Source organism: Silene latifolia, unplaced genomic scaffold (genome assembly GCF_048544455.1).
Source record: "Silene latifolia isolate original U9 population unplaced genomic scaffold, ASM4854445v1 scaffold_119, whole genome shotgun sequence".
In the NCBI taxonomy this organism is placed as follows: Eukaryota; Viridiplantae; Streptophyta; class Magnoliopsida; order Caryophyllales; family Caryophyllaceae; genus Silene; species Silene latifolia.
The window spans coordinates 1,259,518-1,331,606 of NW_027413127.1; the positions used below are offsets into that span (position 1 = coordinate 1,259,518).

General features: G+C 39.5%; 1 protein-coding gene, 1 long non-coding RNA gene and 1 pseudogene across 2 annotated transcripts; 2 read left to right on the forward strand and 1 right to left on the reverse strand.

Moving 5' to 3' along the window:
• Nucleotides 1-1,788: 1,788 nt before the first annotated feature.
• Nucleotides 1,789-7,043, reverse strand: LOC141637487 (cell division control protein 6 homolog B-like; annotated as a pseudogene).
• A 38,142-nt stretch (nt 7,044-45,185) lies between these two features.
• Nucleotides 45,186-46,410, forward strand: LOC141637548 (uncharacterized). Its single transcript, XM_074447033.1, has 2 exons — nt 45,186-45,737; nt 45,934-46,410. Exons 1-2 carry the CDS (start codon nt 45,186-45,188, stop codon nt 46,408-46,410), a joined length of 1,029 nt encoding a protein of 342 aa, XP_074303134.1.
• Nucleotides 46,411-68,556: 22,146 nt separating this feature from the next.
• Nucleotides 68,557-69,239, forward strand: LOC141637490 (uncharacterized). Its single transcript, XR_012541805.1, has 4 exons — nt 68,557-68,636; nt 68,727-68,836; nt 68,925-69,031; nt 69,157-69,239. It is a non-coding gene; the product is annotated as an uncharacterized LOC141637490 (long non-coding RNA).
• The last annotated feature ends 2,850 nt before the right edge of the window (nt 69,240-72,089 follow it).

A 72,089-nucleotide genomic window follows, 5' to 3' on the forward strand; every position in this document is an offset into this window, starting at 1 on the left:
TTTTATCTCCGATTCACTTGCATTTTACCCCTTTATTCCATGTGATCCCATGCTATGAATTCCCGTCTCATCTTGTAGGGAATAGGCCTAGGAAGAGGCAAAGCGGAATAAGGAGCAAGCACGGACGTTGGCTTATGTTAGCATGAGAAGAAAAAGAGGAGAAAACATTGAAGAAGAGTTCTCTTCCAGCAAGCCGGCTAACCGGCAGGGAACCCCTCCAAGTACTTAACCATTTTGAAGAGAAGAAAGGAAGAAAAACTAAAGATATCTCGCTGCCAGGTGGGGAACCGGTAGCCGGTCAGCCGGCATGCACGACCTGTGCTTGTGAGGAATTGAAGAAAAGACAAAGAAGAAGGGTCCTCTGTCGGTAAACTTGACTGTACTGCCCATAAATTAATAAATTATGCGATGAATTATTACTCAGCCAAGTTGTTCTTTTTCCATACCCCAACTAAAAAAAAAAAATGACAAATGTAAAGTTTGCCAGGGTAGACCTGCAGTGCAACCTCCGCTGCATCAACTTTCATGCTTACTTTTTCGCCATTTTAAGACCTAACAAACTTCAACAACCCTGTGTAACCAAACCCAAATTATAAATTACTGCAAGAACAAGTCAAGAAAATAAGAAAAACTATGTCGCCACTGGTTGCGTATGCTAAGTACCTAACTATACGTGTTGGAACGCATGACTTACACCACCCAATGGCCATCGTAATTAATAGGAATATTTATAATAGTTGGGCCTCAACGTAATAAGAATATTTATAATAGTTGGGCCTCAATAACCTTAAGGTTTTGGTTGAGATGGTTCATCTATCATGGTATCAGAGCCAGTGTGACCGAAGGTCACGGGTTCAAATCCTGGCAACCTCAAAACTCCTAAAAAACTCGAGCTGGAAACCCAGCACATGGTACGGGGGAGCCGGTGCACAACTAACCACTCTTCAAACCCAGCACACGGTACGGGGGAGCCGGTGCACAACTAACCACTCTTCAAGCCCAACGGGCATTTGAGTGAGGGAGCGTAATAGGAATATTTATAATAGTTGGGCCTCAACCATCACCTTAAGGTTTTGGTTGAGTTGGTTCATCTATCAGTAACATTAAACCCTAAACATGCTATATGATTATTTATAGGGTCCTGCCAAATGAGTGACATCTCTAGGAAAAAATTGCAATGACAAAATTGTGAATTAGATCATCTAAGTTACCTGCTGATGTTGCGTAAGAGACTGAATGGTCTCTACTACGGGGGATTTATATGTCTTCGACAATTTGAATGCATAAAACTATCCTAGTGCATGTCAGAATGTTGCATTACACTAATGACTTCACAACAGTGATAATACGATAAGAACAGCGAGCCACAACAGAATAAATTTGATCAAACAGTTCAGCGAGCCACAAAAGAGTCCATTTGATCAAACAATTCAGTCCCTTATCTCAGGTGAATACACTACAGAAAATAGAGTGAGATATCAGTGAGAATCATGACTTAGATGTCTCACGGTTGGGTACTTGAGTGAGTTAATTACTTTTATTTAAAAAGTCGGGTTTAAGTCAGAAAACTGAACAAATGGCAGGCAATGATCTGTGATTGCTTAAGCAACAGATGGGACATGAAAATAGGACAGGGACTCACAGATATACTCACTTTCCCTATATCAATTTTTTTTTTCTTTTCTAAATGCTGCAAGCAATGTATTGAAGAGTCAGAAAATGTGTTACACACCGGCGCGCACACAGAGCTTTTCTCATATATCCAGATGCAGCAGCAACTTTCTGTCATCAAAATGGATTTCAGATAATTTTGTCAGCACTTCCATATGTTTCAGTAAGATGAGGCTTAAGAAGAGAAATCTTTTTTGGAGTCTCAAATATATATGTTCTATCCGGGACTGACTAACGCCTACCTCAACTAGAACTACATGAAATAGCAAGAGGTGAACTCCATATATGCCCAGAAAAAAATACAGGAAGTCAGACTTGTTGGGCCATTGTTACATTAAACCCGAACTGTCACATGCTATATGATAAGTTTTTAGAGATATCCAATGAGTGACATCTTTGGGAAAAAACTGCAACGATAAAATTGTGAATTAGATCATCTAAGTGACCTGCTGATGTTGAGGAAGAGACTGAATGGTCTCTACTACAGGGGATTTATAGGTCTTCGACAAAGCAATTGCCATATGATGGATTTGTACCTGTGATAATAAAGAAAGGTTTACGTCATATCTGTGCATGTGCAAGATGAACTTTGTTTGTAAGACAAGGAAATAACTAAGCATCCACAATTACAACTAAAAATGACTTAGCTACAGCGAGCTACTGAAGACTAGGCGACAATTTGAATGCGTAAAACTATCCTACTGAACTTGAGAATGTTGTGTTACACTAATGACTTCACAACAGTCAGAACACCATAAGAGCAGCTAGCCACAAAAGAGTCAATTTTATCAAATTGTGCAGTTCTTTATCTCAGATGAATTTCAATGATACACTACAGAAAAAAAAAAAAAAAAAAAAAAAAGAATGAGACATCAGAGTCGAAGACTATTTGAGGACTTGCGACATCTATCTCTCGAGAAACTGGAGCTGCTGGAATATTTACTTGGTCAGAGGAAACATCTTCAGCCGATAATATATTGACATCACTGGCAGTTTCTTTCATCTCGGATTCTAATACCCCAATCGCACTGCTGATGTAAGTAAAAAATAAGACTGAGCATCATGCCTCAGATGTCTCATGGTTGGGTACTTGAGCGCGTCAATTACTTTTATTTAAAAGTCGGCTTAAAGTCATAAAACAGAACTTGAGCGCGTCAATTACTTTTATTTAAAAGTCGGCTTAAAGTCATAAAACAGAACAAATGACAGGCAATATTCCCTAATTGCTTAAGCAACACATACTCATTTACCGGAAATCGGATTTTTTTTAAATGCTGCAAGATACGCCGCACATATGACCAACAGGTGCAATGTATTGAAGAGTCAGAAGAAAGGGTCACATATGACATACCGGCACACACATACATCTTTTCTCATATCTCCAGATGCAGTAGCAACTTTCTGTCATCAAAATGAATATTTGAGATAATTTTTGAACCAGTCAGCAACTCAACACTTCTATATGTTTCCAAAACGACAGGGCTTAAGAAGAGAAATTTTTTTTGTAGTCTCGAATATGTTCTATATGGGAATTGACTAATGCCTAGGTTAAGTAGAACTACATTCAACTTGTGGGTTACATTTGACAGTACAGTTTGTGGTTAAGAGTTCCACATCTGACATTAAATAGCTCGAGGTGAACTCCATATATGCCAAGAAAAAAAAATTCAGGAAGTCAGAATACTCACTCTTGAGCAAAGATGCAAGGCTTGAGGTTGAAGACTCGGTTAGGAAGTGCCTGCTCAGAAAACATAGAATGGTGTTAAGAGAAAGTTGTCTGAGCTTCTCCAAGGCTTTTTAACCTTTTCTGATGATCAGCATTTGGCGAACACAAAAGAAAGCACTAACCATTAGCCTGTCCTGAAGAATCCTTCGAATTTGGTCTTTTGTGTAAGCACGATTGTTAACACTGCAGGTTTACCTGGCACCAGAGTTCAAAGAAATCAGAAAGATATGGGGAGAGAACACAGTATTATTTTCTTACACAAAAACACGCCATTTTCTTGACATTAAACCATAACTCTCAAGGTCTCATCTCTGAATTTTTTCTAATATAAGGCTTAAAACAAAAGAAATTAACAAAATAGGGTTGAATTGAAAGTTATTACTCAAAATGGGTCCACGTAGAATCGGTATATCTGAAAAACAGGTTCAGAAACAAGTCGCTCCGTCGGAGAGCGGTTTTCCGTTAAGTCGCTCAGCCACCGAGCGACCATAGTTAAAGGCCCAAAAAATCAAAAAAGAAGCTAGTTCGAATCGAACCGCAGACCTTCCGCGCAAATATGGGTTGTAATGTGTACAACCAATAGAACAAGCGTAGCTATGTTGTTAAGTTTAGTACTTAAACATTTAGTAAGATTATTTAATTGTCATTGTGTTCATTTACATTAAATTTGTCATTAAATGCCTAATTATATCACAATGATTTCCTAAGCCTGATGGTTTGGGCATGGATTTTAAGTGGAAGAAGTCGTGGGTTCGACTCTCTCCAGCAACATTATTTATTTTTTTATTGCAAAAACTAATTTAGTGAAGTCGCTGGGCCCCAGAGCGACTTGGGCTAAAATCACAAGCCCTTAAAAGCGACTGTATTTTCAAGTCACCCAAGATGTAGCCGCTTTGGGGGAAAGCGATTTGGATACGAGTCTAGCTTCGGGTGTGACGTGGACCCATTTTGGGTAATAACTTTCAACAAACCCCCATTTTGTTAATTTCTTTGATTTTAAACCCTATTTTTGAAAAAAAGTCTTTTAGTCCTCATCTCTTGTACTAGAAGTCACTTCCCAACGGTTATTGCTAGATCACACTCCATATTGCTTACTTGCGTTGGCATCATTGATAACAGAGATAGATCAGACGATCAGGTCAGTAAGTAGCAATAGATGAACTTCGAACATACAACAGTCGGCTCAGTGCATGGATCTGAACATTAGATGAGCAATGACACTTATCAAATAATAGCATTGTGATCAAAGATAAGAGCTTACAGTTCAATGACTGCAATCTAGGAAGAAACCGTTCAGCTAGATCTATTGCATTAGCGATTCCTGAAACAAGGCAAACAGCATGAGAGCAATCTGGCAAACTTAAAGCGATCTGGAACATTAAAAAGCTTAGTACAAACATGCAAGCAAATTAAAGACTCTCAACAATGATTTAATTTCAACGATACCTATTAAGATACATCTTGAAAATGGCATCATAGTAAGCATAAATAGCTCGTGCAGCACTTCACGATCACTCGTGATAAGGTAGTCAAGCTCATCAATAATTAACACCCTGATGCAATAAAATAAAGGAACAGATTTGAGCATACATTTTTACATGTTCATGTACAAGATCACAAGTAACTAAGTAAGCCTCTTACAGCATCTTCTTATCTGGCAACTGCCCTTCTTGTGCATATAGATTTTGTATGTGTTTCAGGGCAGACGTCGAACCATTGAGTTTTCTCTTTGGTTGTATATGCTGAAATATCTGCACACGAGAAATACAAACATTTCAGAAGAAATGTCTAACAAGGAAAATCTAAAAAGCAAGTCATGTTTGGAAAAGCATCATACCTTTGTGAAGATCTCAGAGGACTTGGTTAAAGAAGTACAATTCATATACAAGACATCTGGGTGTTGTACATTTATCTGCTAGGAGAAAAAGATGTCGAAAATTAGCACAATGCAAGATTTTGGAGTTAAGACCTTGACGCGAACAAATTGAGCAAATAGTTTAGAATTTCAGCCATAAGGTGAGATTTCATCATAAAATCAATGGATAATTTACGATTATAGGGGTAGTCCACCATATTAGAAACTCGTCTCAGTGCCTCAACAGTCTACGTCTACCAATGTTGGACAATGCTTCATTTATTTAAAACTTCAACATAATCCCAACATTCGTAAAGCATAATTAGATGAACACACATAGTAAGTTGAACCATATTCATCACAATTATTGAAACAGCATTCAAATCTATAACTGTTCTAAGCATTTGAATTGATTCGCCACAAAATGAACCTAGAGAAACAAAATGAACATATGAATTCAGGGAATGCTGTAGAATAAACTCACTTCAGTAGACCAACTAAACAAAGTTTGCTTAACTTTGTCCATAACCATTGTCTTTCCGGTACCAGGACACCCGCATACATACAAACTGCCCGATTTCCCCTTCTCTACACTGCCTTTGCAAAAGTCTAGAACCTTCTTCAGCTCTTCTTCTCTACACACCACACTACAAGGTGGAGTCGAAACATGCAATGCCTCTTTCACCTTTTTCATCTGCTCCGCGTCTGTGTATTTCACATATCATATCCCCAAACATCACTACTTAATATCCAACGACAACAACATTACCTCAATACCTCAAAGGCAATCGTAAACTTAAGGCAAGCGGAATCAAAATATACATATTTTTCCAAATGAGCCGAAAATTAAATTGCATTAAAAATCGTATCAAATGACTTCTAACTTCTTACAAAAACAAGGTAGTTAGTATACTGAGTTATTCTGCCTTACAACATCATAACTCGAACAATCCGTATATTTCACATATCGAATCAACAACAGCAACAACATGACCTCAATACATCAAATGCAACTGCATATCATATCGAATCAAATGATTTATACTTCTTATAAATGCGCAACTAGCTTCGTGAGTTGTTCAGTATTATTAATTCATCATAGGCTGAACTAAAAGATAACGAGTCTTTGGCTCCATTAAAAGCGGAAATACTAAATCAATTCAAAAAAGAAATTTAACTTTAATTAAGACCTCTCTCACAAAAATAATAAAAACGTAAACAATTGACTGAGACGGAGGAAGTACCTCTAGGATTCCATTTCGGCTTAGGAAATAAATTATCGGAAGATTTCTTAAGCGGCGATCTGCTCAGCGTTACCAATTTCTCATTGAATTCCTTGTCAATTGAATCAATTCCCTACAATTTGAACAAAATAAACATCATTATACATCATTATTTCCAATTAAATCAAAAATAATTAAAAATAAATGGATAAAATGAAAGGAACTAACAGTAGAGGGAGATGTTGGAGTACTGTTGATACACCGGCGAGGAGACTTCCATGTCGCTGGAGAAATAGACGGAATTTCATCGTCGACGGTAGAATTTGATCTCAGCCGCCTCTTCGGCGGCGTTGTTAAGCTGATTTTATCGATGGCGGTGTCGCCGGAAAATGCTGACCTGGCGTGTGTAGGTATGGGCCCTATGGCAGGCATTTTTTAGTGACGGTAATTATTGTGTAAGACGATTTTATCCTCTAAATGGTGGTTAGAGAGAGAAAGCGATAGTTGTTTAATGATGAGTGAAGATTGGCGGGACAATTCGAAAGTGGAGAGAGATTGGTGAGGGACATTTTGGCGCCAAAATGCGGTTAGATTGCTTCCTCATCGAGGTTAGTCAAATACTCGTATTTAGGGATGGGCATAATCCAGTCCGCACCGGGAAAATGGACCGGACCGGAATTTAGTGGACCGGAATCGATATTAAGAATTCTGGTCTCGGTCTCTAGTCCACCATTTTCTAGCATTCCGGTTTTCGGTCCGGTATTTTCCGATCCGGACCGGAATGCCCGAAATTAGGAAGACTAAAATCACTTCTAATTTCTATTATACATACAACTCTATGTTTAAACATAAGATTGTAGGTCAATTTTGTTGGAGTGTTGTCTTGAAAAGCAAATTTCCTCTCTTTGCCTTTTATCCCACATTGGTGGGGAACATCAATGTTTTGATATTTATAAGGCTTCCTTCACTTGATGGAGTAAGAGATTGGTCCAAGGAGGTTTTTGTGGTGAGTGTTGGGCATGTGGGTTTGGGTCCAAACACACACGCGCGCGCGCGCCCGGCCTAGCTCGGGCTCGGGCTCGGGTTTGGGTAGAGCACCTGTGGTGCGGGCCAAAGGCCCTCTTTTACCTTTTTGGTCTTGTGTGATGTGGGCTTGTCCACATTCAGTGTATATAGGAGTAATAGCAGTCAGTCAAATCTGTATGTTAATTGCTGCAATTAAGGGCGATTATTACGCCTTAATTGTGTTTATTTGGAGCGTTTTTTGGCTCCTAAGCGCTTCTATTTTCGACTATAAATAGAGCGACTTACCTCCTCATTTTACACACGAGAAATACACACAATTCCTTTCTCTTCTTCTATTCTCTCGAAAATGTTAAGGTGTAGTTTCATTCCGTTCCAAAGTCTTCTTACTTCGGTGGTGCGGTTCGAAGGTCGAGTGTTAACCTTGGGGAACTACGGCGAGAGACGATATCCACCATGATCGTGCGTAATAGTTTTCAAGTCGGTGGCTTTATACCACTCAAGCCTTTGCATATCTCTTACGATAAGTCTTTTTCTGTTTCATCTTTCCCTATTTTTTCTGTCGGATTTCCATTGTTACGAATTATCATTCCAACAATTTGAAAACTATTATTTTTGTCGTAACAATGGCTGCCATCTCAAACAAAATCCTGTCTAAATTGTCGAAATTGGAACCCTTAGACGGTATGAACTACAAAAGATGGTCTCAGAAACTGCTTATGTATTTTGAACAATTAGAAATCGACTATGTTTTATTTTTCGACCCTCTGTCTTGTAACATTTGCTAGTGTAGAAACTACCCCACCTTAAATCATTCTTTGTTAAGTCGAATGAGGAGTCAATTAAGAAACATGATAAGGATAAAAAAACTGCTAAGTTCCATCTCCTTACTCATATGTCGAATACCCTCTTTGACTTATTTTCGGTTCATAAATCTGCTAAAACCATATGGGAGTTGTTAGAGAAAAAATATGGGACTGACGATGCGGGTAAGAAAAAATATGTTGTCGGGCAGTGGCTTGGGTTTCAAATGGTAGATGACAAACCAATTATGGAGCAAGTTCATGTTTATGAGAACTTGTGTGCTGATGTCACTAATGAGAGAATGAAACTAGATGAAATATTTTTGGCCAATGTTTTGCTAGAAAAATTTCCCCCTTCCTGGAATGAATATAGGAATCATTTGAAACATAAGAAAAAGGATTTGTCCCTTCAAGAACTGGTAGGCCACATGAGGACTGAAGAAGCTAATCGTCTGAAAGATAATTCAGTCCAATTGTCTCTTACTACTGTCAAAGCCAATCTCGTTGAAACTGGTGGGTCTTCAAAAGAAGATAGGTTCAAGGGTAAGGGAAAGGCTAAAGCTGGTCAGGGTCAATCCAAGGGTCAGAATGCTAAGAAAGTTGGTCAAGGGAAATTCACCAAACCTGCCTCAAAGATTCAGAAACCAAATCTGGTATGCTATGTTTGTGGGAAAACGGGTCACAAAGCTTATCAGTGTCCTCAAAAGAAAGTTGCTGCTGAAGCTAATGTTGCCGAAAAGGATGATATTATCGCTGTTGTAGTGGTTGAGGCTAATCTGGTTGCAAATGCTAGTGATTGGATTCTGGATACAGGGGCTTCAAGGCATCTTTGTGCTAACAAGGATCTCTTTCTTGAATTCGAAGATGTTCTTTGATGGTGAATGTGTCTACATGGGTAACTCTTCTTCTCTTTGTTATCCGGCAAAGGCAAGATCTTTCTCAAACTAACCTCAGGGAAAACTCTTGCTTTAAATAATGTTTTGTATGTTCCTACTTTGCGTCGAAACCTCGTGTCTGGTGCCTTGCTAAACAAAGCTGGTGTGAAACTTGTTTTTGAGGCTGACAAGTTTGTAATGTCGCGCAATGGGGATTTTGTGGGCAAGGGTTATCTCTGTGGGGGTTTATTTGTTTTGAATGTTGATTCTCCTATCATTAATAATAATGCTTCTACTTCTGCTTATATTGCTGAGTCTATTGATGTTTGGCATGGTAGATTAGGTCATGTGAATGTTGATTCGATTAAAAGGCTCAAATCTACGTCGCTTATTCCTTCGTTGTCTTCAGAAACTCATGAGAAGTGTCCTAGTTGTGTCGAGGCCAAATTTGCTAAGAAACCTAGTAGACCTGTTACAACTAGACAAACGAGTCTTCTTGAGTTAATTCACACCGACCTAGCTGACTTCAAAAACACCATGAGCAGAGGTGGTAAACATTATTATGTCACATTTATTGATGATTTTTCTAGATATACCAAAGTATATTTGCTTAGAAATAAAAGTGAAGCTGAGGACATGTTTATAAAGTTCAAAACTGAGGTAGAAATTCAGCTTGATAGGAAGATTAAAAGAGTCAGGTCCGATCGAGGAGGAGAGTATGGCTCTGGTTATTTAGTAGATTTTTGTGAGAAAAATGGTTTAATACATGAAAAGAGCCCACCATACTTACCTCAATCGAATGGTGTAGCTGAATGTAAAAATAGAACTTTGAAAGAAATGATGAATGCTATGCTTTTAAGTTCTGGCCTTTCTGATGATATGTAGGGGGAAGCGGTACTTTCAGCTTGTCATATTCTTAACAGGGTACCTCATAAGAAATTAGACAAGACACCCTACGAGTTATGGAAAGGTTATGCTCCCAACTTAAGTTACCTTAAAGTGTGGGGGTGTTTGGCTAAAGTAGGCTTGCCTAGCTTTAGGAGGCCAACCATTGGACCTAAGACTTATGACTGTGTTTTCATTGGTTATGCTCAAAACAGTTCTGCATATAGGTTTTTGTCTTTAAGTGACAGGTCTATATCTGAGGCTAGAGATGCTGAGTTTTTTGAGCAGGTATTTCCTTTGAAGAAGGAGATTGTATCTGATGTTCCTGTTGTAACCAAGTGATCTCCTAAAAACTACTCCTATATTCTAATGAAGAAATTAAAATTTATAATTTGTTTTGTTAAAAAGAGAGAGACTCATATACCCTAGACTTAAGGTGGCAATCGGGTTGTTTACAGGCACTACGAGAAAGTAGTAGTTTTCCGACTGCCTACAACGATCAGATTGAACCCTAATTACAACAAATCGTTCGGGTCAAAGCATGGTTGGGTTGTGTCGGATCAATAGCTGGTTCCATCAGTCGATTAAAGGTCATGTCGGGTCATCAACAAACCTGTCTACTTCTTGTTCGACTACTTCAATTGTGACGAAAGATATACTTCTTTCGTTCTAGTTCTAACTAATTATAAAACTAACTTAAACAAACATTGATGATATTCAACCTATAAAATTCGAATGTAGTATGGCATTGACTATACCCATTTTACCCGATTATATTGTCTTGTCCGACAATATTTCTATTTTAAGCAAAAAAATAAATTATTTTACCGGATTTAAGACAAATATTACTATTTTAAGCAAAAAAAAGTGAACTATTTTACCGGATTTAAGACAAATATTACTATTTTAAGCAAAAAAATAAATTATTTTACCGGATTTAAGACAAGTATTACTATTTTAAGCAAAAAAAAAGTGAACTATTTTACCGGATTTAAGACAAATATTACTATTTTAGGCCAAAAAAAAGTGAATAAGATAGGTTAGAGACGTACGGGACCAAAACTATCTTCCAAATTTGCACTGACAATAGCCTTCTTATAATTTGAGTTTCCCCATATATTGACAATATTACCGTCGTCTTTCATACCTACAAAAACATCAAAAATTAAATGCGAAATAAAGGGAAATCAAGATAAATTGATAGAAAAATAAATTTTTTTAAAAAAAAAAAAAAAAATCCTACTAATGACCCTCCCGACGGAATCAGTAGTGAAGATCATTTTGACTTGTGAAGCACTCTTGATGAACTTTAGCAGGAGGAGGAGGAAGTGAGGGTGAAACTGTACTTGAGGAGGAAGTGAGAGTGAAGCTGAACTTTTGATGGAAATAAATGTTAGGTATTTATGATGCGGGTGTGGTGTGGTGTAGGGTTAAGGGGTAATGTTGGGTAAAAAGTACTAGAGGGTTACATAAGATAAATATTTAAAAGTTCAATCAACAAAGGTTACACTTTTATTAATAAAAGTTGTTTCTATACAAAAAGTCTCTCTTTTAACCCCTTGACCGATTTAAGATGAAAACAAGTTTTATTACCCGTGAAATTCACGGGACTAGATATGTTGTCGAAAGTGTCATGCAAACCCGAATTTACGATCGCACTGGACCTTAAAGACAAAATAGACTCGTAAAGAAAAAAAATATTAATCAATACGCATATATTTATTGTTTTGTATATGACCACAATTTATTAAACGTTTGCCCACGATTATTATTATTTTGCTACGGATATTGCTACATTTGTTAGTGTTTTTGCAACGATTATTGTTATTATTGTTTTCTATTTTTTTTATTATACTTCATCTGTGTCAGTCATTTTTCTACCTTTTATTATCTATAAAACACTATTAAAAAGCATCCTAAAAAAAGTCAAGTAGACAAAGCCACGTAAGATCATCTTTGTGTTCATACTCTAATTATCTTTGTATTAATCATACCCTAATTGATTCATGTAGTATTTTTTTGTATAAATAGGAACACTTATGCAATTATTCATTAAGTCAATAATATACAACTTTTAAACGGTTAACATTAAAAATTGAATTATCTTGCTAATTATTTCGTGCTTAATACAGGCTCGTAATGCAAGTTTCCTTGCAAATAGAAGATTCTCATATCAAAATATGGATGCCGTTACCTTTCGAGGCCCTGATCATACCATACTTGTTGCTGGGACCAATCATTCCAAGGTAAGAAATGAGAAGTTACAGTACGGTTTTAAATATAACACATAATCTTATTTATATAATTCTGTAGATCTGGACTTTCGACACACGCACAAATGATAATCCAAACTCAATCCCAATCAACATAGCATCGGGGACGCCGATAACTGCACTCCGAATGGATAATAATGGTAACATCGTTTATTTCGGCACCGGTTCTGGACATATGGGTCATGTTGATATTCGTCATCAAGGAGGAGGTGCATATTTTGTGGAGCAACCTCCAATAAGTGGAAGTATCAGATCGATTGCAAAACATCCGCACTGGCCGTTATTGGCATCCTCTGGTATGCATTTGTTTTCGTGTAGGACAATTCTCTCGAATCTTTTAGCATAACGTTTTTTGTTTATTGATGTTTATCTAAAAATCTTTTTTACTTAACAGGGTTGGATGGTTATTTTCGTGTCTGGAATATAAACGCTAACAACCGGTTTTCAATGATACCTATAGGACACAGGCTAACAAGCGTGTTCTTTAGGAGGGTTTAAAAATGAAGGTGAGTTACTTGAACTCTGTATACGATTTAGCAAAGTATTTTGATTTGGAAAATGAGATAGTGTATAAGGCATTAGGGGAAATAAGTAAATAACATACAAAATATTGGTAATAGGTACTTATATGCTATCATTTAATAAGGTGTATAAGGCATTACAAGACCGTTTTAACGGTTTTATATTACAAGATACTACTGGTTTTTCTCTCTATCTTGGTGCTTCTGCTTGTTTAAATCGTTCTATGGTTTTACACGGGCGTTTTGTATACTGTATGTTATTTACATATTTCCCCTAATACCCATGTAATGAGACTGTTCTGTTAGTACCATAATTTAAGGTAGTGTTTTGAGTTTCTCTAATGAGGGGTTTTCCAGAAGCTTAGTGAAAAACCTCATTCAAATGACGTTTTGCTTGTCTGCCTGTGTATATTCCCTTTCTAATAATCGGCTCCTGTTGTTTTGTATCAGATAATGTTGTTGGTCTGATTGTGATAAAGGAGAAATCAAAGGTACTACAGAGAATCTATCTATATATTAATCCTCTAAGTTTACTGCTGACATGGCAGCAAAATAAACTAGCAGAGATGACATGGTAGCTTATGGTAAAATTAACATATAATATCCTAGCAAATATGATATATATGCAAATATGGTATATATCGTATATATATTTCTGTGTATATTTCAAATATATTTTGAAAATCTCTCCCATCCTTACACAATATATTTTTAAAATTAAAAATATAAAAAAACATAAATTCTTACACAGTATATCTTTAAAAAAACCATATAATCTTTTGCGTATTATAAAAATATATAAAATAAATAATAAATATAAATATAATATCTAAGCAAAAATAGATTTTAAACTAATTTACTATAGGTCTATAGCTATATGATATTCTTTCAAGCAAAATTACGGAATATATGATTCTAAAACTAATTTATAACCGAAATTACGGAATATATTTTAAATTTCTATATTGATGGTACTCTTCCCAAAAACAAACGTACTCCTAACCATGTTAAATCTACACACTCCTCCAGTAATGGTAAAAAAAAATACTCCATCCGCTATTGTGATTGTCATTAATTATTAAATTAAGACGGTCTTATACTGTGAGACGGTTTTATAATGTGAAAAGACAACTTATTTGTTAGCATTAAATGATTTTTTTTTTATAAAAATGGATCGTCTCATGGTGTGAGACTATCTTATTTTATAATTTTTAACTCATTAAATAAAAAGGACAATTTTTTTAATTAAATTAATAGTAAAACTGAACAATTTTTTATTAACAGAAATGGACAGTTTCATAGTTGAGGTTGTCTTATAATGTATGAATACAATTTACAAGCATTATTATTATTTTTTTTCGATGACTTTTTAATGTATATATATGGGTAGAAGGGCGGCGGGGCTTCATTTGATATTATTTTCCCGATAATATTTTACACCATTTAAGTGGGGTTATATATCCTTTATGTTGTCTATAGATCTCAAACGGGTTGGGCGGGTCGGAACATACAGGTCGGGTACGGTGGGTATAAATACGGGTCGAATAATACGGGATATGGGTCGGGTTATTAGGGGCAAAGTGCGGGTCAACAATTAGTATCTAACGCATTTTATAGATCGAAAAAATATTTTTTAAAAACTAAAGTATATTTAATATTAATATTTTAATCATATTCAATGTTTAGTTTTTTAATTATTTTTTCAAATATATTATATAATAAATATTATTATTTTTATACAAATTATTTTAGTTTATCTTTGACTGAACGGGTCGACGTGTTCGAGTCGGGTTTCACTTAAATTAACGGGTCATTTCGGGTTCTATATAGAACGGGTTACTGCTCGAGATTTTCGAGTTTTAACCCTAGAAAAAAATGGATGAGGTCGGGTCGGGTCGAAATTTAACAGGCTTATATCTTAGTCATGTCAAACTCATAACTTATCATTTAGTTAAAATAATACGATGGATACAAATTGTACAAATAACCAACTCTAATTTGTTGTATTCTACATTTATATAATATCGACTTTCGTATGACTTTATGTTTATTAACAATATATGAAGTATTACCTTCAAGCTAATCATCTAACTACGGAGTATAAAACATCCCGTGAATTTCACGGGTTTAAAACTAGTATATATTAGTCTTCCTACGCCCTTTCCGCCCTAAGCCATCTAGCCTAATGAATATCGTTTTTTTGTGGACAGGATCGGCTATAACAGGACCAGTGTGCTGATCTCTGGCTGAGGATAACCAATGTTGTTGTTTAACTACTGTTTTCTGATATCTAGCTTCAAACTCTAAATTTGTCTGAACGACTTGTTAATTGTGGTGAATTTAAGGGGATATCTGGTCTTGTATGTTATTGTGAAATACTCTGTTATCACTTGCTATAATACTCGCATTGTGCTGATATAATTCTTAATGCTTGAAATACATTAATTACTTAATTCTCCGTAGCATAATGCTTATTAGATTTCCTGTGAAAACATTAGCTATAAACTTGGTCTATAAAATAGCCATCACTGATAGAGGTCCGACTGACTCTCGGTATTGGTGGCCAACAATTGAAGGTGTTTTTACGGTCCGACTGACTCTCGGTATTGTTTTGAGGAGGAAGCACTTGACCCGTTATTAATTCTCTCGGGCCTGTCCAGCTTTGTTTCTGATTACCGTGAGTATGCTAAACAAGTTTTCGCTAAGCAACCTGTGTTGATACCTAGGTCCCCGAATAGATGGACTCCTCCTCCAGAAGGTGATTAAATATTAAAATAAATGTTAGAACGTGATGCGCAGGTTGGGAACCCAAAGTAGCAGAGGCTGTTGCTGCTTCATATGGCATCGGAGTTGCTAGCTCTTTAAATATTTTTTTAGCTCTTTAAATATTTGTAGTAAGATTACAAGTCGTCACCTTAATAAGGTGGATATCTCTCACTATTAATAATGGTTTTCTTATATCACAAAGAGGATAACTCTCACAATAATAAACTAATTATTGTGGATTAATAATATATTTTGTGTTTTTGTGATTGACGATATGAACTTTCTAATGCTACGTATTTATAGGTGATCATAATAGAGTAACCTATGCTTCCTTAAAAGCTAAAATGAATGTTATTTCTCATACATTCATTCAACTAAGGAGTTTTACGTATTGAAGAATGAACGCATGTAGCTTTTTCATTCAATAGAGAAGTTTCATAGCATAGAAACATCTTGTATTTACTTCATGCGTTAATTCCCTCAATTAAAGAGAGAATAACCCAACAAATCTCCCCCTTCTCGACTTAATTGAAGGGCATCACCACACCGGAACCATCACAACAATCATCGAACTTCTTTGTTGATATGGTATTGGTCATCATGTCGGACCAATTGTCATCAGTGTGAACTTTATCAAGTTGAAACTTCTTTTCTTCTAACACATCTCGAATCCAATGATATCGAACATCGATGTGTTTGTATGTTGAATGGTAGGATGGATTTTTAGCTAAATGAATAGCACTTTGATTATCACAAAGTAGAACATGTTCTTCTTGCTTTTGACCAAGTTCTAGCAAGAAATTCTTTAGCCATAACATTTCCTTACAAGCTTCGGCGACTGCAATATACTCGGCCTTGGTAGTTGACAATGCAACACATTTTGGAGTTTAGACTGCCCTACAAAAGTAGTCAAATAACCTGATGTCGATTTTCTGGAGTCAACATCGCCTGCCATGTCTGCATCACAATAACCTTTTAGCAAAGGTTCGCCTTTTCCAAAACATAAGCATCTATTGCTCGTTCCCCGGAGATATCTAAATATCAATTTCACAGCGGACCAATGTTCCTTTTCGGGATTAGATAAATGGCGACTAACTACCCCGCATAAGCAATGTCGGGTCTTGTACATATCATGGCATACATTAAACTGCCAACAGCGGAAGAATAAGGGACATTCTGCATCTCGAATCTTTCATCCTCACTAACGGGACTTTGCTTCTTACTGAGTTTGATATGTCCAGGAAGTGGCATACTAACCGGCTTGGCATTGTTCGTCTTGAATTTCTCAAGGACTTTCGCAATATATCTCTCTTGGGATAGCCATAAGAGTTTCTTCTCTCTGTCACGAATAACTTTTATCCCAAGGATCTGTCTCGCCGGTCTCAAATCTTTCATAGCAAAGGATTTGCTTAGAGCTTTCTTGAGCGATGCAATTTTCAGCTTATCTTGCCCAACAATTAACATATCATCAACATATAATAATAGTATGATGAAATCACCACTTGCGTACCTCTTCATGAAAACATAATGATCTGTTTGTGTTTTGGTAAACCCATGCTCGGTCATGAAGGAATCAAATTTCTTATACCATTGACGTGGTGCTTCCTTTAAACCATAAAGACTTTTGTTAAGACGGCATACGAGATTTTCTTGACCTGGCTCTTCGAATCCCTCGGGTTGCTCCATATAAATCTCCTCGTTAAGATCTTCATGTAAGAATGCAATTTTCACATCGAGTTGCTTAATCTCCAAATCTAGACTAGCAGCTAGACCCATTACAACTCCGATGGATGACATCTTCAGAACAGGGGAAAATATCTCATCAAAATCAATCCCCTTTTTCTGATTGCATCCCTTAACAACAATTCGAGCTTTGTATCGAGGCTTAGGATTGTTCTCTTCATTTTTGAGCTTGAACACCCATTTACATCTCAACGCTCGTTCTCCTTTATGTAACTCCACTAGATCATAATTGTAATTCTCATGCAAGGATTGCATTTCTTCTTGCATAGCTTTCTCTCATTCTTCTTTACGATCGCTGGTTAGTACATCATCTGGTACCATAGAGGATGGTGAAGAATTATCACGAAAAATAATATGAGGCTAAGACTTCTCAGACTCCTTGAGGTCTTCTATTATTTGATCCTCGAAAAATACAACATCTCGGCTTCTCACGACCTTTATTTTGACTAGATCCAATTGGATTTTGAATTAAGTTTGGCTCGCTCGTCCTTTGGAATGTGGACGAATGCGCGACAACCAAATACCTTCAGGTGATAATAAGATATCTTCTTTCCCGACCATACTTCATCTGAAATGCCTCTATTTAAAGAGTTTGATGGCGAGAGATTGATAATATCAATAGTAGTCTTCACAACTTCTCCCCAATATGAGTTTGGGAGTTTTGCATGAGATAACATACATCGAACTCTTTCACAAATAGTCCGGTTCATTATTTCAGCTATGCCCCCATTTAGCTGAGGTGTCTTCAGAGGAGTCTTTTCTAGTCGAATGCCAAAAGACTTGCAATAATCTTCAAATGGACCACGATATTCACCACCATTATCGCTGCTTCTAAAAAGTGGGTCCTCCATCAAATAGACGTTCACAATGCTTTTCTCCACGGTGACCTCAACGAAGAAGTCCCTCATCTATATAATAATTTAACAATAAATAACCAAATTAAATAATAAATAATTATTAGATGCAAATCCTAACCTGAATTTTTCTCCTGATTATAATCGCCACTAGATGTGAAACCAACTGCGGAGTACTTCAAAAGGCTAGTTACTGTAACAATTGCGTTCTGTGTGTTTATATGATGGAACCAATCTAGGGTTTTGATCTTAATGATATGACGAATAAGTAGGGCTGAGAAAAATATATGATATGTTTTTATTGGTATTCGATACAATATACGGTTTTAATTATTTAATAGAACCAATCTACGGTTTTAATCACTATTCATACGACAATATTTCGGTCATGGCTCATGGGAATAGGCCCTTGTAGACCTGTCAAAACTCGATCCGATCCGAAAACCAGATCTACCATGGGTCCGAGTTCATTTCAAGAGTTGACCTATTCGATTTCAGTCCCAAGTAACGAGTATTAATCCATTTTTCACGATTATCCGAGGTTCGACGAATGCTGGTTAATCGCATACCGGCACCCCCAAATGTCCTCCATTACTCCTCAAATTTTGTGTGGTCGCTTTATCTGATCCGAGGAATCTTCTGTGCGATTTCCGAAGGACTTTGTTCTGGGACCCTATAATCCCGAAAATCGTGTATTATATACTTCAATTTGAACCGTTTGCGAGGTCGTACCGGACCATGTTTCTATTTTTCCCGACTTTTCTACCACGTGTCCGAGTTAAATTCAAGAGTTTACCTATTCGATTTCAGTCCCAAATAACGAGTATTAATCCATTTTTCACGATTATCCGAGGTTCGACAAATGCTGGTTTATCGCATACCGGCACCCAAATGTCTTTCGTTACTCTTCAAATTTTGTGAGGTCACCTTATCTGATCCGAGGAACCTTCTGTGTGATTTTCGGAGGATTTTGTTCCGGGACCCTGTAATCCCGAAAATCGTGTAATTTGAACCGTTTGGGAGGTCGTACCGGACCCTGTTTCTATTTTTCCCAATTTTTCTACCATGTGTGCGAGTTCATTTCAAGAGTTGACCTATTCGATTTCAGTCCCAAATAACGAGTATTAATCCATTTTTCACGAGTATCCAAGGTTCGACGAATGGTGGTTTATCGCATACCGGCACCCCAAAATGTCCTCCGTTACTCTTCAAATTTTGCGAGGTCACCTTATCTGATCCGAGGAACATTCTGTGTGATTTCCAAAGGGTTCTCTTCCAAGACCATGTAATCCCAAAACAGTGTATTATAAACTTCAATTTGAACCGTTTGGGAGGTCGTACCGGACCCTCTTTCTATTTTTCCCGATTTTTCTACCACGTGTCCGAGTTCATTTCAAGAGTTGACCTATTCGATTTCAGTCTCAAATAACGAGTATTAATACATTTTTCACGAGTATTTAAGGTTCGACGAATGCACGTTTATCGCATACCGGCCGGCACCCCCAAATGTCCTCCGTTACTCCCCAAATTTGGTATGGCCGCTTTATCTGACCTCAGTAAACTTTTGTTCGATTTCCGGAGGATTTTGTTCTGAGACCCTTTAATCCCGAAAACCGTGTATTATATACACTTCAATTTGAACCGTTTGGGAGGTCGTACCAGACCTGTTTCTAATTTTCCCGATTATTCTACCATGTGTCCGAGGTTCGACGAATGGTGGTTTATCGCATACCGGCACCCCCAAATGTCCTCCGTTACTCCTCAAATTTGGCGTGGCCGCTTTATCTTACCCGAGAAACCTTCAATGTGATTTCCGGAGGATTTTGTTCCGGGACCCTGTAATCCCGAAAACCGTGTATTATACACTTTAATTTGAACTCTTTGGGAGGTCGTATCGGAGCCTGTTTCTATTTTTCCCGATTTTTAAACCACGTGTCCTAATTCCTTTAAAGAGTTAACCTATTCGATTTCAGTCCCAAATAAAGAGTATTATTCCATTTTTCACGATTATCCGAGGTTCGACAAATGCTGGTTAATCGCATATCGGCACCCCCAAATGTCCTTAGTTACGTCTCAAATTTGGTGTGGTCGTTTTATCTGATCCGAGGAATCTTCTGTGCGATTTCCGAAGGATTATGTTCTGGGACCCTATAATCCCGAAAATCGTGTATTATATACTTCAATTTGAACCGTTTGGGAGGTCATACCGGCCCCTGTTTCTATTTTTCCCGATTTTTCTACCATGTGTCTGAGTTCATTTCAAGAGCTGAGCTATTCGATTTCAGTCGCAAATAACGAGTATTAATCCATTATTCACGAGTATCCGAGGTTCGACGAACGATGGTTTATCGCATACCGGCACCCCCAAATGTCCTTCGTTACTCCTCAAATTTGGCGGGGTCGCTTTATCTGATTCGAGGAATCGTCTGTGTGATTTCCGTAGAATTTTGTTCCGGGACCCTGTAATCCCGAAAACCCTGTATGCTTTTTACGATTATCAGAGGTTCGACGAATGCTGGTTTATCTCATACCTGCACCCCCAAATGTCTTCCGTTACTCTTCAAATTTGGTGTGGCCGCTTTACCTGACCCGAGGAACCTTCTGTGTGATTTCCGGAGGATTTTGTTCTGGGACCCTTTAATCACGAAAACCGTGTATTATACACTTCAATTTAACTGTTTGGGAGGTCGTATCGGACCATGTTTCTATTTTTCCCGACTTTTCTTCCACGTGTCCGGGTTCATTTAAAGAGTTAACCTATTCGATTTCAGTCCCAAATAATGAGTATTAATCCATTTTTCACGATTATACGAGGTTCGACGAATGCTGGTTAATCGCATACCAGCACCCCCAAATGTCCTCCGTTACTCCTCAAATTTGGTGTGGTTGCTTTATGTGATCCGAGGAATATTTTGTGCGATTTCCGGAGGATTTTGTTCCGGGACCCTATAATCCCGAAAATCGTGTATTATACACTTCATATTGAACCGTTTGGGAGGTCATACCGGCCCCTGTTTCTATTTTTCCCGATTTTTCTACCATGTGTCCGAGTTCATTTCAAGAGCTGACCTATTCGATTTCAGTCGCAAATAACGAGTATTAAACCATTATTCACGAGTATCCGAGGTTCGACGAATGGTGGTTTATGGCATACCGGCACCCCCAAATGTCCTTCGTTACTCCTCAAATTTGGTGGGGTCGCTTTATCTGATTCGAGGAATCTTCTGTGCGATTTCCGGAGGATTTTGTTCCGGGACCCTTAATCCCGAAAACCGTGTATTATATTCTTTAATTTGAACCGTTTGGGAGGTCTTACCGGACCATGTTTGTATTTTTCCCGACTTTTCTACCACGTGTCCGAGTTAAATTCAAGAATTGACCTATTCGATTTCATTCCCAAATAACGAGTATTAATCCATTTTTCACGATTATTCGAGGTTCGACGAATGCTGGTTTATCGCATACCAACACCCGCCAATGTCCTCCGTTACTCTTCAAGTTTTGTGAGGTCACCTTATGGCTTATCTGATCCGAGCAACATTCTGTGTGATTTTCGGAGGATTTTCTTCCAGGACCCTGTAATCCCGAACTTCAATTTGAACCGTTTGGGAGGTCGTACCGGACCCTGTTTCTATTTTTCCCGATTTTTCTACCACGTGTCCGAGTTCATTTCAAGAGTTGACCTTTTCGATTTCAGTCTCAAATAACGAGTATTAATATATTTTTCACGAGTATTTGAGGTTCGACGAATGCTGATTTATCGCATACCGGCCGACACCCCAAATGTCCTCCGTTATTTCTCAAATTTGGTGTGGACGCTTTATTTGACCCGATGAACCTCCTGTGTGATTTCCAGAGGATTTTGTTCCGGGACCCTGTAATCCCAAAACCCTTGTATTATACACTTCAATTTGAACTGTTTGGGAGGTCGTATCGAACCCTGTTTCTATTTTTCCCGATTTTTCTACCACGTGTCCGAGTTCATTTAAAGAGTTGACCTATTCGATCTCAGTCTCAAATATAAAGTAGTAATACATTTTTCACGAGTATTTGGGCTTCGACGAATGCTGGTTTATCGCATACCGGCCGGCACCCCCAAATGTCCACCGTTACTGCTCAAATTTGGTATGGTCGCTTTATCTGAATCGAGAAACCTTCTGTGTGATTTCCGGAGGATTTTGTTCCGGGACCCTTTAATCCCGAAAATCGTGTATTACACTTCAATTTAGCTGTTTGGGAGGTCGTATCGGACCCTGTTACTATTTTTACCGATTTTTCTACCACGTGTCCGAGTTCATTTAAAGAATTAACCTATTCGATTTCAGTCCCAAATAACGAGTATTAATCCTTTTTTTCACGAATATCCGAGGTTCGACGTATGCTGCTTTATCGCATAACGGTACCCCCAAATGTCCTTCGTTACTCCTCAAATTTGGTGGGGTCGCTTTATCTGATTCGAGGAATCTTCTGTGCGATTTCCGGAGGATTTTGCTCCGGGACCCTATAATCCCGAAAACCGTGTATTATATTCTTTAATTTGAACCGTTTGGGAGGTCTTACCGGACCATGTTTGTATTTTTCCCGACTTTTCTACCACGTGTCCGAGTCAAATTCAAGAATTGACTTATTCGATTTCATTCCCAAATAACGAGTATTAATCCATTTTTCACGATTATTCGAGGTTCGACGAATGCTGGTTTATCGCATACCGACACCCCCAAATGTCCTCCGTTACTCTTCAAGTTTTGTGAGGTCACCTTATCTGATCCGAGCAACATTCTGTGTGATTTTCGGAGGATTTTCTTCCAGGACCCTGTAATTCCGAAAACCGTGTATTATAAACTTCAATTTGAACCGTTTGGGAGGTCGTACCGGACCCTATTTCTATTTTTCCCGATTTTTCTACCACGTGTCCGAGTTCATTTCAAGAGTTGACCTTTTCGATTTCAGTCTCAAATAACGAGTATTAATATATTTTTCACGAGTATTTGAGGTTCGACGAATGCTGATTAATCGCATACCGGCCGACACCCCAAATGTCCTCCGTTATTTCTCAAATTTGGTGTGGACGCTTTATTTGACCCGATGAACCTTCTGTGTGATTTCCAGAGGATTTTTTTCCGGGACCCTGTAATCCCAAAACCCTTGTATTATACACTTCAATTTGAACTGTTTGGGAGGTCGTATCGAACCCTGTTTCTATTTTTCCCGATTTTTCTACCACGTGTCCGAGTTCATTTAAAGAGTTGACCTATTCGATCTCAGTCTCAAATATAGAGTAGTAATACATTTTTCACGAGTATTTGGGCTTCGACGAATGCTGGTTTATCGCATACCGGCCGGCACCCCCAAATGTCCTCCGTTACTGCTCAAATTTGGTATGGTCGCTTTATCTGAATCGAGGAACCTTCTGTGTGATTTCCGGAGGATTTTGTTCCGGGACCCTTTAATCCCGAAAACCGTGTATTTCACTTCAATTTAGCTTTTTGGGAGGTCGTATCGGACCCTGTTACTATTTTTATCGATTTTTCTACCACGTGTCCGAGTTCATTTAAAGAATTAACCTATTCGATTTCATTCCCAAATAACGAGTATTAATCCTTTTTTTCACGAATATCCGAGGTTCGACGTATGCTGCTTTATCGCATAACGGTACCCCCAAATGTCCTTCGTTACTCCTCAAATTTGGTGGGGTCGCTTTATCTGATTCGAGGAATCTTCTGTACGATTTCCGGAGGATTTTGCTCCGGGACCCTATAATCCCGAAAACCGTGTATTATATTCTTTAATTTGAACCGTTTGGGAGGTCTTACCGGACCATGTTTGTATTTTTCCCGACTTTTCTACCACGTGTCCGAGTCAAATTCAAGAATTGACTTATTCGATTTCATTCCCAAATAACGAGTATTAATCCATTTTTCACGATTATTCGAGGTTTGACGAATGCTGGTTTATCGCATACCGACACCCCCAAATGTCCTCCGTTACTCTTCAAGTTTTGTGAGGTCACCTTATCTGATCCGAGCAACATTCTGTGTGATTTTCGGAGGATTTTCTTCCAGGACCCTGTAATTCCGAAAACCGTGTATTATAAACTTCAATTTGAACCGTTTGGGAGGTCGTACCGGACCCTATTTCTATTTTTCCCGATTTTTCTACCACGTGTCCGAGTTCATTTCAAGAGTTGACCTTTTCGATTTCAGTCTCAAATAACGAGTATTAATATATTTTTCACGAGTATTTGAGGTTCGACGAATGCTGATTAATCGCATACCGGCCGGCACCCCAAATGTCCTCCGTTATTTCTCAAAGTTGGTGTGGACGCTTTATTTGACCCGTTGAACCTTCTGTGTGATTTCCAGAGGATTTTTTTCCGGGACCCTGTAATCCCAAAACCCTTGTATTATACACTTCAATTTGAACTGTTTGGGAGGTCGTATCGAACCCTGTTTCTATTTTTCCCGATTTTTCTACCACGTGTCCGAGTTCATTTAAAGAGTTGACCTATTCGATCTCAGTCTCAAATATAGAGTAGTAATACATTTTTCACGAGTATTTGGGCTTCGACGAATGCTGGTTTATCGCATACCGGCCGGCACCCCCAAATGTCCTCCGTTACTGCTCAAATTTGGTATGGTCGCTTTATCTGAATCGAGGAACCTTCTGTGTGATTTCCGGAGGATTTTGTTCCGGGACCCTTTAATCCCGAAAACCGTGTATTTCACTTCAATTTAGCTTTTTGGGAGGTCGTATCGGACCCTGTTACTATTTTTATCGATTTTTCTACCACGTGTCCGAGTTCATTTAAAGAATTAACCTATTCGATTTCATTCCCAAATAACGAGTATTAATCCTTTTTTTCACGAATATCCGAGGTTCGACGTATGCTGCTTTATCGCATAACGGTACCCCCAAATGTCCTTCGTTACTCCTCAAATTTGGTGGGGTCGCTTTATCTGATTCGAGGAATCTTCTGTACGATTTCCGGAGGATTTTGTTCCGGGACCCTATAATCCCGAAAACCGTGTATTATATTCTTTAATTTGAACCGTTTGGGAGGTCTTACCGGACCATGTTTGTATTTTTCCCGACTTTTCTACCACGTGTCCGAGTCAAATTCAAGAATTGACTTATTCGATTTCATTCCCAAATAACGAGTATTAATCCATTTTTCACGATTATTCGAGGTTTGACGAATGCTGGTTTATCGCATACCGACACCCCCAAATGTCCTCCGTTACTCTTCAAGTTTTGTGAGGTCACCTTATCTGATCCGAGCAACATTCTGTGTGATTTTCGGAGGATTTTCTTCCAGGACCCTGTAATCCCGAAAACCGTGTATTATAAACTTCAATTTGAACCGTTTGGGAGGTCGTACCGGACCCTATTTCAATTTTTCACGATTTTTCTACCACGTGTCCGAGTTCATTTGAAGAGTTGACCTTTTCGATTTCAGTCTCAAATAACGAGTATTAATATATTTTTCACGAGTATTTGAGGTTCGACGAATGCTGATTAATCGCATACCGGCCGGCACCCCAAATGTCCTCCGTTATTTCTCAAAGTTGGTGTGGACGCTTTATTTGACCCGTTGAACCTTCTGTGTGATTTCCAGAGGATTTTTTTCCGGGACCCTGTAATCCCAAAACCCTTGTATTATACACTTCAATTTGAACTGTTTGGGAGGTCGTATCGAACCCTGTTTCTATTTTTCCCGATTTTTCTACCACGTTTCCGAGTTCATTTAAAGAGTTGACCTATTCGATTTCAGTCTCAAATATAGAGTAGTAATACATTTTTTACGAGTATTTGGGCTTCGACGAATGCTGGTTTATCGCATACCGGCCGGCACCCCCAAATGTCCTTCGTTACTCCTCAAATTTGGTATGGCCGCTTTATCTGAATCGAGGAACCTTCTGTGTGATTTCCGGAGGATTTTGTTCCGGGACCCTTTAATCCCGAAAACCGTGTATTACACTTCAATTTAGCTGTTTGGGAGGTCGTATCGGACCTTGTTACTATTTTTACCGATTTTTCTACCACGTGTCCGAGTTCATTTAAAGAATTAACCTATTCGATTTCATTCCCAAATAACGAGTATTAATCCTTTTTTCACGATTATCCGAGGTTTGACGTATGCTGCTTTATCGCATAACGGTACCCCCAAATTTCCTCTGTTACTCCTCAAATTTGGTGTGGTCGCTTTATCTGATCCGAGAAATCTTTCGTGCGATTTCCGGAGGATTTTGTTCCGGGACCCTATAATCTCGAAAACCGTGTATTATATTCTTCAATTTCAACCGTTTGGGAGGTCGTACCGGACCCTGTTTCTATTTTTCCCGATTTTTCTACCACGTGTCCGAGTTGATTTCAAGAGTTGACCTATTCGATTTCAGTCCCAAATAACGAGTATTAATCCATTTTTCACGAGTAGTTGAGGTTCGACGAATGCTGGTTTATCGTATACCGGCACCCCCAAATATGTTCGTTACTCCTCAAATTTGGTGTGGCCGCTTTATCTGATCCGAGGAACTTGCTGTGTGATTTCCAGAGGATTTGGTTCCGTGACCCTATAATCCCGAAAACCGTGTATTACACTTCAATTTGAACAGTTTGGGAGGTCGTAACAGACCATGTTTTTTTTTCCCGACTTTTTTACCACGTCTCCGAGTTAAATTTAGGAGTTGACCTATTCGATTTCAGTCCCAAATAACGAGTATTAATCCATTTTTCACGAGTATTTGAGGTTCGACGAATGCTGGTTTATCGCATACCGGCACCCCCAAATATGTCCATTACTCCTCAAATTTGGTGTGGCCGCTTTATCTGATCCGAGTAACTTTCTATGTGATTTCCAGAGGATTTTGTTCCGTGACCCTGTAATCCCGAAAACCGTGTATTACACTTCAATTTGAACAGTTTGGGAGGTCGTAACGGACCATGTTTCTATTTTTCCCGACTTTTCTACCACGTGTCCGAATTAAATTCAAGAGTTGACCTATTCGATTTCAGTCCCAAATAACGAGTATTAATCCATTTTTAATGAGTATTTGAGGTTCGACGAATGCTGGTTTATCGCATACCGGCACCCCCAAATATGTCCGTTACTCCTCAAATTTGGTGTGGCCGCTTTATCTGATCCGAGTAACTTTCTGTGTGATTTCAAGAGGATTTTTGTTTCGTGACCCTGTAATCCCGAAAACCGTGTATTACACTTCAATTTGAACCATTTGAGAGGTCGTACTGGACCCTGTTTCTATTTTTCCCGATTTTTCTACCACGTGTCCGAGTTCATTTCAATAGTTGACCTATTCGATTTCAGTCCAAAATAGTGAGTATTAATCCATTTTTCACGATTATCCGAGGTTCGACGAATGCTGGTTTATTGCATACCCGCACCCCCAAATGTCTTCTGTTACTCCTCAAATTTGGTGTGGTCGCTTTATCTGATCTGAGGAACCTTCTGTGTGATTTCCGGAAGATTTTGTTCCGGGACTCTGTAATCCCGAAAACCGTGTATTATAAACTTCAATTTGAACTGTTTGGGAGGTCGTATCGGACCCTGTTTCTATTTTTCCCGATTTTTCTACCACGTGTTCGAGTTCATTTCAAGAGTTGACCTTTTCGATTTCAGTCTCAAATAACGAGTATTAATACACTTTTCACGAGTATTTGGGGTTCGACGAATGCTGATTTATCGCATACCGGCTGGCACCCCAAATGTCCTCCGTTACTCCTCAAATTTGGTGTGGATGCTTTATCTGACCCGAGGAACCTTCTGTGTGATTTCCAGAGGATTTTTTTCCGGGACCCTTAAACCTAAAAACCGTGTATTATACAATTCAATTTGAACTGTTTGTGAGGTCATGCCGGACCCTGTATCTCTTTCTTCCGATTTTTCTCCCACGTGGCTGAGTTCATTTCAAGAGTTGACCTATTCGATTTAAGTCCCAAATAACGAGCATTAATCCATTTTTCACGAGTATTTGAGGTTCGATGAATGCTGGTTTATCGCATACCGGCACCCCCAAATATGTTCGTTACTCCTCAAATTTGGTGTGGCCGGTTTATCTGATCCGAGGAACTTTCTGTGTGATTTCCAGAGGATTTTGTTCCGTGACCCTGTAATCCCAAAAACCGTGTATTACACTTCAATTTGAACTATTTGAGAGGTCGTACTGGACCAGTTTCTATTTTTCACGATTTTTCTACCACGTGTCCGAGTTCATTTCAAGAGTTGACCTTTTCGATTTCAGTCCCAAATTACGAGTATTAGTACATTTTTCAAGAGTATTTGAGGTTCGACGAATGCTGATTTATCGCATACCGGCTGGCACCCCAAATGTCCTCCGTTACTCCTCAAATTTGGTGTGGACGCTTTATCTGACCCGAGGAACCTTCTGTGTGATTTCCAGAGGATTTTTTTTTTCCGGGACCCTGTAATCCTAAAAACCGTGTATTATACACTTCAATTTGAACTGTTTGTGAGGTCTTGCCGAACCCTATATCTCTTTCTACTGATTTTTCTGCCACGTGGCTGAGTTCATTTCAAGAATTGACCTATTCGATTTACGTCCCAAATAACGAGCATTAATCCATTTTTCACGACAGTTCCGTGACCCTGTAATCCCAAAAACCGTGTATTACACTTCAATTTGAACAGTTTGGGAGGTCGTAACGGACCATGTTTTTTTTTCCCGACTTTTTTACCACGTGTCCGAGTTAAATTTAGGAGTTGACCTATTCGATTTCAGTCCCAAATAACGAGTATTAATCCATTTTTCACGAGTATTTGAGGTTCGACGAATGCTGGTTTATCGCATACCGGCACCCCCAAATATGATTTTGTTCCGTGACCCTTGTAATCCCGAAAACCGTGTATTACACTTCAATTTGAACAGTTTGGGAGGTCGTAACGGACTATGTTTTTTTTTCCCGACTTTTTTACCACGTGTCCGAGTTAAATTTAGGAGTTGACCTATTCGATTTCAGTCCCAAATAACGAGTATTAATCCATTTTTCACGAGTATTTGAGGTTCGACGAATGCTGGTTTATCGCATACCGGCACCCCCCAATATGTCCGTTACTCCTCAAATTTGGTGTGGCCGCTTTATCTGATCCGAGTAACTTTCTATGTGATTTCCAGAGGATTTTTGTTCCGTGACCCTGTAATCCCGAAAACCGTGTATTACACTTCAATTTAAACCATTTGAGAGGTCGTACTGGACCCTGTTTCTATTTTTCCCGATTTTGCAATCCGGTGAAATTTTGACCTAATATGTACATCGATATGAGAAATTGGTGAGAAATTGAAAAATCCGGTGAAATTTTGACCGGAAAAATAAAAAGGGCTTGATTTCACTTTATAGCAAAGTTAAGGGGGTTATTTACTCCAAATCAAACTTAAGGGACTTTAATCTCACGTAGAAGTAAACTTAAGGGGGTTGTTTACCACTTTCGCAGATATTAATTTGTCGAAACGAAGCTTTTTATTTCGTTTAACAGTAAGAGATACAACCATCTCAAAACCAGCTTGAGGTAACTCAGGGTAATTGTCTATTATGACTCGTCAGCGAAAGAGCATATGATTAAGGGTTTTCCTCGGATTGAATTTAAATTAACAAATTCATCATTCGACTTTACCAAGTAATTCCATTATACGAAAGACGATATTACATCTAGAGATGAGTTTTACTATTTTCACTCTTACATACCAAAGTTACAATTCTTCAAACTAGGTAATTCCTTTTCATCCTCAACAAAGTTACACCTTTTCAAAGGAGGAAAATTTCGAATTTTTTGGGTAATTAGTGTTAATTATCCACTTAATTTGACAATTAGCGTTTAATTTAACATAATTTGGTTACTAGTGTCCACGTCATCGCTGATTTTTTTTTTTCCAGTTTTTGGGCGAAGCCGCTATACTTCTTAGAGGCTTGCCTCTTTGTTACTGAAAAATTTCGTCCTCAAGTTACATTAGCTACTGGAGTGCAAAAAAATGGGTACAAATAGCAAAGCCGCTGAGGTTCTTAGCGGCTTTGCAAGGATTCATTAAAAAAAAAAATTGCAAGTCATAAAGCCGCTAAGAAGTATAGCGGCTTTATGTTTTTTTCCATGCCAGACATTGCAGTAGATACTGGAGTTGTGAGGCACACAAAAAACAAGGGAAGCCGCTAAGAACCTGGGCGGCTTAGCAAAGTGCGTAAAAAAAAAACTGAAATCGAGCAAAGCCGCTGAGAAAGATGGCGGCTTTGCCTCTTATATAAAAAAAAAAACCCGAGTAAACACAATCACTCTCTTATTTACACAAACCCAGAAAATCCCCAATTTTATTTTCGAAACCCTAAGTTGCGAAAACCCCAAATTGTCATCCAAATTCGTCCTAATTTCTTTTAATCATTTGCTATCCATCAACCTAGTTCATCCTATATTCATCTAAAGGTATTAATTCATCCCTAATGTACTAGTTTCGTGCATAGAGTAGCAATTAATCCCCAACTTTTGTTTACTAATTTCGATTTATTTTGATTAGTAATTTCGTTTTATCTAGTTTTTAATTAGTAATTTCGTTTTATTTAGTTTGTAATTGTTGAAATTAGTAGATTGATTGTTGTGCTTAGTATTTAGTTTGATTATTTACAATGGAGGTGAATAATTACCCTTTGACTTGTTGGTGGAATGGTGAAGTTGTGGTAAATGGTGAAGATATTAGCTATAAGGGTGGTTGTGAAACCTTTGTTCTTGTTAGTAGTAATATTAGTTTTAATGAGCTCAAGAATGAAATTTATGAGTCTTTAGAGGTTGATAGATCAAAATTTGAGCTAAATATCAAAATGAAATTTCCAAGTGTAAGAGGTTACAAAGTAGTATCCTTGAATAATGATCGTAGTTTGAAAGCTTTGTGGGCAATTGTGTGTCAATCAAAAGCCGGTTCCATGGATTTGTTTATCGAGTTAAAGCCTATTGAAGAAGATCCTAATTTGTCATTCACAAATATGCTTAGTCAAGTTGAGGATCCTAATTGGCATGTGTCTTTGTCAAGTAATCATGTTGACGAAGTGGCCATAGATGGTAATATTTTTGGAGATGAGATTGAAAATGGGATTGAAGAGGAGGATGCATTGCTTTTGTTGAGTGAGGATGAGGATGATATGGTAGACCTTGTTTCTCAACCATGTACTAACACCCAATTTATCGAACTTGGAGCTTTAGATGTTGGGCATGAAAATAGTTGGGAATACCATGCATTAAAGGGTAACACATTGAAGTTATCTTGGTTAAGAACCCATTACCAAGACCTACCCGAAGATGCTAGTGAGGTGCGAGTACATAGATTTGTGAGGGCTTATTTGTTATACTTGATTGGTACGGTGCTCTTTCCGGATAAAAGTGGGAATAGAGTACAATTGTTATACTTCCCCCTTTTGATCAATTTGGATAGATTGAATGAATATAGTTGGGGGAGTGCGACACTTGCTTACTTGTATAGACATTTGTGTACGGCTTCTAGGAGAAGAAGCATTGAGATAGGTGGTTGTCTTCTCCTAATGCAACTTTGGTCTTGGGAGCATATATCTATTGGTCGTCCAACCATTATGTTACCTCAAATAGAGGGGGAAGAGAACCCTATTGGTTCACAAGTAGTCCCGGGTGTTGACCCTCTAGGTTGTAGGTGGCTAAGAGTAGACCGTTCTTATACGGATCACTTGCTTGGATTAGTCACATTTAGGCATGCTCTTGATACTATGACCGACTCCATGTTTACTTGGGAACCATACTCTAGGGAAGTCCTTGCCCTTCTCCCCGACATTTGTACCGAAGACCCTTATGAGTGGATTGTAAATGCACCACTCATTTGCTTTGAGGCGGTTGAGTGGCATTATGCGGAGAGGGTTGTTAGGCAATTTGGTTGGCATCCAACGCTACCCAATTCGTGCAAGACTTCTAAGAAGTTGCACAAGATAGATCGACGGGGAAATGCGACTAATTATGAGGAATTCCATAGATTGAGCATTGACAAGTGGAACAACCGCAAATCAAGATTGACTCCTCGCGGTCTTCCCTACAAGGGTTATCTTGACTACAATGATCCATACCTAGAATGGTATCGTAAAATCACTCGTCTAGTCATTAGCCCGCTTAGTGCCGAGACACAAAACAAGGATTTATATGAGAAGAGACACAATTTCTATCCAAATGCGGCGGACAATATGTTACTTGTAAGTAATTCTTTCTATAATTTTATTTGTTTGCTATTTAATTATTTTTACCAACCTTTACATGTTTGCTATTTAATTATTTTTAACAACCTTTGTATAATTTGTTATTTGTTCAATTTTGTAGAGTCAAGGTCATGTATACAACTATGAACGTGCCACAACTATGCTTGGTGAGATGCCGGATGGTGTGCCACTATCACATGTAAACATGGTGAAAGAAATGCAGTCAATGTCACTCGAGTGCTTGCAACGCACGGGACATGGGCATCTAATCCTACCTACCGAGGCCGATCATCCAAGCCCTCCACACAATGAACCTCGAAGATATGACTTACGACACCGAGCGGTTCAACTTACCCCTATCCAAGAGGAGGCGACACCGAGCGGTTCAACTTCAAAACAAAAAGGAAAGAGGGCACGCTCGAGATTGGCCTAAGATTAGTTTGATTTCAAAGTAAAATTAGTTGGAATTGTTAACAATGTAAAACACTTTTAGCTACTTTGTTTGAACTTTAGATTTGGTACCTTATAAGTACTTTGTATGCACTATCTTTTATTTTACGTTTTCAATCAAATGAAACATGTTTTCGGAAATTCAATCATGTGTGTGTGTGATTGTTCATGCTGAGTTTGGAGCTTTATTTGCAGGTTTCTGTTATTGTATTTGGTCCCAAATCGTGGGTGGGAGGTAGCTGTAGTTACAGCTTTTATTTTTTTCAAAAACTTAGCAAAGCCGCTAAGGTCCTCAGCGGCTTAGGGGGGTTTTTCCTTTTTTTTTTGTGAAAATTACACAAAGCCGCTAAGAACCTCAGCGGCTTTGCTCGTTTTTTTTTCGCATTTCGGAGTCCAAGAGCTCTTTGGATTGCTTGACATTTTTTTCCAATTTCCACATGTAAAGCCGCTAAGAACCTCAGCGGCTTATGGTGTTTGCTTTTTTTTTTTTGAAAAGTTGACAAAGCCGCTAAGAACCTTAGCGGCTTTAGCTCTTATTTTTGCAATTTTTTAGTCCAGTGCACTGGATTGAGGAAAATGGTTTCGTAGTAAAAAAAGAAGGAAAGCCGCTGCGAATATTAGCGGCTTTGTTGAAAATCTGCGAAAAAAAATAAAGTGATGACGTGGACACTAGAAACGTAAATAATTTCAACTCAACGCTAATTATCTAATTAGTTTGCTTAATAACGCTAATAAACCAAAAAATTCGAAAATTTCCTTATCTCTGTTGAATAATCTTATGCTAAATAAATACTCTCACTCTCGGTCAATTGTTATTCTTTGACTTTTGGCACAAAGACCAAGGAAAAAGAGAATAAATTATTAAATACTGAGTAGACCAAATTAACTATGAATGATCAAATTGCTCAAGAAATACAATTCTAAAATAGAAATAACAACAATTGACTGAGACACTCAAAAGTGAAATTGAACAACAAATAATCTGGACAGATGGAGAAAATTAAATAAATATATTAAACTACTTGTAAATTAGATGCAAAACCCTCACCTCTTCGCTTTTGCCCCTTCTAAGGTTTTGGTTTCATTATTACGAGTAGGGGTGTTCATGCGCGGTTTGGTTCACCGAACCTCTATTTTACTTCAGTTCGGCAAAACTTCAAACCTAAACGACTCAACATGATTTGCATAAAACGACCCGACTTTGACCCAAACTCACACGAGTCACACCCAAATAAATTGTCTGGATGCAACCAGCATTCATGTTTGCTATCATTAATCATTATAGGTCACTCGTCTGCTACCCGATGCAGCAGGGACCACCATACCGCTCAATTAAAATTCTTAACAAAGCCAATTTTACGCAGGTACGTATTAAAAAGGTCCGAATCAAACCTGAAGCATTGCAAACCCGAAAATGACCTCATCCAGATACGACCCAAGTGATCTGTTTGCCAGGTGATGTTTTGGAGGAATTTTAACCTTGTACATATATATATTGTTGACAAGCTTATTATAGAAAGAATTATGAGATTCTCATCAGAAATGCAAGTATAAACTTACCTTTGCCCAATGGTGTAGTCTAGTGATTAAAACCTGGGTGAAATTCTTATGAGACTCAGGTTCAAGCCTCCTCAAAACCAAAATCTTGTGGAGTATTCTTGGCCTGAGTCCATGCTTAATAAAACTTCAAGCATGTCGGTGGCTTAGTTGGTATACGTGGTTTGCAGGCTATCACGTAGACCCATTTTCGACAATTAATTTGAGACTCGACCCATTTTGATAATTAATCGGGAAATTGCCTATTTTGGAAAATAGTTCCTTATTCTTTCCATTCCCATTAAGAAATTGCAAAAACCAAAGTTGGCTGGTGTGAGTGATAAGGGCTCTCATCTCTTAAACAAGTGGTCAGGGGTTCGATTCCTACTCTTGCGAATGAAAAAGCCAAACTTGGGAGGGGTCAACCCGTTAAATTGCCTTCAGTACCCCGAAGGAGATTGCCCCAACTGTCGGCTGGGGATACTCCTGGTCAACACCAAAAAAAAAAAAAAAAAAAAAAAATTAAGAAATTGCAAAACCATTAAGAGCAAAACCCTAGATGGTTATTTATTGTTAAATTATACTCCGTATACAAAACGCAAATGTTTCAGATTTAGTGTGTGACAATCAGGAGAAGAATTCAGGTGAGGATTTGCATGTAATAATTATTTATTTTGGTTATTTATTGTTAAATTATATAGATTAATGAGAGATGTCTAGCTCAAAGGAATTTCCTAATTCGAAAAGATGTGATTTTGTTGAGCCTCCATTGATGAGTGAAAATAGTAAAGTTACTGTCTTGTCGGAGGATGACAAGGCATTACCTGGTTTGAAAATATGTGATTTTGTTGAGCCTCCATTGAAGAAGTCTAGGTTTGATGTGAGTGAAAATAGTAAAGTTACTGTCTCATCGGAGCATCTAGATGTGGGTGAAAATAGTAAAGTTACTGTCTTGTCGGAGGATGACAAGGAATTACCTGGTTTGAAAAGATGTGATTTTGTTGAGCCTCCATTGAAGAAGTCTAGGTTTTATGAGAGTGAAAGTAGTAAAGTTACTGTCTCGTCGGGTGAAAATAGTAAAGTTACTGTCTCTTCGGATCATTTAGATGTGATGTCCTTTCTTTCAAATAATGGTAAGACAAATTACTTGGTAAGATCGAATGGTGAATTTGTTAGTTTAAATGTCGTCCGTGGGAAACACTTGATTATCTGTGCTGTATCCTTGCCTTCCCCCAGTCTTCAAGACTCTGTACCCTTTTGGCGTTTCGTGAGAGAGGCATATCCTGAGCTTTCTCAATCTGGTTTTGAGTTGGTCGTCTCTGTCACGGTTAAACGAAGTAAAAAGGAAAAGCTTCGTTTTGACAACTTCTTATCGACGTTACCTTGCAATACCTTACCCTGACTTGGACACCCGTATCCTTTTACTAGAAGCGCAGTCCTGGAGCAAAGGTTTAACAGTCTCAAGTCAATTACCGCATCTTCATTGTTTAAAGGTAGCTGTGAAAAACGCACTTGTCTGATTCGCAATGGTAAAAAATCTAATGTGCCTTATTCCGCAATCAAAGGCAAGAAATTGATCCTATACCTTGACTGGGTTGGTTTATCAACAGACGGTGGTAACCTATGCCGCCTGTTGATGAAGCTTTATCCTAAATTTGAGGCCAAAGGCTGTGAAGTTGTGTTTGTTCCTTTGGATGATGAAGTTGGATGTCCCCGCCATGTTGATCTAGCAAATATGCCGTGGCCTATGATGCCTGACGAAACTGCTATCAAAGCTGCGGTGCCGGGCAACTTCGAGTTCCGAGACGAGGGTTATTTTGGGAATCAACTCATTGTGTTTGGAGAAGATGGTAAGATTCTTTCAAGATGGATTAAGAAGAAACTAATGGTGTATGGGATTACCAAAAGGATTTTCCATGATTATATCCGCGAAGAGATCATATCTTCTTTAGAATTAATTGAAGAATAGGATATATATTCCATGATTAAGGCTCATATTGTTGTTGGTGTTGTATACGAAATTATGTTTAATGCGTTTCTAAACTATTTAATCTCTGTTTTAGATTATGTTATAAAGACATAGGTTGTTGATTTATTTGATATTGTGTCGTCTTCCATCGTCATGTTTTTCTGGGTTGTCTAAGTAGTTTAACATCTGTATTCAAGTTCTGATACTTGGTATTAGGTGCTTGCAGCTTATTTGAGATGTAATGCTAGACTGCCAGCAGTCCACCACCGTTGGTTGAAAACTGAAATCGAGTCTTGAAATATTTGGAGGATGTCGTGAAACCGAGTCCTGAAATCAATTATTACACAAATCAGCTGCTTATGAGAAATTGTGTCGTTCTTTATCCCACTTGATTCTTCACATGAGGGTTTGGAGAGAAAGTGTATTACTCAAACGATGATGTGTTGGTGAGGGTTGCTCATGAAGAGGACCCGAATGTTGGTTGTTACCTCTTAACATTAATATTTAGTAAAACATTTGAATTGTGTGAATCTTTCAATCTAAGTCGGAGGGTTGATGAAATAGTACTAATGCTGCGCTTGGTTGAAACGCCTATGACACGCACCTCAAAATGGAGAAATACTTAACGGACATACAAATAAACCGTCGTCTCAGACAGTTTCCCCTCACATCAAGTACAGGAGGACAGAAGAGTCAAAAGCCAAGAGGACAAAATTGTGAATAAGCTTTAACACAGTTTTTCTACATGCTCCATTATTTGTTCATAGATAACTATTTATCCGTTGAGTTTGCATCGTCTTTGAAGCTGAATGATCAGGATGTAGGTGCAGCAGATTGAGACATACTTGTACAAGGCAGTAAAGCGGTAAATTCGAGAATCTAGCTATTCACTTACTGGTGATTGACACTTGACAGTTAAATTGACTACCATTGATTTCTCAAAATTGCGTTTATAACTTCACCACTTTTCTCATTTGTGACAGCCGATATCCGTCACAAGCTTGTAACGGATCAAGTAAAACCCACATGGGTGGATAAGATAAATCAGTTGTGATTCCCTAGATACTTTAATTTTCGCGTTAATTTTTGTCTTATCTACCATGTAGGTGATATTTGTCCCGTCACAAGCTTGTGACGAATATACCCGTCATAAGGGAGACTTATCATCATATCATATATTATATTAAAGCTGAAACCAGCAGCCATTTGATCGCCATGTGTCAACACCTACTTCTACGCCAAGTGTCATTTGCTGAAATCCTAAGACCAAAAAAAAAAAAAACTGATGCAGGAAATGACCTACAAAATCTTAAGACTATTAAATAACTTTCCTAATACATATTAGGAAATCACAATAACAATAATTTCAAACGTGCATTAAATATTCTAATCAGAGTAACAAACACAATCCGGGATATTATCATTTTATACACCTTGATATTCGATATATATTTAAGGGTGCTGATATTTAATTACCCAACATCTTATCATTTTATACAAATATATACGGCGTAATTGCTATCTATTTATACAAACTAACTAATCAAGTCGTCAATTAGCCATATAATATGGAATCTCAAACTTTAATAACGGCAATAATTTTCGTTTATACCTTATATCAACTCCTTCAATCCGGGATCTTATTATTTTATACAAATATATAATATTCGGTTAAACAGAATATTATCAGAATAATTTATTAAAATTATCTCCAAAGATATCGCCCAAATCAACTTGAAATTAGGAATAGTCTTTCAATCACTTTGATACTTTTATTTTGTATTCCAACAAAATTTACGTATGATAAATATTTATATTTATATTCTAATAATATTCTGTTGGACCGAAATTCTCTTCAAAAATCTCACCCAAATTAGAATTATGATAGCTATGATATAAATTGGCACAACGTAATATATTCAATATACAACTCCAACTCCAATTAAAAAGATTTAATCTAAAACCAATTAACATAATACGAAAAGTTAAGAAACGACTATATTGTACTTTTATTTTTGAAGTTCTCTCCCTCTAGTCCCCTGAGTACTTTGCATGTATTGGACGTCATTCTACCATTCAATTTCGGGGGAATTGGATGATGATTTTGATTGTTTCTATGATTATTAATGTTATTCAATACTAGCATCGTCTCAATTTTTTTTTTACGAAACGTGAGGCCAAAAGGTGATACGACTTACGAGTAGTGTATAAATGGTTATCGGTATGCTTTATTTTTGGCAAGTTGCAAGTATCAGTCCTACTTATTTTTTGAATATTTTGATAACAGAGAATAATCTTTTATATAATGAAGGCGTAATAGTAAAATATTCTATTTTTAAAGTATGGTAGACCCTTCAAATGTAAGGAAAAATAACAGAAATATGATACTAATGGACATTCTGGAAATATAATAAAATAAGTATACGTAAATATGATGACAATGAAATATTATAAGTTGTCAAATTTGGCAACTAAATTCGTACAATCAAAACTTGAATCAATTAAATTATATGTCTTACACTAATTTTTTTTAGTTTTTTTTTTATTTACAAATCTTAATGAGATTGTAGAATGTATGATGCAATAAAATTTACAATTAAATATGTAATGGTATTTAAGACTTAATTTAAATATTTTCTATTAATAGCGAAAGATCGAGATTTTACGAACGGAGATAAGATGGTGTTTAGGTTAAAGATGACGGTATGAGCGTCGATTATGGGTAAAAGTGCAGATAAGATGGGAAGCAAAATGTCGACTTATTTACGAGTTTCATAAATTAATATTGTTACTATGAGAAACAATAATTTACGACAATGGTGCAAATAAAGTTATTTGATGTAACTATGAATTGTTATAATGTTGTCGGTACATATTTCATTTTTCAAATGGTGCAAGGTAAGTTTTTATAATGGGAATAAGTAAATTTTTCAAATGGAAGATTATTTTGTCAAATTATGTATACCTTTTTTATATATTTTCCTCCGTATAGAGACAAAGTCCAATAAGGTGAGCTTAAAAGAGTAAAAATGTATTTATACTTAATAGATAAAGGTTTATTTAGCGTCTACGGACGTGAAAAAGGATTACGCTTCCATTATTTATTTCTTCACAAATATTTCATCAAATGATCATTTGAAAATCAAATTAGTCAAATATAAAAATAAAACTTTTACAACTTTATACGGAATAACATTTAAAATAATATCAAAAAAATCAATTAAGTTGAATTATTAAATTTTTTTTTGCTACAAGCCGTATAATACACTACTACAGATACAGGCTATAACAACGGTTGAAAACCGTTGTTATATAAAAAAGCGGACGTTGTTAAAGCGTCCGTTGTAAAAGGTTTTAACAACGGTTGGTTTTCTAAAAAGGAACCCGTTGTTAAAACTATTAACACCGGTTTTAAGTATAAAAACCCGTTGTGGAAAGTGTGACTCAATTTTGGGGGGAAAGTTATAACAACGGTTGTAATATACAAAACCGTTGTTATAACTAAAGACAACGGTTTTTTAATAAATAACCGTTGTTGTTTGTTCTTAAAAAAAAAAAAAAAAAATTAAATATTAATAGATGCATGCATAATTACGGCCCGTTATAATTCCGATGCATGCATTATTACTGCCATCACTGTGCATATGAACGGACAATATGGAATGAGAAGGGTTAGTAATAAGATTTGAAGCAGCATTGAGAGATATGATGATGATTATGGCACAACTTCCTAACATATATATTAATTAAAAAACAACTCAACCCACACATTGCTTAGTATAAATACATTGCATTATCTCAACTAACATTTCCATTATCTCAATATATACATCTCCAAACCCTAACTGCTAAAACAAACTCCAAATAAATTAACCCTCCTTAATCTTTCAAAACAAACTCCAAACTCCAACAAAATGAATGATATCATCCTTAAGACTCTTACTATGATCGAGAACAACAACAGTTTCATCCGCCGGTTGCTCCATATTGAGGAAAGTTTCAGGAGCTACCTTGCGGATGCTCGATCCGTACTGAAGGACGCCAAAGAAGATGGCTTGACGGAGCAGCAGCAGTTGCAGCTATATGACGATATAATAACTGCTGAACGGAACCTCCAAATAGCCAAGGAGGAGAGGACGGATATGATAGAGGAGAATAAGATCCTCTATGAAAATATAAGAATTGCATTTTTATTAATGTAATTTTTTTTTTAATTTATGTATTTATAAATATATATATATATATATATATATTAATTATGTTTATCTTGCTCCTTCATCTTGCTTCTTCTTTGTTTTACTAGCTAATTATGCGAACAATACTTAAAGAAATAACATAATGGTCGATAAAAACACATACATGCAAATGAAATAATTAGAAAAAGAAAATAATGACGATGAAACTAACAGTGACGGCGAGATTTACCTGATAATTACAGAACGTAAGAGACGATGAAATCAACAGTGACGGCGAGAAGATAAAGCGACGATGAGAAAGAGAGAAAGAGAGAAAGAGACGATGAGAAAGTGTGTGTTTTGTGTTTGTGTTTGGCTGCTGGGTTTGTGTTTGTGTATTAAGGTTTGTGTTTTGTGGCTGCAACAGACTTGTGTTTGTGTGGTTTATAGTATGGAAGGTATTGACAACGGTTATTAAACAACAACCGTTGTCAAATAAGTTTTAACAACGGTTGTAAATCAACAACCGTTGTCAAATAAGTTTTAACAACGGGTTCCAAAATCAACCGTTGTGATTACTTTTCACTAACTTTGCGTCAATTTTGCGCCATATTATTAACAACGGTTGTGCATGTGTAACCCGTTGTTAAAACTAATAACAACGGTTTTTATAACCATACCCGTTGTAATTCATTTTAGTAAAATTCGCGCCATACATTCTACAACGTCTATTGTGATTTTCGTGAATACTCGTTGTTAATGGGGCGTTGTAGTTGCCTGGATTTGTAGTAGTGATATCAATTTAAAATAAGTCTTTGTGATAGTTTAACGAGAACTAAAAACAGGGTTGTTTATTAATCTTTGGTTACTATAATGAAAACTTACAGCGTCTAATTTCACCATTGTTCAAAGTTAAGAAGATATTTGCCACTTTCGAGATTTTAAAAGAAAACTACAATAACTAAAACTTGCCTCACGGCTCCCGCACCGCCCACAAAGAGAGAACAAACTCGAAAATTGGAAACGGATAAATGAGAGTCAAGTTGTGGACTTGTAAGAGTTATACGTGATGAGCAGTATATGGTATTGGTTACTGGTGGGTGGTGGACATGGGGTCATGAATAGATGGGTTATAGGTGGGTCACGATCCACGGGAGCGTTGGTGTTGGAAGTTGGCTGGTTGTTGTTGGGTAACTATGGGGTATGTTGAAAAAGTTGGAGGAGGAGAATCAGATTTGGGTCTCTTAAGAGTTGATTGTTAAATTATGTAGGTTTAAGGAATTAAATGGGGTGAAAAATTTAGACCAGGCAAAAGGGTCAATCGAGTCGGGTCGGGCCAGTTCGGGTCGAGGCAATTTCGAGTTTAGTAGCTTTGGGTCAGGTCGGGTTAATTCGGGTTCAGGTCATTCTCGGTTCAACTATTATCGATTTTTTCATTAATAATAATCTGTTTGCAACAATAAACATTTGATTCGGGTTATAGTGGGTCGGATCAATTCTGGTTTTGAATCAAATTCGGGTGTCGGGTTATGTTCGAGTCATTTGGGTCGGTCAATTTTGCCAGGTTTAGAATGGTCAGTTAAACATACATGTTTATTAGAAATAGAGTAACTATAAGTCAGAAATAGTTATTTGTTTATACTCGATTAAAGGCATATAAATGAGTTTTTTATACATAAATAAATTATGTCAACTAAAATTTTGAAGATCGCTCGTGCGGACACGGGTTCAAAAACTAGTTATTAATAAGTTCACCACTTTTATGGTAGCAGGAATTATCGGAGAGAGTTGCATTGAACTGTATTCCTTTCTAATAATAATAAAGGAATGAGAATCCCCACGTGTCAGTTAATTAAGCAAGGAACAGGACCCTCCAGTTATTTTACCAACTGGAGAGAATCCAGACGTATTGTGACGCTCTTCCTTCTAATAGAATAATACTTTGATCATCATATCATCCAGTTATATAGTACTATTATTTTTTGGTTGAAAACAATTTTCTTTGAAAATTTTCTTTGGCTTTCTCACCTCATGTTTGCAGATGACCTCCTACTTTTTAGTAAGGGGGATGTGAACTCTATAATGATTTTACTCAAGACATATGCTACCTTCTCTAAAGCTTCTGGATTGAGGTTAAGCAAGGGGAAATCCAATGCTTATTTCAATGGAATGCAAGCTACAGTCAAGAGAGAAATCCTTCAAGTTTCAGGTTGTATTGAAGGCCGTCTCCCTTTCAAATATTTGGGAGTGCCAATCAAAACTACCAGGCTCAATGCCCATGATTGTGCTCCTCTTATTGAGAAGATCACTGCTAAAATTAGGGGACTGGGAGCAAGAAAGCTTTCTTATGCAGGGCGCCTGGTGCTCATTAAAGCTGTTCTAAAAACTTATCACAATTATTGGGCTACAATGTTCATTCTCCCAAGTGGAGTGATAGCCCGCATTGAGACAATTTGCAGAAACTTCCTCTGGGATGGAGGAAGTGAGTATATTAGAACCCCTTTGGTAGCCTGGGACAAGGTCTGCAGACCCAAAACAGAAGGGGGTTTAGGGCTTAAAAATGACTCTGTGTGGAACAAAGCAGCGTTGGGCAAGTTAGTGTGGTGGATTTCTCATAAAGCTGATCATTTATGGGTTAAGTGGATCAACCAAACGTATCTCAAAGGGCAAGAATGGCATAGTTACTGTCCCACATCCGACACTAGCTGGTATTGGAGGAAACTTTGTCAAGTTAGAGATCTATTTAAAGACTGGACAGAGCAAGGAGAAGGGGATTATTCCATAGCTAAAGGATATGATTTCCTCAGAGAGAAAACTCAGGAGGTGCAATGGTCAAAGATGGTTTGGAACCAATTGACGATACCCAAGCATAGCTTGGTAGCTTGGCTTTATCATCACAAAGCTCTTACTACTAATGCAAAGCTTAAAGATATTGGAATTACCTCAGACGATACCTGCTATATCTGTGGAGTAGGAGCGGAACAGCTGGATCATCTCTTCTTTTCCTGCAGCTACAGTAATAATATAGTTAGTATCGTGGAGATTTGGTTAGGCATTCAATTACCTCGCCAAAATTTGTTAGATTGGAGAATCCAATTCCATGGATCCGGGTATAAGAGAGATGTTGTCAATGGCGTTCTTAATGCTCTCATCTATTCCATTTGGAGGCAAAGGAACACATGCAAGTTTGAGATGCAGCTGCTAAGACCTCATAAAGTCGCTGAAAACTTAATCAAGGATCTCAAGATTTGGATTGTTCAAACACAGAAGAGATCGAAGAGAAAGGAGGATGACTGGACGAGATTATTGTGTGGGCGATGACGATTGCTTGGTAGTCTACAGTAGGATGGAGGAGGAAGACGATGGGTCGTTCTAACTAGATTCCTCTAGATAAGATTTCTGTAATTTGGTTTTGTTGTCCATTGTAATGCTCTTTGGGCTTGGGCTGTTTGGGTTAGTTCGACGAATGAGATTAATTTCTCGTTCGATCGGGATATGGTTTCCGTTCTCTTTTGATTTAATGAAAGCTTACATTTTATCAAAAAAAAAAAATAATAAAATATTATTTTTTATGTTATTCATGATCAAAATTATAAAAGTTCGATTGTCAAAAAAATAAATGAGATAAGGAAAATACATATGGAAATATAAGACAATTTGATTAAAGTCACCCGAATTAAATAAAATATAGCCGAATTAAGTTACTTGAAAATCAAAGAATCAAAGAACTAAATATTATTTTAGTGTCAGTTTATGGGGGTAGTAATGTAATTTCATATTTATTTAGTTAACTTAGAATTGTGACTAAAATAAAACTGAATCAATGACACTTTGCCCCAAAAATAATTGAGTATTGTACCAAGAGTTTTGGGGACGTCGATTAAGTTTGATGCCAAGAACAAGTGTTTGAGAAGAAAGGCAGTTTCTGAAAAAGCATTAGTTGTTCAGTTCAGTGATTCAGAAGGAAGTGAGACAAATCTAAGTGATGATGGTGTGTCAGATCCAGAATATGAACCTCCTTTGTTTTTAAACAACAATGACATTGAAGAGGCTGATATATTAGAAAGAGTTGAGAAAGGTTTGGGAGTTGAGGGAGATTTACAGCCTGGTATTAGGGATGTTGATGATTTGAATGTTTTTGTCGGGGAAGATGTTGATTATAACTCTGATGAGCTGAATAGTATACAAGGCTCAGATGATGAAGTAGGAGGTTATCAAGTCTTCAATCTAGACACTGATTGCAAACCTATTGTTCTAAAGGTTGACCTCATATTTCCAAGTAATAAGGTATTTAGAAAAGCTCTTATTTATCATTCCGTGCAAAATGGCTATGATTTTTGGTACTCTCACAATTGTAGTGTTAGAGTGACTGCCTATTGTGTGCAAAGGTGTCAGTGTGAGTGGAATTCTAAATGATCTAAATTTTGGTATGTGGAGTGTAAATGTGAGGGTTGGAATTGTCATTACAAGGTTCATGCTACTAAGTTAGATAAGGGTGATAATTTTCAAATTAAAACATCTAATTTTGAGCATACTTGTAGTTTTAGAACCCATAATAGAAAAGTGACCTCTCAATTTCTGTGTGAAAAATAAATTGAATTTAGGAGGACAAACATGGACTGGAATTTGAAAAAACTCAAGGACCATGTTCTACAGGATTTGGGAGTTGAGGTTAGCTATGATAAGTGTTGGTGGGCAAGATGTAGGGCTAAATTGATCTTTTATGGAAACAACAAAGACCAGTATGCCAAGATTTATGACTATGCTGATGCTTTACAGAAGTATAACCCTGATAGTACAGCTTTAGTTCAGTGTGAGGGCATTGAAAGGCCTCCAGTTGTATTCAAGAGGTTGTATGTTTGCCTCAATGCTTGTAAGGACGGGTTCATCAATGGTTGTAGGCCACTACTGTTAGGAGTTTTTGGTTGCCATTTGAAGGGAGCATATCCAGGGATGTGTCTTGTTGCAGTTGGACAAGATGGTAACCATAACCTCTATCCTATAGCATGGGCAGTAGTAGAGGTTGAAAACAAGGACTCTTGGTGTTGGTTTCTGGAGTTGCTGTCAAGTAATTTAAGTAAGGTGGAAGGGAAAGGTCTGACATTTATGTCAGACATGCAGAAGAGATTACTTGATGCACTAAATAGGGTGGTGCCAAAAGTTGAGGTTAGGTATGGTGTGAGACACATGTGGTCTAACTTCAAGCTTACTTGATCCGGTGAAGTTTACAAAGATACTTTTTGGTAAGCAAAGGGCAACAACTGAGGTAATAAGATCTTTCATTTTCTTAATTTATATAAGATTTTAAATTCTTTGACTTCAATTTATATAAGAGTTTTCCTAATTTTCTACTTATATGTAGGCTGAATTTAAAGCTCAGATGAAAGGAATGGAGATATTATCCAAAGAAGCTCATCAACGGTTGAATAAAATCCCACCAAGTGCATGGTCAAGGCATGCATTTTCCACTCAAAGTAAGTCAAATATGCTCCTCAACAACTTGTGTGAGTCATTTAATAATGTCTTGAGAGAGGTAAGGGACAAGCCTATCCTCACCCACATGGAGTGGATGAGGAGATATGTCATGAAGAGAAACTTTGAGAAAAGGGAAGGAGTTGGGAAATATAAAGCCAAGTTCATGCCTTATGCTGAAAAGTACACTAAGAAAGTTATTGAAGAGTCTAGGTTTTGTTTGGTTGAACGTGCAACAACAGAGTTGTTTGAGGTGGAATATAGGGGAGAGTTTCACAATGTTAATTTACACACGAGATCATGCACTTGTCGTCATTGGGACCTCACTGGACTCCCTTGTATACTGAAGCAAAGACAAGTTGTGTAAGATTATATTGATGAAGCCTACTCTAAAGCTAAGTATGAGTCAGCATATGCACCTGTTGTTTTACCTATGCTGGGTCTAAACGATGAGAGAAGAGTGACTTACCTGAACCTCTACCACCACATGAGAGGAAGATGCCTGGCAGGCCTTCAAAGAAGAAAAGGAGGAAGAAAGCTGGTGAAGCACAGACAGAGAAAGTAAAGAGGCAGAAGAGGTCCAACAAATGCAGAGTATGCAGTAACTGCGGTGGGTTAGGACACTATAAAAGGACCTGCAAGAACCGAGCAGCTGAGGCTAGAGCTCCTAAAAATGCAGGTGGCAGACCATTGGTGAATACAGAATGGGCAAAGGAAAGAAAATATAAGGTTGCAACAAGAAAGGATATAAAGGAAGCATACAAGGCTGCTCATCCTTCTCAAGTTGCAAGTCAAGTTAACCCTTCTCAGTCAGGCACACAAGGAAACACGGTAGCTGAATCAAGCTGGGCTAGGGAAAATAGTTGAAGGATTAGTTTAGAAATCTGTAATATAACTTCAAGTTATGTGTTTTGTTTGCTGTTTCTGAAAGTTTTGTTTCCTTAAACTTCTTATTTAAGTTGCTATATAATTTTGGACAAGTTTGCCTAATTTTGGACAAGTATTTAGATGTAATGTTGAACAAGTATTTGGAATGCAATGTGACAACTTACTTTGAAACAAATTAGGCTTTTTATGTTATATTTCTCTTGATTAATAGCCAATTTCATTACAAGTACATTTATCAACTTATCTAAATGGCTAAACCATCAATACATATGGAAATTGACAAGTACATTCTAAATTTTAACCTACAACAATTTGAATACAAGCAACGTCAATATTGTTGTGACAATAATAGATACGCAAATGCCATGTTTTCCATTTCTACCATTCTTCTCATCCATCTTCTTCACTTCTGATTTAAGGTTGTCCAACTCCATCTTCAGCATTTTCCTCTCTTCCTTAAGTGATTGAACCTCACAATTTAACATACGCACCTCACTTTTCATGCGATTTTTTTGAAACAAAATTTTATTCGCAACATCCATTTGCCAATTAGTGGGATTAAGATCAATCCACTGAAAAAACTTACAACCACGCACCTTAGTGGCTGGGTTGTATGTAGCACAAGCTTGAAGCCTCCTACCTGGGTTATTAGTCGTCCATGAAGTGGCAAGAGCAGTTGGGTTGCCACAATAACATGTTCGTCTACCTACAATACTACATCCTGAGCTACAAGGGGAAAGACTATTCTCAGACCAATTTGAAGACATTTTACGCAAATTGACGAACCCTAATTAACTTGAATTTGGGGAAATTTGATTTACAAGGTATAAGATTGGAAATATGGTAGAAATCTATATAAAATAATAAAACATGAACCAAACAAATTTTTCTTTCCCGCCTACGCGCTTAACTCCCACACCTATATTGCACACAATTTTATCAATTCTCATTTTACGGCCCACCAATCAAATTAGCCCATTTAATCAAATATAATCCTTGGTGGATTACTAATTAGATTAGCTCACTAATAATCTAACGATTGTGAAATATTTTCGTCCATGTCGCTTTCTATCTTATCACATCCTTCGTCTTTCTTCGCATATATTATGATTCATAATACAATCTCACTTCCATTTTAAATCACATCTAAAATTAATTTCCCAGCAAATAAATATTCCCCCACCGCCCCGTTCATTTGTTCACCTTTATTTTTCACACAATTATTAAGGGAATGAGAGGGGGTAACTGGTGGTTAGTGTTATTAAATGACAAGTTGATCATTATGGATATATGAGATAAAAATACTCATAAAAAAACACCTTTAATTGGAAAGATAAACAAATGAATGGAACACCCTAAAATAAAAATGGTAAACAAATGACCGGGAGCGGGGGAAGTAGTTTTCTTATAAGTTCCAAGTTCATTGCTCCTTTAACAATCAATCGATACCTTTCTTTGTACTGATAGATTGCAACGTGTCGTCCAAATGAATAACGGGTTACTCCGACATAATATATGTATTAGATATATTTCATTGCATGATTAGATTATTAATTTTTAAGATGTTGCTAAGTCTTTTATTTGATGATTTTATATAGATGAGTTGAGTAAATCATTATCTTTTTTCGGAAGATCTTAGGTTGCGTTTGAAAATATTTTATCGTTTTGAGGTTCATGTAAGTACCGATTTTGTACAAACTTAAGAAGTTCGTATACGTTATGTCCCCACACTTTAAATTAAACGCTGTTTCTCAATCATTGTTTACATTTGATAAAACTATCGCTCATAAGAATAAAAAAAGGTGAACAAATTACTGGGATAAGGAGTACAAAGCTAAGTACTAGAATCCAATAAGAAGAAAGGAAATCGATCAAACTTCAAGCTGATGAACTTTTACTTTAGTATTGAAAGATCACTTATTAAATTGAATTATATCAATTCTTTTTTGCTTCGTTGCTAAATCATTCACCGTTCTTAACCATGATAAACTATAACTAGCTCCTTCGCATGATTATTGCTTTTGAACAAGTTAAACAAAGGTAATACAACCAACTTTATTCTTTTTCAGTACCTTTAGTAAGGTAATTAGCATCTGAAGTCATTGGTAAATATACTAAATTTATGCTTTAAAAGGGTTAGCAAATACGGTGTAGTTTGTATATATTCTGTTTATGTACATTAAAAATTTGTTCTCTTGAAATTTGCAATAAATTGGTAACGCAAATTAAATATGTTTGGTAGAGTTGTTATCAATCCAAATAGAAATAATACTAAAAAAATGTTTAAAATGCTTTTATATATGCCCGTGCAACTTTGCACGGATATTAAGCTAGTTTTGTATATAATAGAAACATGATAGAATAAAATAGAGCAAATTGAAATAGGGTAGAATTAAATTGAAATGATTTGGTAAAATTGACGAAGAAATTTCAATTGAAGAATTGGAGAGATGAAGAAAGACTGAAAATAGGAGTAAAATAGAAGAAGCGAACCAAGGATTATAAAGAAGGAGGGTAAGGGTAATGATGTCATAAAAAATGAACTTAAGTGACAAAAATTCAAATTGAAGTCAATTGTCCACCGGAGTTAAAGATAATTTTCGAGTTAACCCCAAGATAAGGACCTAAACTTTGCTTATTTTTCCAGTTAAGGACTTCTACTTCAAAATTTTCCAGTTAAGGACTTCCAATACTACTTCCGTCATATCTGCCATTTACCTTTTAAACTAAAAACAAAAAAAATAAAATAAAAGGCTTAATCTCCTCATTCCCATCTCTAATATTTTCCTTATATTTATCTTTATATTTATAGCTTTTAAATGACCATGAAGACTTCTTATTTGTTAGGGGAGGACCTAAGAATTTTTATTATTATAAAAGGGTTTCAAGACACTTTGTTATTTACCTACGAATTGTTGGTCCCAACAACAATTTTTTGACTATCAATACTGTGAATTGTTGGTCCCAACAACAATAATAACAATAATTGTGACAAAATATTAATAAACATAGCAATATTCGTGGAAAAATACAAATATTCGTAGCAATATTCAAAAGTGATCACATTTAACTGACAAATGGTCACAAAATTCCGTCTTATTGTTTCAAACCAAAATAAACCGTCTAAAGGAAGTCCAACTCATACATCTTAGTTTTAAAATTTTAATTTTTATTTGGATTTAGCTCCTTCAAGGATAGAATATATAAATTTACATAAAAATTATAATGACAAATAATATATATTTTAAAATTTTAATATAGCTAGTTAACCTACTAGTTAATAGTGGATTTCCAATATAAAATGGTTGTTCTAAGTTATAATAAATCATTTACTGGTATCTAAGATCGTTGTAATATAAAACAACATTTGAGCGGAATGTAAAACAATTCTACACATACATACAAGTAAGATTATTTGTGTATATGATCGCTTTCTTAATGCTAGAGTTCATTTATTGTGGAAACGATTTTTATAGTTGTTATGGATGGCGATTATAGACATCCGAATGGATATTAAAGATGCTTAAGTAATGATTTAAGTTCTACGAGCAATGATTACAAACAACTAGCGTATTAAAAGCGCCTCAAATATTATTTAAATCCTAAATCCTGAAAAAAAAAAAACGTTATTATAAAAGTGTTCATTTTATATTAAAAGTCATTTTTTTATTTAAAAAAATGTTCACTTTTTAATATAAGATGTTTAACTTGTGTTCCACCACATCATACAACAGTCGTGCACAACTAATAAAATAAAAGGACTTTAATTTCACCATGTTTAAATTGACGTGTCTGTATTGACTAGCAAACGATATTAAATCATTGAATCACAAATAAAAAGTAGAGAAACACAAAAGAAACGGAATAAAATCAAAACTAGAAAATAAACAAACAATCATACTTAAAAGGAAATCAAAATTAAAACTAGAAGATGAAAGGTAGACCTGACAGAAGATTAAACTTTGCGCGGCGGCGGTGGCGTAGAAAGGCGGTTGCGAAAAGATAGGGTTTGTTAGAAGGCGGCAGTGAAAAATTTAGGGTTTTTGAAAAATGGGAATTTTTTCGTGTTTGGTACCATTTTCCTCAGTTAGAATTTGTGGCTTTATATGGGAGTGTAGGGTGACTGGTTGAGTGGCCAGTTGGCTACCAACTTTTGGTCTTTTGGTTACTCAATTTACGAGTTACACATCCGTCCCCAAATATCCCTTATTGTTTATCAGTAGACGGATTATACATCTGATATATTACCACCAATTTTATGGTTTCTGAGTATTATAATAAATTTTTTGAGTTTTGTTTTAAAATTATGAGTTTTACTATAAAGTTTTTGAGTTTATTCACTTAAACATGAAGCTCTAAAAAATTATAATAAAACTCAAAAACATTATATATAAATTTAGTAAAATTTGAGTTTTGATGGAAAAATAAAAATAAAATCTAACTTATAAATTTTAATAAGCTCAAAAAAATATAAATATGCTCAAAAACAAATAAAGCATGAGGTTATAAGCTCAAAAAATATACATATATGCTCAAAAACAAAAAAGTTGAAGGTAGTATATCCAATGTATGTTCCTTTTTCTCTATCCCATTAATTATTTATTAACCATTGATTAATTTAATTAATCTCTTTTTTGATAATGTGATTTTTGTGATATACTTTATATTAGACTAGACTTGAGTGACCTGGTTTGGTTCGGACTACCTCTTTAAAAACTGCCTGAAGGTGAGGGCCGGATTGGCAAGGCCGAGTGTATGGGCCTACTTTCAAGGCCCGAACCCAAAACAAGTTCTTTGTTTGTTTCAATAAATTATAAACGGAAATTATTTTCGCAGTACAATTTTTACTCATTAGAATACTACTTTTTACATAGTATTTTCTATTTGTGTACCCCTACTTTTTACACAGTATGATGGACTGTTGCATAGCACTGGCAACGAGATAGGTAGATAAAAATGTAAAGGATAAACGAATGTAAAAGTAAATAAACAAACAAGACGATGTTTAAAAAATTGGTTCAGCTCCTACTCCGTAGCCTACATACAACCGTTATTTTATTGCTTGTTTAGAAATTTACTCAAAGTTAACTAAACCCCTTACAATGAAAATAACTCGCCAACCAACTCCGGTTGCAACTCAAACTTATAGCTCCTCCGCTTCAAGAGTTTCAAGGTTCTATCTCACAGGTTTACAGATCTTTTGAATCTCAGTGGTTCACTTAAATGAACATGGAGATTCACAATTAAAGACTAAACACGAGATCATTGAACATACTCTTATGCAACAGTGAAGCGAACTGATACTTGAAGATTTACAACTTTGAAAAACAAATGAAGACTTTGAAAACAGAAAACGATTTTGCAAATTTTTGAAGAACAAAGCTTAAAATGGTGAAATGATTTTGCAAATGTTTTACAATGAGTGTTCTGAAAAGTCTTGGGAATAAATGATAAATGAGAGGGTTATTTATAGACGGAAGAAGTGTGTAAGAGAAAGATCTTAATACTTTTTCACTCAAATGTCCAAAGGTTTGTAGGATGTATTATCATTTAAAAATAAAGAAGGACAATCAGGTTGCAAGGCTCAAGGCAGCTGCATTTTTCCAAAGCAAAGAGTGTATCTCATAAAATTATGGGAACTCACAATTTCGCCCAAAATAGAAAAAGCAAAAGACCCATTTTTAGCATAAAAATCCACTTGCATTAATAAGATTGACATCTTTATTTTAGCTTGCAAGAATATCCTTTTTGTTCTGAGTTGTTCTTCAGATTTGGAAAATGATATCTTTTTGAAAACAATAAAGCTTTTTGAAAGATTTTGAACACTTGTGAATTTTTCGAAAATTTCTCCATACGGCAGTACCAGAGCGAGAGGAATTGGTTTTCTTCTCCCGTCATGTGACGAGAGCATCCACTATCTAATTACCAATTGTTGTTGCCTCCCACTAATGCCTATACAAGATCAAACAATTAGTTTGGGAACCCAAACAAGTTTGGGTCCCTTTTTGACACTAGCTTGTTTCACCAAGTCTTTCTTGATCCATACCTTTTTAGCTAATTTAGTGTTCTTTTATAAGTCACGTTTTCTCTTTTTATAATTGTTAAACTCATGACCAGTATTACCACAGTAGTTGCAAATAACATATTCAGGAAGTCCAACGTACTTTTGTCTTCTAAAATCAGTTTTGCTTGGGTCCTCATTTCGGATGCAACAGAGCGTGCTACTGTTGCATTTGAAACCAAGTTCAGCATTCTTTGCAAGTTTTTCATACTCTTGGGACTGTTTTAGAGGAAATTTTAAAACATTCTGACTTCCTTCCCATTTTAAATAGAATATTTTAGCCTCAGCTAGTTCCATTTTCAAAGTCTCAACTTGAGCAAGAAGATCATCGTTTGATTTTTGCACTCGTTCTAAAGCGCTCTTAACATGACTTGATTCATCATTTAACATTTCAGCAATTTTGACAAGATCATCTTTTCGACTTTCACATGTTGTTAGATTAATCAAAAGTTGGTCACGTTCTTTGGTTAATGTCTCGATTTTAGCAAGGTGATTGATATTTCCCACTTTGTCAAAAGCTTTTTTAGCATGACTAGCCTCGTCACTTAACAATAAGGCAATTTCCTCGAGTTGTTTGTTATCAAGTTTACAGGAAGTGAGATCAACTAATAAAGAGTCACGTTCTTTAGGTAGTGAAGACGCAAGTTTAGTAAGAGACTCGATTTCTTCACTAGCGTCTGATACAAAAGTGCGGTGTTTTGTTGCAGGAGCCATTTCAGCCTTTTTAGCTAGAACCAAATTCTGTTTAAGAAACTTTTTGACCTCTTTTTCTCAACTCAGATATGTACTAAGTTGATCAATCTCATTTAGACATTCAGTTAAGTTAAAGTTTTCTTCAGCTATGTTTTCAATTTCATTTTGCATAGCTTTAAACTTATTATTTTGAACACGACATTTATTAATGAATTGGTCTAAAAGACGACACACTTTGTCTTTAGAGAAAGATCGAATCTTTTTCTTGAGATCATTTACCTCATGGTCAGAGTTTGATTCGGAATCAGCGGAGTTAGCCATAAGACACTTGACACTTTCTTTCTTTGTTGACTTTGGAACATCATTGCTTGATTGAGAAGAGATCGTCTTAATCTTAATCTGCACCCGCTCAAGGCAAGAAGTGTGTAAGAGAAGGATCTTAATACTTTTTCACTCAAATGTGCAAAGGTTTGTAGGATGTATTATCATTTAAAAATAAAGAAGGACAATCAGGTTGCAAGGCTCAAGGCAACTGCATTTTTCCAAAGCAAAGAGTATTTTTCATAAAATTTATGGAAACTCGCAATTTCGCCTAAAATAGAAAAAGCAAAAGACCTATTTTTAGCATGAAAATTCACTTGCATTAATAAAATTGACATCTTTAATTTAGTTTTGTTCATAAAAGTATTAGTACTACACAAATTCTCACTTGTGACGGACACTATCCGTCACAAGTGAGTGACGGGTCACCTCCCTCTCACACAAATACAAGTGGGAGAGCAAGTGGGGCGAAAATGGAGCACCCCACTTGCCTCCCACTTGCATATGTGTGAGAGGGAGGTGACCCGTCACTCACTTGTGACGGATAGTGTCCGTCACAAGTGAGACTAGCTGTTAGTACTATTGCTGGTTCATCAACTGTTCTAGTACAAATCACGCGTCTCTCTCTCTCTAACTTCCTCTCTCTTACTTTCCCAAAAGGGAAAATGCACGCGGTGCCCTTGAACTTTGATGATTTGCCCGAAATATCCAAATTTTTTATCCGGAAAACTTTAAGAGGCTATAACTCGTTTTTACGGGCTCAAAAAGTGACGATTTTTTTTCAAATTGATTATCTTTTCGAGAATTACGACTTGAAAAAAAAAATTGTCGAGTTTGGAATTCGTGTCCAAGAGATATGGTCACTCAAAGTTTGTTCGGTAAAAAAAACTTTGACGTACAAAATCTCCTAGCCACGGAATCCAAATACGACAATTTTTTTTTCAAATCGTAGTTCTCGGAAAGATAACCAATTTGAAAAAAAAATTATCACTTTCTGAACTCGTAGACACGAGTTATAGACTCTTAAAATTTCCCGGAACAAAAAATTGGGTATTTCGGGCAAAAATCGAAACTTCAAGGGCACCGCGTGCATTTTCCCTTCCCAAAACAACCAAAAAACAAACCCTATTTTTTGCTCCGCCGCCTCCTCTGATCACGCACAACCATCCCCCGCCTCCCTTACCCCTTCGCCGGAGATGGTGTCGTCCCAAGGCCTATCTCCGGCGAATCATCGCATCTCATTTCAGTTTCCGCTCCCTCCGATTGACCTCGGTTTTGGTTCCTCTTGACGGTGAACGATAGCCTCCGTTGGTCGGGCGATGGTGTCTTCGGGTGGTTTCCTGGTTTGTTTCTTTTGCTCTTCCCGCTCCTTCGGTCTCTGTCCTGTCATTGAATGTTATACATGCAACCCAGGGGTGTTCCCCGTCCCCTCGCCCCTTCCCCCCACCCCTGGTAGAAATCAATCCTCCTTGTCGTCTTTATGTCGGTTGGTGTCGATGGGCATAGCTCATCTTGTTTGGGCTTTGTGTCGTGGTGGTATGGTTTGAGCTTTGTTGGTGTCCCTTTCCCCTCGGCCCTTTCCGCCACTCGTTGTTCCCTTTCCCGGTATGTCGGTTGGTGTCGTTGAGTTTCTCGTGGTTGATCTAGTTTCATGTAGGCCAATGGTCCTGGGGAGTCCTGATTGGTGTCGGGGGTTGCTGTTGGTGTTTTTGGTGTCATGTGGTTCCGCTTCATCGGTCATGTTTTTGGTATGTCGTTTCCGTCTCTTTTGTGTATGAGGTCAAGTTTGGGGACTTTTGATGGAGATGTGTGGGGTTTGGTGAGGTCGGGTGTTTGGCTGTGTTGTTGGGTCGGGTCGGATGCGGTGGGATCCTTTTCTCGAGTATGCTTAAACCAGGGTTAGCATATTTTATGTTTTTTCTCATTCTGTTTTTTCATATAATAAATTACTGGTGGTTTGTGGTGTCCTGTCCTCTTATCCACGGGTCAAGTAGGACGACTGGTAGAGTGCATTGGGTTTGTGTTGAGCCATTTTCTCTGAGATCTCCAGAGATGGTTTTGGTGAAGGGGAAGGTTAAGTGGTTTTCTCCTTTAGTTCCCACCTTTTTACTCGCTTTTCTTGGCTACGAGTTTCTCGTCAGCGGGGGTTATGTTCCAAAGTGTAGGAGTTTACTCTCCTCTGGAGACAGATTTTCATGGTCTGTTATCCGCCTTTTCTTTCTACGTCCTTGGGGCGTAAGTGGACTTTGTTCTTTCTCGTTGGGTCAGGGGGCTCGCTGGAACCCAGATGACGTGTACTACAGCCTAGGAGATGAATCTCCAAGACGCTTTAGGGGGTCTTGTTGCAGGTATTTTTCTGAAGCTAGTTCGATCAAGACGAGTAAAGGGGGAGTTGTTTTTATGGGGGCTCGTTGGTTTCCCGAGAAAGTTTATCACAGCCTAGGAGATGAATCTCCGAGACTCGTTCCTGGGTCTTGTTGCAGGTATTTCTCCGAAGCTTCATCTATTATGACAAGAAGAGATGGGTACTTTCCTTGGGGCGATGCTTGCCCAAAAAAAGATTGCTAGGGATGTTGAGATTGAAGTCCGTGATCAGACATCCGTCTTTTGCCATCGTCACGATGCTGCGAGCCAATGCATTTACCTTGTTGTTTTCGGTTATGTTTTTATTAGTTCTTTAGTGTTTTATGTTGTTGTTTATTGGTATGGTTTAGTTAGCCATACCGCCGCAATGTAAAACTCTTTCTTTCCAGCTGTCAAAAAAAAAAAAAAAGTATCAGTACTATTTCATCAACCCTCAGAATGGGCACATCACGTACATGACAAGATAATAGAACAATCTCGGAATTACGGAATATTTGGTTTTTGCTTTACTGGTCTTGCTATTCTCAACCGTAATTCAAATGTTTCACTGGATATAAATGTTAGAGGTAACAACCAACATTCGTGTCCTCTTGATGAGCCACCCTCACCAACACGTTGGTCCAAAATCAAGTCCACATATGACCCGACCCAAAATTAAATCTTCATTTGAGTAATACACTCACTCTCCCACCCCTCATTTGAAGAATCAAGGGTGATAAGAACAACACAAATTCTTACTTAAGACGGGTACAATCCGTCTTAAGCTTACGACGGTCAAATACATAACAAATAACATGGCAGGTTGCCTAGGAATTACCAAAAGCTGTATTTATTAGTTATTACCACCAAGTAGAAGTTGTTCCGGGTGTAATTCCAGAGCAGATATTTGTCACCACTCGTAGCTTGAAGAATGATGTCTTGACTTGAATCCTCCTTTCGGTCTCCTGAAACGATGAACAAACTGAGGGCTCGGCTTTGGACCGAGCGAACTCACTCCGACACTCAAGTCAGTTAACTTAGAGAGATAAGTTGCGATTACTTGGCGAAGTATATATTGTAGAGAGATAAGGAAGATATTACCAGATGAATAGTGATTCTTAGGTTCAATTGTGGATCCTTTCCTCAATGAGGGTTGAGGAGTATTTATAGACTTTCACCTTTTGTCACGTAGTGGCCAAGTGGCCAAGTGGCTAGCAGGTGGAAAGACCGTTCTACCCTCGGCCGATGGGTCTTGGATATGAGTACGCGGATATGTGCCCCGGCTGGCTGGTTGCCATGCCGAGACCCAGGTGACAGGCCGATGGGCTGCATCGGCTAGGCTGTCTAAGTCGTTGACTTGCTGTGGATATCTTTGACCTTGCTCAATATGTTGACTTGGTCAGCGGTGCAGAATATGCCCCATCAATTTGCCCCCAACGTAGTCTATGCCGTGGTATGGGCTCCGATGTATGTTGAGCGTATATTCTGCGTAAGTAATTTGCAAAAAAAATTTCTGCATCGGCTTCTTCTACTGCATCGGCTTCTTCTACCTCGGCCTGGTTCTGCTTAGGCCGTACCATATCCCCCCTCCACATGGATGTGTAAAGGGCATCCGATGTGGAAAAGAAAGTGACGCTGGCCGAGACCAGGGTTGAGAGTGCCGGTTGGTTTTGATTGCCCCCGGCCGGTGCTACCTAGCTTGGTTGATCATGTGGCTGGCGGAGAACAGATACTTAGGAATTCGTTGAGGAAGATGAATAGGCAAGGAGATATGAATGGGCGTGTTGAAGACGCTTGGTCACTGTTGCATTGATTGACGTTCAACTGTTACAACGATTGACATTCCGTGGTTGCATGTCTGACACGTGTCTGTCCGCTGATTGGCTGACGCTTCATGGGCTGTGCCCTGATTGGTCCTTCTTCATGGGCTTTCCCCTATAAATAGGGCAGTTATTTCGTGAAATTGGCCACCAATTTCATTCTCCAAAATTTTCTTCTCTCTAAACTTTCAAGGGCTTCTTTTTCTTCTAATCTTCAGAGTTGTTACCTCGGCTGGTGCTTTTCTTCAAGGTAAACAAACAAATTTTTCTCAACTTTTTAACTTGTTAATTGTTGCTACCATGTCTTCTGCTGACGTCGGACCCAATAGCCCTACGCCGGGGGGTTCCCTGTCGCGTCTTGATGAAGAGGGGGTACTAGACGCCATCCCGTTAAGGTCAGGGGGTCCTAGGTCTCCTTCTCCCGAAGTTAATCCACAAATTTTGGAGGAATGGGAGGATGAAGGTGATGATGATGATGACGATGGTGATGATGAGAGGACTCCTTCTGATGGGGAGAGGCCGCATCTCCCGGATCACGGCGAGGCCTGTTCGACTAGTATTGACCGTGCCTGGTTCGATAAATTCGCCCGTTGTTCCGGTGAAGCTCTTTTCGAGGGTCATTTCTCCTTCGGTGAGGGGTACAAAATTGTTATCCCCGAGGAGGGTCAGGCGGTCTGTTGCCCTCCCCCGGGCCATGTCGGCGTATATATCAGGCACCTGGAGTATGGGCTCCGATTTCCTTTGAATGAATACGTCTCGACCATCGTCAAAGCTATGAACGTCGCTGTGGCTCAACTGCATCCGTTGGCCGTTAGGACGATAGTCGGCTTTGTGTGGCTCTGTCTCTTCAGGGGGGAGATCCCAACAGTTAACTTATTCCGCCGCCTTCATCATCTTCGGCCGTCAATCTCCGGTAAAGTGGGGTGGTACAGTGTGCAGACGGAGCCAGGCTACGTCTCCGTGTCCAAACTTACTTCTTGCAAGGACTGGCAACGGCGATGGGTGTATGTCCAAGTGCCGGAGGACTACCCATTGCCTCGGTCTTTCCAGAGCCTTGTTTACTTGCGGTGTGAGAACCGGGGAGAATATGAGAAATGTATCTCCCGGGGTAAGGTTAAGATGGACGCTTCGATGGTCCCTCTTACTGCGGATGAGAAGCGGGCGATGGTTGTTTGATCTTTGAGAAGGGATGGTCGCCCCGACTCAGATTATTCTTCAGGATGAGCTGCTTTGCCGCGTCGGCCTCATACCGGCCCTCAACCAGGGTGAGTGGGGTCGGTGTGAGGCCCATCTTTGTCTGTTATGCTCCTGTTTTAGAGCTTTGTTTTACTTCTTTTATGTAACTCTTGTTTGATTTCTTTGGACGGTTTGGCCAGGATCTGCCCGAGAGGACCTTGAAGAGGTTAGGGCTTGACAAGGACGGGAAGGTCGTTCAGCGGCATCCTACGGCTGACGCGCGTGATCGTAGACTGGCTCCCAACGAACTCATGGACAAGCAGCTGAAGGCACTGGATCCGGCGGCGGCCCAAGTACGGGTTCTCGGAGGCGTGCCGAAGAGAACAAAGAAGGCAGCGTCCAGGTTGGCGACGGCGTCTGTGCCAACTCCCTCTTCGACCCCAGCGGTTCAGAAGGAGCATGTGGAGGTCGTCGATATCTCTGGGGAGGTGGTGACCGTTGCGAGGGGCCCTCCTCCTCCAAAGAAGAGAAAGGAGCCACCGTCTGCTTCCACCGTTGCCGGGGAGAAGAATGACTCAGCCGGCCCTCCATTCAAGAGGGTCCAGACTGGTACGGATCTAACTTGCGGTTCAGACTTAGCTGGTTCGTTGGACATTCCCGATGACAGACTCTCTGATGTGTCAATGCATGTTGATATGGATGCTCTGTGTAAATTTTTTGTATATCCGCCATCGGCAGTCGCCGTTCTCACTGAGCGGCAGCTACAGAAGCAGCCTGAGAAGGCGGGCGATAGAAGTGCCACCGCTGACTCCTTGCTTCAGAAGATTCCCCCCACCGAGCTTGTGGCAGAGGGTACGAAAATATGCAAGAGGCTGGCGAAGTGGACTCAACTAGCCGGCTCCCACATTATGGAGCAAGAAAAGGCCATGGCCCAAACTGGGCCATTGATCGAACGGCTTAAGCTTGATCTCTCCGCTGCAAAGGGGGAAGCCCGGAAGGCTAAGCTGGACCTCCTTGCTTCCCGAAATCGTGAGGAGGAAGCTGAGAAGCGGCTATTGGCCGAGAGGGCCAAAGTTGAGGCTGCTGATGCCGCCACCGCCAAGTTGATGGAGAAGCGGGACAGGTATAAAGGCGCTCATGACGCCGTGGTTGCCAAAAGGGAAGAGTGGAAGGATATGTTCCATGCCCAGTCGGAGGCGCACAGGGACACAAGGGCTATCCTTGCTCAAAAGGAGAAGGATATTGAGATGCTTCAAACTGAGCTTATCCCTAAAATGTGCGCCCAATTCCGGGACCAGGCCGAGGAGGCGACCAGGGAGGCAATCAATAAGCTCTTCCCCGAAGGTTCCTTCCCGTGGGATAAATTTGACCGGCTCCGGATGAGATGGCCGATCTTGCGAAAAAATGGCTGCGGAGAAGGCGGAGGCGGCGAAGGCGGCTCAGATAGCTGAGGCCAAGGCGGCCTATGATGCAAAGGTGAAGGAGGCCCAAGAGGAGGCTGAGAGGCTAAAGGCACTTGAAAATGTCGAGCCTTCTCCTGAGCCGGCCACCGAAGATGCTGCTGCTACCGATGGAGGGCAGCAACAGGCATAGGGAGACGGGCGGTCGTCACCAGACTCACCCGGCATCTCGGATAACTTTAGCTGTTCGGGGGCCAACTATTGAGCCTTTCCTCCCTGCCATCTTTTGGCGCTTCAAATGATATGCTTGTAATCTTTTGCTTTTTCTTTTCCTTGTTTTGTTGTAAAACTCTTGGTAGGTTGTGTTTAGGCTTATCCCTATGGGGACGGCCGTCGTCTGTATTCTCCTTGTAATCATTTTCAATAAAGTTTGTCTTATTGGCCCTCGGCTTGGCCGGGGCTTTGATCACAATCCTTCACTTGTCTTCTTGCGTTATTAATTGAGTGCCTTTGTTTTTACCGTCGGCATGGCCGAGGCAGTTAGAATGCATATCTCAACTGTGTTTAACGTCTTTTTAAACATGTCGGCATGTTGGTCGCTTCCTCTTTCACTCTCGGTCTTGGCCGAGGCGTCCGATTTGCGCTTCCCAACCGCCGTTGTGGACATGTTAGCGTATCGACCGTTGTGTCCCCGTCGCTCCCGGCTTTGGCCGGGGTAATCGAGGTTACGGCGCGACAGCGTTCGTATCTGTAGACATATTGATCGCTTCTTCTGCCAGGCCTTCGGTTGACCGAGGCGGCTAGAATTGCGTCTCAACTGTACTGAGTATACGTTTCTTCTAGCGTATCGGTCGTTGTGTCCCCGTCGCTCTCGGCTTTGGCCGAGGTAATCGGGGTTACGGCTCGATAGCGTTCGTATCTGTAGACATATTGATCGCTTCCTCTGCCGGGCCTTTGGTTGACCGAGGCGGCTAGAATTGCGTCTCAATTGTACTGAGTATACGTTTCTTCTAGCGTATCGGTCGTTGTGTCCCCGTCGCTCTCGGCTTTGGCCGAGGTAATCGGGGTTACGGCTCGATAAGCGTTCGTATCTGAGACATATTGATCGCTTCCTCTGTAGGGCCTTTGGTTGACCGAGGCGGCTAGAATTGCGTCTCAACTGTACTGAGTATACGTTTCTTCTAGCGTATCGGTCGTTGTGTCCCCGTCGCTCTCGGCTTTGGCCGAGGTAATCGGGGTTACGGCTCGATAGCGTTTCTTTTTCTTGGGGTGACTGCCCGGTGGCAACCGTGGCGCCCACCTCGACATGACCACGGAGGGGATAAACACTTTGATGGAAAACTTGGATGATTCTTCATTAGATATAAACACGCGTTGGGGTGCCAACAATAGTTTTGGACACCTCCGCCGCTATACAAAGTATTTCCTTAGGTTGTCAGTGTTCCAGTGGCTCATCAAGGGCACACCCTCCATGTCTGTCAGCCGGTATGTACCCGGCCTCATCTCTTCAACCACTTTGTAGGGACCCTCCCAGTTGGCCGTCAATTTACCATGAATATTTCCTTTGTTGGTGGCGGCCGACTTTCTTAGGACTAGATCTCCTACTTTTAAGTCCCTTTTGTGAACTCTTCGGTTGTAGGTTCTTCTCATCCGGTTTTGGTATACTGCCAAGTTGAGGCGTGCTTTGTGTCTCGCTTCTTCTTCGACTGTGTCTAGGGAGGCTTTCGGGCCTTCCTCATTTTCAATCGGGTTAAAGGTAGTCGTATTTCAATGTTGGCACCGTCGCTTCAATTGGTAGGATCGCCGGACCCGTAGACTAAGTGGAAGGAGTGTACCCGTTGCTTCTTTCTCCGTGGTCCGAAGGGCCCACAGACGCCGGGTAGTTCATCGGCCCATCTTCCCTTAAGGTCTTCAACTGTCTTCTTCAAACCGTTGAGGATTGTTTTATTGGCTGCCTCCGCCTGCCCGTTGCTCTGTGGGTGGCAGACGGAGGAGTATGCAAACTTGATGCCAAGCTCTTCTAACCAGTTCATTATCAGTTCAATCCAAAACTCTCGGTCGTGGTCAAATACCATGACTTGGGGCAATCCAAAACGAGTTATAACATTTTCCCTGCATTACCTTTGACGACGGCCGCCGTGGTCTTCGCCGAGATCGCTACGCCTTCAACCCATTTGGTGAAGTAATCAACGGCGACGATCAAGAACTTCCTTCCTCCGGAGGCCGTTGGAAACGGCCCTAGCATATCCATCCCCATCGTGCGAAAGGAAGGGGACTAAGCACCGGTTGTAGGTCCCGGGAAGGAGCGTGTATCACCGGGGCATGCATCATCCGGTTCGTGCACTTCTTGGTCTTTGCCCTTGAATCTTGAAGCATGGTGGGCGAAGTAGCGGCTCGGAGAGCTTTGTGGGCTAGTGTTCTTGCCCCCATGTGGTGTCCACAGATGCCTTCGTGAATCTCTCACAAGATCACTCTGCGGCTACTGGACCGACACATTTCAAGAGTGGTCTTATTACGGACCTTCTGTACAGTTCCCCTTCGAACACCAAATACCTGGCGGCGATCCTTTTTATCTTGGCCGAGAGGTTGCGGTCCTCCGGCAACTCACTTGTAAGTTTGTATTTCATTATCGGAGTCATCCACGTTGTCTCGGCTTCCACGTCGCCCACCATGCCGACGGTCTCAGTGATGCTCTTCGCATTCCTGATATCTACCAGTACGGTTCGGCTGACGTTCTTGATGGTTGAGCTGGCAAGTTTTGAGAGAGCGTCGGCCCGGTTGTTCTCGACACTGGGACACATTGGATTTGGAAAGATTTCAATTTTGCTATGTCAGCTTTTACCCTTTCCAGGTATCTTACCATCCCGTCGTCCCGAGCCTCAAACTCTCCTCTGATTTGGTTAGTAACCAACAGTAAGTCTGTCTTCAACACAATGTGTTCTGCTCCGGCGGCTCTGGCCAGCTCGACTCCGGTTATCACCGCCTCGTATTCGGATTCGTTATTTGAGGCCGAGAAGGTAAATTTCAAGGCATACTCAAATTCGTCCCCGTTTGGGCTGATGATAAGGATGCCGGCCCCCGCGCTGTTCGTCGTGGAGGAGCCGTCGGTGTAAACCTCCCATACACCTGGGTTTGGTTCTTCTTGATATGTGCATTCGGCCAGGAAATCTGCAAGTGCTTGCCCCTTTATCGAAGGCCTTGGTTTGTACTGAATGCCGAAGCCAGAGAGTTCCACTGCCCATTTGATAAGCCTACCGGATTGTTCGAATTTTTCCAAAGCTTTCTCCAATGGCTGGTCGGTTAGGACCGTCACGGGATGTGCGTCGAAGTAGGGTTTTAACTTCCTTGCGGCAACGACGACGGCGAAGGCTGCTTTTTCAATTAGTGGGTAATTTCTCTCGGCGGGCAACAGCGTATGGCTGACGAAGTAGATTGGGTGTTGCTGTTTATATTCTTCCCTGATGATCACGGCACTGACCGTGTCCGAGGTAACTGCTATGTATAGGTATAGCGTCTCCCCCAGTATCGGCCTGGACAGGGTTGGGAGAGTCTGAAGATGAGCTTTTAGTTGCTTGAAAGCTGTGCTCTGTTCCTCCCCCCAGCTGAAGTCTTCATTCCCCTTCAACACTTTGAAGAATGGGGTGCTCTTGTCGGCTGACCGAGAGATGAAACGGGCTAGAGCCGCCATCCTCCCGGTCAGCATCATAACCTCTTTTCGATTCCTTGGCTCTGGCAGGTCTAGGATTGCTCGGACTTTGTCTGGATTGGCGTCAATTCCCCTGGCGCTCACAAGTACGCCGAGGAACTTGCCTGCCCGGACACCGAAGTTGCATTTCATTGGGTTGAGCTTCATCTTGTATTTCCTTAGTGAACAAAATGTCTCGTGTAAATCGGCCAAGTGTGCATTTCGTCCGACTTGCTTTTTACAATAGCATCGTCGACGTAAGCCTCAATGTTTCGCCCTTTTTGATTTTGGAACACTTTGTCCACCAGTCTTGTGTACGTTGCACCGGCGTTCTTCAAACCAAACGGCATCATTTTGTACATGTATGTGCCGTTAGCGGTGATGAATGCGCATTTAGGCATGTCTTCCTCGGCCATGAATACCTGGTGATACCCCGAGAAGGCGTCCAGCAGGCTCAGCATGGTGTAGCCTGCCGTGGCGTCAATTAAACTATATATTCGAGGCAAGGGATAACAATCCTTGGGGCACGCTTTATTAAGATTGGTAAAATCTACGCACATCCTCCATGCCCCCGATGATTTCCTCACCATCACAACATTAGCTAACCACTCAGGATAAGTACAAGGCATGATAAAGCCCACCGCTAGTAATTTATCTACCTCGGCTTTGATGGCCTCATCTTTCTCGGCTGAGGAGTTCCTCATCCTTTGCTTGACAGGGCGAGCGGTGGGGAGTACGTTCAGCTTGTGAGTAATTACCTCCCGGCTCACGCCTGGCATCTCGGCCGCTGAGTAGGCGAAGACGTCTTTGTTCTTCCTCAGCAGGTCTAGGAGAGCGGCCCTGAATCCTGGTTCCAGGTTGACACCGATAGTTACGGTGCGCCCTGGGTCAACTTCCACCTCTTCAGTCTCGGCTCCTTCGACCATGCCGACGGAGTTATCCATGCGTTCGCCCCCCTGTTGCAAGGATGGGCTCTTCCCCTTCTCTGATTTCTTCGCCACTTTGAAGGATTGCATGTTGCACCCTCTGGCAGATACTTGGACATTGACCACCTCATCCCTCTCGTTCTTTGAGACGAGCTTATGCGCTTCCCCCCGGTCCGAGACATACATCAATGTCAGGGCCCGGATGGACATTACTGCGTCGGCCTCACTCAGAGTGACTCGGCCTATGAGGACGTTGTAGGCAGACGAACCGTCGATGACCACGAACTCAGACATAACGTTTCTGGCCGCAGTTCCCTCGCCGAACATCACCGGCAGCCTGATTGACCCCAGGGGTACTAGGCCGGCCCCAGAAAAGCTGTACAACGGGCTGGTGCAGGGGCTCAAGTCTTCAACCTTTAGACCGAGGCTGAGAAAGCATTCTCTGTACATAATGTTTGTGTAGGCGCCCGTGTCAATCAGGCACCTCTTCACCAAGTGGCTGGCTATGTCCAGGTGGACTATAAGTGGGTCGCTGTGAGGAGCGATGACTCCCTCGTAGTCCTTCTTCCCAACGGTCATATCGGGGATGTTGGAAGCGGGGGTTGCTGTGTTGGGCACAAAGTTGATGGCCTGATATAGTTCATTCAGGTGCCGTTTATGCCCATGAGCGGACCCACCGTTCTCGTTGCCCCCGATGACAACATGGATTACTCCTATTCGTTCAAAGACGGATTTGTCATTCGACCCGCCGGCATCTGTTTTTTGGCCTCCGGCAACGTATTTGCCGAGGCTCCCCTTCCGGATCAGCTCTTCAATGGCATTTTTCAGATGTCGGCAGTCGTTAGTTAAGTGGCCGGTGTGGCCGTGGTACTCACAGTACTGGCTCGTGTCACCGTCACTTCTCGGCCTAGGGGGCCTTTCCCACTTCTGACCCTCGTTTTTGCTCAGGGCGAAGACCTCGGCGGCCGATACGACCAGGGGGGTGTGATCATTGTACCGCTTTCGGTAGTACGTTCCCGAACTCCCCCCGGCATCTGCCGAGTTCTGCTTCCTGGCAGACTTGTCAGACCGTGACCCATTATTGTCACGGCGTCTTTCATCCGGGTTGTCCTCCCGGTGGCTCTTCTTCTCTGAGTGCCCAGCCTCGTTGTGGTCTACCCAGGTCTTGTGATAGTCCTCTACCTTGATGGCTTGGTCGGCCATCTTCCTGGCGGCGTCCAAGCCCAGGCCTCCGTACTTGATGAGCTCATTTTTTAAGTCTCCCCTAGGGAGGCCTTTCATCAGCGCGAAGGCTGCCAGCTCGGGATTAATTTCTCGAATCTGCTGAACCTTGCCGTCGAACCTCTTCACATAGCTTCGTAGAGACTCGCCCCCCTCCTGTTTGATAGTTAGGAGGTCCGACGTCTCCACGGCCCTCCTCTTATTGCATGAGTACTGGGCTAAAAAGGCGTCCCTTAGGTCGGCGTAACAGTATACCGAGCCGTCGGGAAGCCCCTTGTACCAACTCTGAGCCATCCCATGCAAGGTCGTTGGGAAGACTCGGCACCAGACTTCATCGGGTTGTTCCCACACCGACATGTACGACTCAAAAGCCTCGGCATGGTCGGTGGGGTCGCTATCCCCTTTGTATGTGAACGCCGGCAACTTCAGCTTAGTTGGCACGGCGGTTTCAAGGACATAGGCATTGAGGGGCTGTCTGACCACGTATCGAATGACACGCGGCGATCGGCTCCTCGCATTCCTAGTCCGGCTCCTCTCCTCGTAGCGGGAAGGACTCCTTCTCCGACTCGGGCTTCTTCTCCGACTCGCCGAGTCGGACTTCTTTCACTCCTCCGAGGCGAGGCCTCGGTCTTTGCGGCGACGCTGTCCTCCCGTGAGTACGGGGAGGGCTCAGGTCCACCACTAGCACTCTGGGCTCCTCCGGCGTCTTGGCAGGGTCAGCTTCCCCTAGCGCTCCGTTCAAGTTTCTCGGAGTCACATTTTGGGCCCTGGTTTCCTGGACGGTTTCCGCCGCTCTTGTCGGCGTGACAGTGTGAGCCGGCGTACTACCAATTAGGTCCAGGAGCATCTTGATTTCTTCGCATCAACCACATGTCCCATGATGGTGACCTGGTCGACAGGCAGCGGAGTGTCTGGTATTATTGGCATCCCGTACTCGGTTGAATTACTTGGCGGCGGAGGGTTGCACAACTCGCATTTGTGGACGGTATCATCTTGGTAGAGTTCGGTTTCGTCAGTCACGAATGCCTCTTGTTGTTTCGACATCTTCTTAGCTTCTTGGGTGGGTTTTTGTGTTGTTTTTTTTTTGTTTGGGAATGAATGTGACTAGCTTCTAGTGTCTATTCCCCACAGACGGCGCCAATTGTTCCGGGTGTAATTCCAGAGCAGATATTTGTCACCACTCGTAGCTTGAAGAATGATGTCTTGACTTGAATCCTCCTTTCGGTCTCCTGAAACGATGAACAAACTGAGGGCTCGGCTTTGGACCGAGCGAACTCACTCCGACGCTCAAGTCAGTTAACTTAGAGAGATAAGTTGCGATTACTTGGCGAAGTATATATTGTAGAGAGATAAGGAAGATATTACCAGATGAATAGTGATTCTTAGGTTCAATTGTGGATCCTTTCCTCAATGAGGGTTGAGGAGTATTTATAGACTTTCACCTTTTGTCACGTAGTGGCCAAGTGGCCAAGTGGCTAGCAGGTGGAAAGACCGTTCTACCCTCGGCCGATGGGTCTTGGATATGAGTACGCGGATATGTGCCCCGGCTGGCTGGTTGCCATGCCGAGACCCAGGTGACAGGCCGATGGGCTGCATCGGCTAGGCTGTCTAAGTCGTTGACTTGTTGTGGATATCTTTGACCTTGCTCAATATGTTGACTTGGTCAGCGGTGCAGAATATGCCCCATCAGAAGTGTTTGACCTGTTTTAAGATTTATGATGGTGCATTTAACTATAAAGGCTTGCTTGAAATGAGAATAATTATTAAGGAAGTAATAGAGCTTAAATGAACTGGAAAAAGGGAGGAAAATAACTATTAAGGGAGTAATAGCACAATTTGATAAAATTATTAAGGCTCGCTTCAAATCAATTCACTTGTTTCTACGAAGCTCTAAACTATTTGCTCAATTTGTTGGCGTCAAGGTCTTAGCTCCAAAATCTTGCATTGTGCTCATTTTCGGCATGTTTTTTTTTTCTCCTAGCAGATAAATGTACAACAGCCAAATGTCTTGTATATGAATTGTACTTCTTTAACCAAGTCCTCTTAGATCTTCACAAAGGTATGCTGCTTGATTGAAAATGACTCGTTTTTTTAGATTTTCCTTGCTAGACAATTGATATGAATTGTTTTATGTATTTCTCAAGTGCAGATACTTCAGCATATACAACCAAAGAGAAAACTCAATGGTTCGACGACTGCCCTGAAGCACATACAAAATCTATATGCACAAGAAGGGCAGTTGCCAGATAAGAAGATGCTGTAAGAGGCTTACTTAGTTACTTGTGATCTTGTACATGAACATGTAAAAATGTATGCTCAAATCTGTTCCTTTATTTTATTGCATCAGGGTGTTAATTATTGATGAGCTTGACTACCTTATCACGAGTGATCGTGAAGTGCTGCACGAGCTATTTATGCTTACTATGATGCCATTTTCAAGATGTATCCTAATAGGTATCGTTGAAATTAAATCATTGTTGCGAGTCTTTAATCTGCTTGCATGTTTGTACTAAGCTTTTTAATGTTCCAGATCGCTTTAAGTTTGCCAGATTGTTCTCATGCTGTTTGACTTGTTTCAGGAATCGCTAATGCAATAGATCTAGCTGAACGGTTTCTTCCTAGATTGCAGTCATTGAACTGTAAGCTCTTATCTTTCATGACATATGAGGCATGATTCTCAGTATTATTTTTAATTACATCAGCACTGCGATTGAGGTGTTAGAATCCGAGATGAAAGAAACTGCCAGTGATGTCAAAATATATCATCGGCTGAAGATGTTTCCTGTGACCAAGAAAATATTCCAGCAACTCCAGTTTCTCGAGAGATGGATGTTGCAAGTCCTCAAATAGTCTTTGACTCTGATGTCTCATTCTTGCACTTGGAAAGATGCTTTAATCCATGGAAATTCATTCTACCCTGAATGTTGCAGGCAGTTCGTTTGTTCCGTAATTTTCTTCACTGATAAACCTCATTCAGTATCCCAAACATCTGCAAAGTTCAAATTTAGGCTGTCTAAAACCGTATTAGTAATAGGGTTTTTCTATCATGTGCCCAATGGGCACATGATAAGGAGACAATTAAGGAAAGAATTACACAATTAATTATGAGTTCATAATTCAAAATCTCATGATAGAAAAACCCTTAGTAATATGATTTTATAGTATAAGACGGTCTTATCGTAGAGGTAGTGGGTCAGCAATTAGACGTGATATCATTTCTTTCGAATAATGGTAAGACGAATTACTTGGTAAGGTCGAATGGTGAATTTGTTAATTTAAATGCAATCCGAGGAAAACACTTGATTATCTGCGCTGTCTCTTTGCCTTCCCCCAGTCCTCAAGACTCTGTACCCTTTTGGCGTTTCGTGACGGAGGCATATCCTGAGCTTTCTCAATCTGGTTTTGAGTTGATCGTCTCTGTCACGGTTAAACGAAATAAAAAGGAAAAGCTTCGTTTTGACAACTTCTTATCGACGTTACCTTGCCTTGCAATGGTAAAACTTCTAATGTGCCTTATTCTGAAATCAAAGGCAAGAAATTGATCCTATACCTTGACTGGGTTGATTTATCAACAGACGGTGGTAACCTATGCCGCCTGTTGATGAAGCTTTATCCTAAATTTGAGGCCAAAGGCTGTGAAGTTGTGTTTGTTCCTTTGGATGATGAAGTTGGATGTCCCCGCCATGTTGATCTAGCAAAGATGCCGTGGCCTATGATGCCTGACGAAGCTGCTATCAAAGCTGCGGTGCCTGGCAACTTCTTGTTCCGAAATGAGGGTTATTTTGGGAATCAACTCATTGTGTTTGGAGAAGATGGTAAGATTCTTTCAAGATGGATTAAGAAGAAACTAATGGTGGACGGAATTACCGAAAGGATTTTCCATGATTATGTGCGTGAAGAGATCTATTATTATTTAGATGTACTTGAATAATACGATATGGACAATACTTGGTATTAATTGTTGGTGTTGTATTTCTGAACTATTTAATCTGTGTTTTAGATTAGGGTTATTTAATAAGAATACTCTGAACTATGACGGTACTGCTCAAAATACTCCAAACTCTTATTTAACTACCAATAAACCTACCTAGTGCCCCCCTTTGCTTATATTAGAATATGGTGACTCACTACCCGCTAAGCAGGTGAATAAATTCTTACCCCCTCCTTTTCGTTTTATTTCTCTGTTACCTTTTCACTTTCTCCTTTTTTATTTTTCACCTAATCACCATTAAACCTCACAGTCTTCTTAAACAATGTCATTGATGATCCTCACCAACACACTTCATCGATCATTTTAATTCATCTTCTTACTTGCATAAAATCTGCTTGTTGAAGGGACTCATTTTCACTCAATGACCCAGAATACTACCTAATCGCCTTTTTTGTTATTTTGAAACTGATAAATTCTAGATGGGAAGGATATATTGTATAAGAGAGTTGTATTATTGAATGATATGATTCTTAACTTTGCGTATTTCGTTCTATCTGCTTGGTGAAGGGACACCATTGATTTTGTTATTATTGTATGTACCTATTGTGGAAATTAATTTGAAAGTTTTCCTCTTTGGTCCTTTCTGTTAGGTTCTAATTGATTGACTGGGTGTTTGTTTAATTTCCTTTGTTGATGATGCATTTGATTGTCAAAATAATGGTAGGTCTCATTCTGGGTATTAAAATAGGAGAGATTATAATGGGGGATTTTGTAAGAAGAGAAAGATAAAGGGGATTTAAAGTGAAAAAAATGCAGAAGGGATGTTGTGTATAAGGAAGAAAATAAGTTGGGATTTGCGTTGTAATTGAAACAGGAAAGTTGGTTATAAATAAGTTAATCATAAATAAGTTAATCAGGAGGAAGTTGGGGGTGTAAGGAGGAACAATAATGGAGGAAATTGGGTATAAAAAATTTGTGCAGTTCTTCAGGTGGAGGATGAATCAAAGTTATGCTTCTAGTAACAATAAGGCAAAAGAGCCTCTATGGGGAAGTATATAGCGTCTCTTTGTTCAGGTGAAAGTCAAAAACTTTAATGTGGCGCGTATGTTGTAATGCGTTGCCGTCAGGAGCGAACATGCAAATGAGAGTCCAAACTTTTAACCCCACCTGCCACAGATGAGGAATAGCAATGGAAACTGATCTACACGCCCTTGTTTCTTGTCCAGCAACTTGCACGATTTAGGACCTAGCTGACATTGATATTGAAAAAGAAGGAGAAGAGGTCGTGGCTATAAGAGATTGGGTGCGTGCCAGGGAAAAAAGAGCGCTTAGAGGGGAGTCTGACGATATGGAATGAACACAATGCGGTTTTCATGGAAGTAAGGCGAAGGAACCCCGGGCTTTGATTGAGAGTGCAAACAGATATTATGCAAACTTCATTGAAGTTTATAATGGGAACGAGGTAAGAGAGCGTGACTCAATGGTAGTTCATGAGACGACTTGGACTTTACAACCCGAAGGCTATTGGAAAGTTAATGTGGATGCAGCATGCTTTAATGATAAAGGATGTGAACTTGGAGT

Bases quoted from the DNA above. Each gene is read 5' to 3' on its own strand.
- LOC141637548 (XM_074447033.1), top strand. From the start codon at position 45,186: ATGGACTGGAATTTGAAAAAACTCAAGGACCATGTTCTACAGGATTTG. The intron at 45,738-45,933 runs GTTAGGTATGGT...ACTTATATGTAG, and splicing joins GGGTGGTGCCAAAAGTTGAG to GCTGAATTTAAAGCTCAGAT.